The 72089-nt window shown below is 34.9% G+C and overlaps 2 protein-coding genes across 4 annotated transcripts; both read right to left on the bottom strand.

Annotated features, from left to right (window-relative positions):
• Positions 1–51352: 51352 nt before the first annotated feature.
• LOC141044318 (AUGMIN subunit 5-like) lies at positions 51353–56648 on the bottom strand. 2 transcript variants are annotated; one of them, XM_024528699.3, is made up of 10 exons: positions 55009–56648; positions 54144–54662; positions 53844–53970; positions 53432–53596; positions 52967–53176; positions 52559–52744; positions 52186–52345; positions 51884–52079; positions 51654–51786; positions 51353–51526 (listed from the first exon to the last, which is right to left on the bottom strand). In XM_024528699.3, the coding sequence occupies exons 1-10, from the start codon at positions 55638–55640 to the stop codon at positions 51395–51397; spliced, it is 2460 nt and encodes an 819-aa protein (XP_024384467.1). In that variant the 5' UTR covers positions 55641–56648; the 3' UTR covers positions 51353–51394. The 2 variants fall into 2 exon arrangements, with proteins under 2 accessions (XP_024384467.1, XP_024384468.1); XM_024528700.3 differs by having other exon boundaries at positions 51884–52073.
• Positions 56649–57545: 897 nt separating this feature from the next.
• On the bottom strand, positions 57546–64234 carry LOC112286633 (uncharacterized). Of its 2 annotated transcripts, XM_073536209.2 has the most exons (16): positions 64094–64234; positions 63426–63701; positions 62656–62973; positions 62426–62553; positions 61676–61930; positions 61390–61477; positions 61107–61218; positions 60725–60802; positions 60460–60507; positions 60170–60313; positions 59776–59976; positions 59479–59534; positions 59247–59328; positions 59048–59129; positions 58807–58926; positions 57546–58416 (listed from the first exon to the last, which is right to left on the bottom strand). In XM_073536209.2, the coding sequence occupies exons 3-16, from the start codon at positions 62804–62806 to the stop codon at positions 57802–57804; spliced, it is 2160 nt and encodes a 719-aa protein (XP_073392310.1). In that variant the 5' UTR covers positions 62807–62973; positions 63426–63701; positions 64094–64234; the 3' UTR covers positions 57546–57801. The 2 variants fall into 2 exon arrangements, with proteins under 2 accessions (XP_073392310.1, XP_073392311.1); XM_073536210.2 differs by having other exon boundaries at positions 61676–61927; positions 63426–64221.
• Positions 64235–72089: the final 7855 nt, after the last annotated feature.

Here is a 72089-nt window from a genome sequence, read left to right as displayed (position 1 = left end):
GACGCAAAGGACCATTTTGATCCAATTTCGGGAACATCCGGGTCTTACTACTGGACTCTTACCCAATATGAGACCTGAATTGGTCGAGCGACTCAATGTGGTCCTGATTACGGGGTTTCGATTCTGTTTCAGGTTGTCCTGTTCTCTGTGCCGTTTTAGGGAACATTGTTTTCGGTAAAAAGGATCTCTTAAAGATAAAAATAGATGAGGAAGCTCTGACGACGAGAGTCAATTTTGGATCGAAGCTCTAATGGTGGGAGCCAATTCTGGATCCAAGATGGAGGATTGAGGAAATTCAAAATTAAAGTTAAGAAATGAGAGGGGAGGAGAATAAGTTTTGGGGGGAGTTTTTTGAAGAATCAGAGAGCTAGCTTCATACTTCGGGCGGGAAAAAAAGATAGAGAATTGGGTTTTTTTTTCTTCATAGGGTTTTGGGAAGACTGAGGCAATCGTTGCTGAAGTCAGTATTGTAATGGTGAATCGAGATTTTTAATGAAGTGGGTTTGATTACTCTTGACTGTTTTTGTGAAATCGAGTTACGTCTATGATGAAGAATTAAAAGGGTGTCTATAGGATTGAGTATGCGGAGTGAATGAAATTTATTGGGTTAATCTAACGAGACAGTCAGTAGATACAAGATCGTGAGTATAAATCGATATCGAAGATTAGCAGTTTGGATTGTTCGGGGTTCTCTGTAACATCTAGAGACGTACCGGGTGGGACAAAAAAAGACTTCGGCGAGCAGTCGAAGGGCATCTGTATAGATTTATAGTATATTCTTGCAATCATTTATATTCCAGCAGTCAAAAACTAATAGACTGCTTGACTATTGGCGAATCTCCATACTACTTTCTACAGCCAGATGCCCGACGTATTCTCGAGCAGAAAAGCACGTAATACGACACCAGCAGGTCAACAAATAAAGGCTCTTGAGTCAAATCCATTGGTTGTTTGTTCTCCATCTCTTGAATGTCACAACTACAAAGAAGCTATGAACAAAGATTGAAAGTAGAATGTTATCTTGCCTAGATGTTGTTTTTTTTAAAAAGAAGGTTTTCATCTTGATTTTAATGGATGTCATCGATGAAAAGCCTCCATCACCTTTGTTGCATTTCCAAGATTCTTTATTGGCTTCCATGTGCATTCACTCATATCATATATGCACCAATAGACAAGATATTCGAATTTATTTTGGCATCGCTTTGAATCTAAGACTTCTTCTATTTCAAACTCTTCATTATTGTCCACTTCTGTAGGAGGAAGTAGAGATTGTCGTCTTCTTGGTATGTCCACTGTCTTGTATGGTTCAAGAAGAGACACATGGAATACTGGATGGATTTTTATTGACTCTGATAGATGTAAACGATATGCAACTAGATTGATTTATTTAGAAATAGAAAATGGTCCCAACCTTTGATAATCCAACTTGTCACAAAGACGAGTGGTCTTGATATTGCGACGAAGTAGCCATACCTTATCACCTAAGAGGAATGGTGGTTGTTCCTTTAGATAGACATCTGCATTGACCTTTTGTTATACTTGAGCCTCTTTTAACTACGCCTTCATCGTTGCATGTAGCTCTGATAAATGAATTGCCAAATCTTTCGCAGCAGGATTATCAACTTTTGAAAAGTCAAAAGTATCAAGTCGTGGATGATAACCATAATTAGCAAAGAAAGATATTTATTTTATAGAAGAATATACCATATTATTGTAAGCAAACTCTGCCAATGGCAAAAGAGTTGTCCAATCATCTTGTTGGTAGTTAATGGTACATCTTAAATATTGTTCCAAAACTTGATTAACATGCTCCGTTTATTTATCAGTTTGAGGATGGAATGCCGAAGATAGATTTATATCTACTTTTAGAATCTTGAAAAGAATCCACCAAAATCTTAATACAAATTGAGTTTTACTATCTGATATAATATCCTTGGATAATCCATGATAGCGATAGATATTGTCAAGAAAGAGCTTAGTTGTTTCTTCACCTAAGATAGATTTTATACATGGTACAAAATGTGCCATCTTGGTAAAACAATCTACTATCACGAATATAGAATCATAAGAACTTGAGATTGGAAGATCCATGATGAAGTCCATAGAAACAGAAGACCATGGTTGTTTTGGAATGGATAATGGCTGAAGAAGTCCAAAGGGTCGATGACAAGGAGTTTTTCATCTTGAGCAAATATCACATGATTGTACAAAATCTTTGACTGCCTTCTACATTTGAGGCCACCAAAAATCCCTAGATATCAGCTCCAAAGTCTTATTATATCCAAAATATCCTGCTACTGGAAGTCGTGATGAGCTTGAAGAACACGTAAACATGTTTCTCCTTCTGGAACATATAGGTATCCTTCAAAATAGAGTAGGTTGTTTTTGAATTCAAATTTAGAAGAATCATGAGATTTAAAAGAATTATTGTTGATATCATGAACAAGAGGGTCTGAAGACATACTTAATTGGACTTGCTTAAGAAAATTTAAATCAATAATCAATGTTGATTTTATTGCTCAAAGATAAAATTGCTTCGGCTTCAAGAGAACCGTTCTTTGTTGCTCAAAAGCTGCATCTCCTTCTTTTGGTACAAGATAAGAATGTCTAGACAAGGCATCGGACAAACCTTGTTATTTTCTTGGCCGATAAGTGATGATGAACTTGAATCTTGATAAAGACATGCTCCAACGAGCTTGACGACGATTTAATACGCATGCCAACATAAAATATTTGAGGTTCTTGTGATCCGTATACATGATGACTGGACTGAAAGCGCCTTCTAGATAATGATGCCATTCTTGAAAAGAATCCACAATTGCAAGAATTTCTTTGTCGTGGATTTCATAATTGATTTCTATTACTGAGAATTTTCTTGAATAAAAGGCTACTAGATGATGTTTGTCATCTGTTCCCATTTGTGATAAAACTGTATCTAGAGCAAAGTCTCATGCATTTGTTTCCATAAAAAATTCTTTGGAAAAATCAACATGATACAACATTGGTGCAGAAACAAACGCTGTCTTCAAAGATTCAAAAGTAACTTCTGCTTCTTGATTCCATTGAAGTTTGTCTTTACAAGTCAAACGTATAAGTGGAGCTACAACTTGAGAGAAATCTTTGATGAAGATCCGATAGTAGTTGGCAAATCCCAAAAAATATTAGATATCTCTTACTGTTTTTGGGATCTTCCAATCTGATAGTTTGAACTTTCTTAGGATCCATCATAAGTCCATCATTTGAAATGATGTAACCTAAGAAATTGACTTGAGTAGTGTAGAATACACACTTTTCTATCTTGGCATAGAGTCTTCCATCTCTTAATTTTTGTAACACATGACAAACATGAAATTCATGTTCTTCTAGATTTTTAGAATAGATCAAGATGTCATCTAGATAACAGACCACAAAATCGTCCAAAAACTCTCAAAAAATATCATTTATTAGATGTTGAAAAACTGTTGGTGCATTTGTAAGTCCAAAAGGCATGACGTTGTATTCAAAATGTCCATGCCTAGTTTGAAACGCAGTCTTCTATTCATCTCTTTTTTTGATGCGTACTAGATTGTATGCTCTTCGAAGTTCTATTTTTGTGTAGATCTTAGCTTGATTCAACTGATCAAGAAGTCCTGATATTAAAGGTAGTGGATACCTGTTCTTGATGGTAATCTTGTTGAGTCCTCAATAATCAATACACATCCGCAATGATCCATCTTTTTTCTTCACAAATAGAATTGAAGCTCCTGCTAGAGATTTAGAATGGCATATGAAATTCTTGGCTAGATTTTCTTCAGTATACTCCTTGAGTTCAGTCAACTCATTTTGTAATAAACTATAGATTAGTCCGAATGGCGGTTGTGTTCCTTCTTGAAGGTCAATTGAGCAATCATAGGGACAATGTTTCGGGAGTGTATCTGCATTTTTTTTTTTTGAATACATCTTGAAATTCTTGTTATTGGCTTGGAATGCCACTTGAAGTCATTTCACTAGTAGGAACAGGTGTGGCATAAATAATATATGGTGATTCTTTCATAACAACATACAAGAAAGCTTTTGCACCTATAAATATGGGTTTAATCAAACTGGACTTATGACTCTCTACTTGATTAAGTACACTATTAGTTATACTTTTAGAAAAAGTAAGAATTCAGAAAATCCAATCTATTTGACGATTGTATTTTTCTAACTACAATAAACCTAAAATGACTTGATTAGAGGGACATCTAATGATATTAAATACTACAAAACTATTATGACCATTGATTATTACTTCTATAAGAAGGATTTCGTGAATAATATCTCTAGAAGACAATGGATGACCATCTATGACTTCTACATGAACATGTTTAGTTTTCTTTACTAAAGATATGCTATGTCTTTTAGTAAATTCTTCATCTAAAAAACACACTGAGGCTCCTGAATCTAACAAGGCAGTGACTTTGTAATGTTTAGGTCCTAAAATAATATTCAATATAAAACAAGGAGAGGGCTCTGAGGAGAGAATAGGACCTTTATTAGATGTTGTGCAAGGTTCCAGCGGCACGGTCTTTATTGTAGCTGGACAAATTTATTTTCTGACATATTATCTTCTTTCACAGCCATACTCCTCATTTTTCAATTGCGTCATTTCTTTTGACAATGTTGAGCATTATACTTTGGTTCTCCACAATATAAACATAATCCTTCTTGACGACGACGAGTCTTTTCTTGCTAAGTAAGAGGTTTGAAATGTACTGCATCAATTTGCATATCCTCTACTTCCGAATGTATGTGTTGAAGAGGTGTTGGTATTCCCATTGAATTATAGTAACATTGAAGTCTACTTGTATGGTTCTCAGATTGGAATTCAAAAAGGCGATTGTCACACTTCACAGCAAAGTCAATTGCTTGACTCAATGTTTGAAGATCAGGTAAGTTGAGCATTAATTTTTTTTACCTCATATTATAATCCATAGAAAAATTGGCTAATAAGTGCAGTATCATCCCACTTGGTATTAGTTGCAAGTTATCGAAATTGTGAAGCATACAACATTTCTGATCGATTGCCTTATCGTAAAATATGGATCTTATTGATTGCAACACGAATTGTATCATGTTCTCCATACATGGATCGAAACTCTACTAGAAAAGCCTCTAGATTATCCAATATTAGATCTCGTCATTCAAGAAAAGATGAAAACCATGATAGTGCTGAACTTGAAAGAAGCATAGTAATGAATCTAACTTGCGATCCTAGAGTTGGATAGCTTTGGGGTTGAAGTTCAATCACAAGTTGCACTTGATTGATAAATCCTCAAAACTTGGATCTGGTGCCATCAAACTTCTCGGATAGGGCAATTCTTGGTTCTTTAACATTAGAAGGACATTCTACCATAGGAGAAAGGACATGGTTTGGTACAGATGTTGAAGCAGCTCCAACCATTTCTATATCTTCACTTCCTGTCAATCTTATTACTCCTTGTGGTCGTAAATTGAGTTGATGCATTGCAAGCCTTAACTCCTTCAATTGCCCTTGCATTTGTGCCATTGCATTCTTTATTTCAACAAGTTTTGCCATGATAACACTTAGAAAAGAGAAGATGTCTAATATCACTCAAGATAAATAGAAGAGAAGACTTGAGAACAAAGAAAATACTAAGGACAATATCAGTTTAGAAGAGAGTAATCCGTAACTTCTAATATGCTTATATCTTATCAAGAAAAAGGGATAATCCACTCTTAATCAAGATTAGACAAAGCTCTGATATTGTAGGTGTATTCTTCTCAATCTGTCAAGGACAAGAACTCGATGAAAAAAAAATCCAGACAAGTGAGCCTTCACTCAAAGAAAGGTAACAAAATATAAATAAATAAGTATGTATATTGAAAGAAAAACTAGAATGGCTATTGCCAAAAGACAAGAAAACTAGAGACCCTTGAAACTAGACTAGAAGCAAGAAAAGAGTTGACAAGAGTGAAGAAGCCTTCACTCTTGTCTCTATATATATTATCTAACTAGGGGCTATGTGGCAACATTCTATAGGACCTCTAATATGTGTTGACTTTGTAGGACACATGCCTTGACTTACAAGGCAAGTTTTTCTACGTGTGGGCTACATAGTTAGCTTGATCTTCAAGCTAACAACATATGTGGCACATGGCCAACTTGTTGACCACGTATCTAATCCAAGAAGTCAATTAAAGACACCTATGAAGTCAAAGCAACGTCTATGAAGCTTTTAGGAAGCTTTCATATTAAATATTATAGAATTAACTTATTTTTACCTACTTTTACTTACTTCTACCTATTTGTATATGTAATTACTAGCTTACATGAGTATGTCCGTGACATTCCATTGTTTGGATTATGAATGATTATGTATTATCTTTTAGGATAATCGAGAGTTATAAATTGTTATTGGTGATGGCAGAGTACCATTAGGAAGTAGAAAATATTGTGGTATTGCTTAGTATTTTTAATGGTTTGGAATATAGTTAATTGTATGACTCTAATAAGTAGAATTCATACGCATAGTCTCTCTCTCTTTATTTGAATCTCCTTCTACAAGTTTATTCTAAAAAGAATTTGTAGAATAAGTAAAACAATGATTACATTTTGGCACCGCTACTAGGGATTGACAATAGTATTGAATGTTCAAAATTAACTGCCAAATGAGTAGATGGAAAATAGGAAACAGATTCAGTCAAATATAATGAAAGAGTATGGTTATTAAGAATGAAAACTTAACAGTAAAGAAAATAAAGCAGCCGAAAGAAAGAATAGAGAGATGTCAAGTAAAAAATTTAATACGTAACAAGCAAGAATAAAAGTTAAAAAGAAATCATTGACAAAGTTAAATTAAGCTATAATTACATGCTTGACGGCATATCCGAATATACTTAGATGCAGATTGACATCTAATATTTTAGAAGTATATACTATTAGATAAATTACAAAGAGCACTCGCAAAAAATTTAGTCAATAGTATAGTATTTTCCTTAAGGCTATTGTTAGCGACATAGTCCTTAGAACCTTTTAGAGACAAGTCCTTAGAACCTTCTAGAGACAAGTCCTTAGAACCTTCTAGAGACAAGTCCTTAGAACCTTCTAGAGACAAGTTTCTAGAACCTTCTACAAACAAATCTCTGGAACCTTCTAGAAGCTTCTTAATCAGTAGAAGTTGTTAGGGACATAGTCCTTAGAACCTTCTAGAGACAAGTTTCTAGAACCTTTAGAAGCAAGTCTCTGAAACCTTCTAGAAGCTTCTTAGTTGGTAGAAGTTACTTGAGAAGCTTCCTAAATAGGAGTATATATTGGAATCGAGGCTGAAGAGTTCTTCAATCTCGACAACACATCTCTTGGAGCTCTAGCTCACCTCTCTGGTGTTCTTCTTGTATTCATTTAATTAATCTAATTCTTGCCAGTTCTTCTTGAACTTCTTGTTAGATCTCAAGCTTGTATTTCTGTGTCCGTAACAGTTTGTCGAGACTTCACTTACCTCAGATATCAAAGCTAGTTTCTTCCTCGTTAGAAAGTGGATTACCCCTCTGCTTGGAAGTATACTAGCATTTTAGAGGTTGCGGATTACCCTCCTCTAAACTGATACTTCTTTTGTTACAATATTGGAGTCTTATTCTTCTTGGAAAGAGTGGATTACCTCTTTTCTTGAAGCTCTTAAGGCATTTTAGAGGTTGCGGAGTACCCTCCTCTAAACCAATATTGTCTTCTTGTAGAGTCATTTCTGTCCTTTTCTTAGAATGGCCTGAGGCTAAGACATTAGTATGACGAAGATTTTGGAGTCCAAGTTGGATGCTATCATGAATGCCCTCGCTACGTTATTAGAAAGAATTACAGAGATTGAAGAAGTCGTGGCAAGGCTTCATAATGATGGAACATCTGGGATGGCACAATCTAGATTGCACCAGCCTCAAACTTCTGTACTTGAAGAAGCAACTTTGCCTCAGGTTCGACAAGCACCGCTGCTTCTACAACATAAGGAGCCTTGAGTGAGCCTTTTGGACAAGTTCGATGGTACGCATTCCAAGTTTCAAGGATTCGTCAATCAAATCAGGTTGATAAAAGTTTTACAGCCTAAACGCTATCCAATGGAGGAGTCACGTGTTGGACTTGTTGGAACCTTACTTACAGGGCAAGCTCTATCATGGTTTGCTCCTTTGTTTGAGAAATGATTATCCATACGAAACAACTTTGAAATCTTTTTGGAGGTGTTTGCGGAAGTATTTGGTGAACATGACAAGGTTCGATGGGCTACAACAAAGATCTGGTCACTACGACAAGGGATGCGCTCTACATCAGTCTATGCATCGGACTTCAGGCAATTAGCATGCGACATCAATTGGGATGAAGAAGCGTTGATGGGTCAATTCTATTGGAGTTTAAAGGATGATGTGAAAGATTTGGTATTAACTCTTCCTGATCTGTAAATGTTCAACGAAGCTATTAGCAAAGCTGTGAAGTGTGATAATCGCCTATTTCAACGCCACCAAGACCAACGTTCAAGACAACAAACGGTTCGCCATGCCCTAATTATGTCAACAAGTAGCGTGAATTCACATTCAGAGATAGAAGACATGTAAATTGATGCGGTACGTGTCAAATTTCTTATTCTAGAAGAAAAAAAGCGACGCATGGAGGAAGGTCTATGCTTGTATTGCGGTGAAGAAGGCCACAAAGTTGGAAACTGCCCCAAGAAGCAAAATCGATGTATTGTCAAGACTAGGGGCGCGTTTGTTCAAAAAAACGAGGATGCCCAGCCACAATAGGAAGCATGCGACTGGACAGTGAAATATTGTAACAACAACCAAGTTCCTTTCTTTTTGCTCAACCTGCCCTTTGCTTTACAATCCCTTTCCTTATTGGCCTTCAAAAATTGAGAACCTTAGCATTATTAAATTCAAGAGCATCTGCTTGTTTCTTAGACGAAGAATTTGTGAAGTGTCATAAGATCCCTTTAGTACAAAAATCCAAACTTGTTCACGTTGAGGTCATAGATGGGCAATCTTTATTGTCTGGTAGTGTCACCCATGAATCAGAACCTATAGAAGTGACGTTTAAAGATCATAGTAGTCATATTATTTTCAATATTATTAGAACCCCATAAAATCCTGTTATTCTAGGTCTTTCCTGGTTGGAAAAGCATAACCCATCCATAGATTGGAGGTTGCAGAAGATGACTTTTCCAACAAAACCACCCAAGAGCAAGCCTAGTAGAAAACCCTGAATAGAGAAATCTTTATTCATTGGAGCAAGAACATTTATAAGATCATCCAAGGAAGGCACATCGTTTATCATTTATGTGGCTTCAACTACGAAGGAGAAGATCTCGACAGCAAGTATACCTAAGCAATATAAGGATTTTAAAGACGTGTTTCAAAAGAAGAATGCTGACATGCTACCAGAACACCGACCATATGATTGCGCCATAGACTTACAGGAAGGAGCACAACCACCTTTTGGCCCAATCTACAATCTATCGCAGACGGAGTTGGCGGAGTTGCGAAAGTACATCGACGAGAATCTAGCCAAGAACTTCATCAGTCATTCAAAATCATCAGATGGAGCACCCATCTTATTTGTGAAGAAAAAAGATGGCTCGTTGCGGATGTGCGTGGACTATCAAGGCCTCAACAAGGTAACAAAGAAGAATCATTATCTGTTATCTTTGATTTTTGGTCTCTTAGAACAACTTCGACGTGCAAGGATCTTTACAAAAATTGATCTAAGGGGAGCTTACGACCTCGTACGAATCAAGGAAGGAGATGAATAGAAGACAGCGTTCCGTACAAGGTATGGCCATTTTGAGTATAATATCATGCCCTTTGGTCTTACCAATGCTCCAGCGGTCTTTCAACATATGATGAATGACATTTTTCGAGAGTACCTTGACGATTTTGTTGTCATCTATTTGGATGATATTTTGATATTCTCTAAAAATGAGGAAGAGCATGAAAAGCACGTTCGTTTCGTCTTGGAGAAACTACGCGAGCGAAGACTATATGCGAAGTTGGAGAAGTGTTTATTTTACCAAATAGAGATGGAGTTTCTAAGGTTTGTTGCAACTACGGAAGGCTTGAAGATGGACCCCAAGAAAGTGGAAGCAATCGTATCCTGGGAGGTTTCGAAGACGGTTAGATACGTACAATGCTTTCTTGGTTTTGTCAACTTCTATCAGATCTTCATCAAGAATTACACTCAAATTGCTGCTCCTCTCATTCGGTTGACATGCAAAGATAAGCTGGAATGGAGACCTCTAGCAGAGAAAGCATTTCAACAGCTGAAGACCGCATTTACTACGGCTCCAATCTTGGTACATCCAGACTTTACAAAGGCCTTTTATTTGAAAACTGATGCTTCGGATTTTACTTTGGGAGCTATACTTTCACAAATGAGAGAAGACAAGAAGCTCCATCCGGTTGCATTCTATTCTCAAAAGTTCTCTGCTGGTGAAATTAATTATGAGATCCATGATAAGGAACTTCTTGCTATAGTGGATTCTTTCGAAGAATGGTGTCACTTTCTTGAAGAAGCTGCACATCCAATGACCGTATACACAGATCACAAGAATTTGGAGTATTTCATGTCGGCTCGAGTTCTAAATCAACATCAAGCTTGGTGGAGTATGTTGCTATTTAGATTCGATTTTGTTATCACTTATCGACCTGGAAAGCAGCAAGGACTATCTGATGTCTTATCGAGGAGATCATATCTTGTATCAAAGGATGAAGAAGCAGCGTTTGATCAACAATGTATGACATTTTTGAAGCCAGAGCAATTTCAGCTTTGTACTACTATTGTGCCAATTGATGCTGACTTCCTGAATCATGTACGTGCCATGACCATTGAAGATTCAGTAGCCATTGATATTAAGCAGCATGCCAATGACGACAAGTTCAAGGTAGAAGGAGATCTTTTATACTTTGAGGAGCGATTGTATATCCCAAAAGGACCAGCACGACTCCGAGTTCTTCAATCTCACCACGATTTTTCAGATGCGGGACATTTTGGATTCAACAAGACCTTAGAGCTTATTTCTCGAGATTTTTGGTGGCCCCAAATATGGAAGGATGTGAAAGATTTTGTCCTCTCCTACGACATCTGTTCAAGATCCAAGAATCTTCAGCATCGCTCTTATGGACTCCTACAGCCATTGTCGATTCCACGTCGACCATGGTCTTCGGTTTCCATGGACTTCATGACGGACCTGCCATCATCGAACTCATTTGACAGCATGTTTGTCATGGTTGATCGGCTTACAAAGATGGCGCACTTTGTTCCCTGTAAAAAGACATCATTCCGTAAAGTTACAGTAAGGCTCTTTCTTGATAATGTGTATCGATATCATGGACTACCAGATGATATCGTATCAGATCGAGGAATCCAGTTTGTATCAAAGTTTTGGAGATCTCTCTTTGAGATACTGAAGGTGGATATCAAACTTTTTTCGGCTTTTTATCCTCAAATTGATGGCCAAACGGAACGGGAGAACTAAATCTTGGAACAATACTTACGATGCAACATCAACTATCAAGAAGACGATTGGACCACATATTTGTCGCTAGCCGAGTTTGCATATAACAACACCCTCCATGCGTCGACTCAATACACACCATTCTTTTTCAACTATGGATATCATCCGAAGCTTGATTTATTGAGTCCGTCAACAAATAACAATCTAGCAGCTGAAGGATTTACGAAATAACTATCAGAGCTTCAAAATATGTTGAAGCTTCAATTACAATCCACTCAAGAATCCTATAAGGCATCTACAGATAGATTTCAGAATCAAGCACATACTTTCAAAATTGGAGATAAAGCATGGCTTCTTCAACAAAATATCAAGACCAAGCGACCATGTGATAAGTTAGACTATCAAAGATTGGGACCATTTATCATCCAGAAGCAAATCAATCCAGTGGCGTACCATCTAGAATTACTGGCTTCTATGAAGGTACATCCAGTCTTTCATGTTTCTATATTGGAGCCTTATCGAGAGTCATTTTTTCTTGGAAGAGTGCAATGTCCACCACATAGTATTGAGATCGAGAACCATGAGGAATACGACATCGAAAAGGTGCTAGATTCACGGCAAAGGTGGGGCAAGTTGGAGTATCTTATTCATTGGTGTGACTACGACATTAATGAGCAAACGTGGGAGCCAATTAAAAATCTTGCCAATGCGTCACAAAAGGTACAAGAGTTTCATCAACAACATCCTCATAAACCTAAGCCAGTTTGACGATAGCTTCCTTCTAAAGCTTGCTCACCCAAGAATATAAGAAAGAAAGAGAGCACCACCAAAATTCGCAGTTGATGTAGTTATTTTCTCCAAGATAAAGTAGAATTTTTTCAGTAGCCATACTTTGGTCTTCTGATATAGATAGCCAAGAGATAGATACTATGCTAGTCAGATTATTTCAACCGACTAGCTCACAAAGGCGACCCCGAGATGAAGAACCACCTACATTATGACGACGACGGAGGATATCGAGTAACCAATCACTGGTGATTGTATTCGAGTTTGAGCGTGCTTACGATGGTCAACCACAAGGCATATTTATAGGACAATTTCACAATGAGGACATGGAAGTTCATGCTTGGTCAGAAGTTGAAGGAGTGGATCACTACCGTTGATTTCAAGGATCGATGAACCACTTGCCTCGTGAACAACAGTTGGAGTTCATAGCAGACGTTATGCAATAGATCTTCATTTTCTTACGTTGGTATTGATTAATAACATTATTGCTTCTCAGAGACCTCGAAGCTAAAGGAAGGGGTGATGTTAGGGACATAGTCCTTAGAACCTTCTAGAGACAAGTTTCTAGAACCTTCTAAAGACAAGTTTCTAGAACTTTTTAGAAGCAAGTCTCTGGAACCTTCTAGAAGCTTCTTAGTTGGTAGATGTTAGGGATATAGTCCTTAGAACCTTCTAGAGACAAGTTTCTAGAACCTTCTAGAAGCAAGTCTTTGGAACCTTCTAGAAGCTTTCTAGTTGGTAGAAGTTATTTGAGAAGCTTCTTAAATAGGAGTATATATTAGAATCGAGGTTGAAGAGTTCTTCAATCTCGACAACACATCTCTTAGAGCTCTAGCTCACCTCTCTAGTATTATTCTTGTATTCATCTGATTAATCTAGTTCTTGCCAGTTCTTCTTGAACTTCTTGTTAGATCTCGAACCTATATTTCTAAGTCCGTGATAGCTATTAACAGTGAGTAGGGATATCACAATAGAATTGGATACTCCATTGGATACATTTTGAATAACGAAAGCTATCAATTCTGTCAAAACTAGTTCGTAGAGTGGCATAAATTTCTGGTCAATAAGGGCCAATTCAGTGTATTTCAAAATTCATTGTTTTTAGTGCCAATTCTATCAAATAACTTATTTGAGGGTAATAATAGTAAATTGAGGAAGCTTAAAAGTTCAAAATAAAAAATTAAAGAAGATATTGATTATTTTAACAAAAGATTAAGTAGTATATTGTTCTCTTCAATAGCGACAAGTGGTTCAACAGTTCCAATAGTAGTACAAATGGGTGACATGAGTGATCGCACAATAAGCATGGCTCCATTACCTACTTTTAGGGGCTTTCCAAGTGTAGATCCCAATCAACATTTATCTCAGTTTTTGACAGCATGTGTAGCCAATAATAGAAGAACCAAAGATATTTGGTTACGATGGTTGTTAGTAACCTTAAAGGACATTGCGTTTGAATGGTACAACCACCAACTAGTGGATCAATTTTTGAATTAGGAAGCATTGAAAAATATATTTTTAATCCATTTTTAGCTAATTGGTTTTAAAAACTGCCTTCAAGAGAGATTAATGAATAGCAAAATGATCTTAGAGGAGGCAATGGAATCATATTATGGCCGGATGGCTGATATACTCAATAAGTCATCAAATCACCAAATACCACAGGCATTTATCTTATCCATATTAATCAATGGTTTGCACCTACTAGAGCTAAAAATATTTATAAAGGAAGCTCAACCTGTTAGGTGTCTGCTTCCTTTAATAGAGCTAAGGTTTGAAAAGAATGCCATTATGATCAATTTTGAATTGTGGGAGCCACAATGATTCCAGCTCAAGGCAGATATGAAAATTTGACTTGGAACAAATCAGTGGGTAGTTATCTATGGATGTTAGAAACAGGGGCCAATTCTAATGCCAATATTTAGAGGCCAATTAACGTCACCCTATTGTAAGTTATACCTTTGAACATGACAACAATGTATGCTCCATATTTTTTGTATCAACAATAAGCGTTAAATACGACAGAAATATGGATAATATCAGCCTTATAAGATTCCAATAAAACCTTATTATTGAATCTCATGAAGAAAATGGAAGAAATGGCTATCAATATGGCCAAGGATATTTAGAAGAGGCAAAAGCCTACCAATACTAGGACCAATGTATAGTACAGTAATTGTAAGGACTATGGTAATTTTGTAACAAAATACCTTTCACCCTCACAAATAATGGATCAATGTATATTTTGCGGAGGTAAGCACTTAACAGCTAATTATTATAATTAGCAAAAGTAACAACAATTCAATAATCAAACCATGATCCCGCCAACTTACTGGGACATCAATCAAGTTTAAATGGAAAATACGTTTGGATGGAATAGAAATCGATCTAATCGACAAAATTGAACATTCAATAACTTTCAAAGTTCCAATTTTAATCAGAGGTCTACATTGAACTTCCAAAACTATGGTAAATAGCAGTAGATGTATTAGTAATATGCTTCGTCAATGCCATCAAATCAAATTCCTCCCGTATCAACGGAATAACCAGGATCATTTTCTAACCCTATATGGAACAAGTCTAATAGGTATATACAAGTGGAGACACCTAATATGCTTGATGGAGGTGCAAGAAAACCATTTTGTTATTTTTATTATAAACAAATTGGTCATTATGCTAATGAATGTGTAGAATAAGTAGTTATTTTCAGAATGTAGATATCTAGTGTATAGTGTAAACAGAGATAGATAACTGCTGAAAAGGTGGTTCAACAAGTAGAATGGATGAATAGTTAGGAAAAGTAGTTATCATTTGTAGTATAGGAGTTGGTATCTCGGGGTAGTATAAGGAAGATGGGAGAGGGGAAGAAAAGGCCAGACTGTGAGAGTTGTGAGCCGGGATAAGCTTGGTGCTACCTCTTTTCTTTTGTTTGTTATTTTCTTTAAATAAGAGGATTGAAAGTTTCTGAATATTGTGAAGTGAATGATGGAATGGAAATGTGATTGGTATTATTTGAAATGAAGAAAAAATGAATGCTGAAATTTGATTATAGTTCAGCAGAGAGAATGAGTCTGTGTTTGTGTGAAACACTGTAATGTGAATGGCAGTTCTGTGTGAAGAATTCCAGTGATTGGAACGAGGATAATTGTGTGCTGAAAGCTATGAAGGCGCAATATTACAGTTGGAGATTATGAGGTTGAATATATTGGTGGAAATAACAGTTATTGATATGACTGAATTACTGTAAGGAGGAAACCAATAAGGTGAAGGAGGAGATTATAGTTTTCTTATGTGTTCAGATATTAGAAATAAAGACGATACATTTAGGAGGTAATTGATTGTGTAATCCTAACGTGAACGCTTAAGCAACTAGTCATTCCCTGTGTTCGAATCTCCTTATAGGGGTTTATGTTGGGAGGTTTCTTCTGGAATAAGTAAAACAAGCAATCACATTTTGGCGCCACTGTTGAGGAGTGATAATAGCTTTGAGTGTTAGGAATTAATTACCAAACGTGTGAGAAAATTGGCAAGAGTACTATCAGTGTTTGAAGAAAGAGTATAATTATTAAGAATGAGAATTTAACAACAAAGAGAATAAAGCAATCAAAAGAAAGAACAGAGAGATTGCAAGCAAGAAATTTGTTGCGTAATGAACAAGATCACAAATTAAAAAAGAAGCATCGATAAAGTTGGATTAAGCCGTGGTTGCATGCCTGTCAACATATTCAATCGTATCCAGAAGACGATCGACCTCTTATATTTCAGAAGTACATACCATTAAAGAAATTGCCAAGAGTACTCACGGAGAGCACTGTTAATAGTCCAGCAAACCTCTGAAAGCCATTAATGAAAAACGAAGAAGGCACAGAGGAATTAGGTACCCCACTGGATATCTTCTCAATTGGAAATATGTCTGATCCTAATAAGACTGGTTCTGAAGATCGGCATAAATCACTTGCCAATAAAGATCAATTCAGAGTATATCAAAACCTATTGTTTTTACCTCATATTCAACCAATAAAATTATTTGGAGATAATAATAGTCAATCAAGAACGCCTGGAAGTCTGAAAAAGACTTTTGTGGGAGACAATTTTTATTTTAATAAGAAATTGAGCGGAACACCGGCATCTTTAATGATGTTCAGAGGACCAGCAATTCCGATTGCAGTTTAAATGGGTGCAATGGACGATTGAATGACTAGCGTCGCACCATTACCTACTTTTCGGGGTTTGCCAACTACAGATCTAGATCAACATTTGTCTCAATTCTTGATGGCATGTGTAGCCAATAATGGAAGAACAGAAGACATTTGGCTAAGATGGCTGCTAGTGACATTGAAAGACACAGCGTTTGAGTGGTATAACCGCCAACCTGTGGGACAATTTATCAATTGGGAGGCATTCAAAAATACATTTTTAGCCCATTTTCGACCAATTGGTTTTGAAGAACATCTTAGAGAAAAATTGATGAACAGCAGAATGGTACTAGGAAAAGCGGTACAGTCATATTATGGTCGTGTAGTAGATATACTTCAAAAATGGCCAAATAACCAAATATCAAAATCATTTGTGTTGTCCATATTGGTTAATGGACTACACCCACCAGAATTGAAAATATTTGTAAAGGAGGCCCAATCAGCCACAATTGCATCATCTCTTGAGCGAGCAAAAGTATAGGAGGAATGTCACTATGACCAGAACTTAATAGTTGGAGCCATGATGATTCCATCTCAAGGAGGTTATTAAATGACAAATTGGAATGACGCATTAGAAAGTTATGTGGGAAAGAATGATTATGGTACAATTTCAGAGGGAATAGTGGATGCCGTTCCATTGCAAGCTGTACCACCATCATCATCACACCCGTATGCGCCTTATTTCGCGTATCAAAAACCAATACCTATAAAGGAATTGCCAAATGCATTGGTATCAACAGATCCTAATGAGTCATTGCTGTTAACATTGACAAAAAAAATAGATGAATTGGCTGTGAATCTGGCCAAGGATAAAGAAAAAAGGCATAAAGTAACCAATATGCGTCCCAATGTCTGGTACAGCAATTGTAAGGGGCAAGGTCATTTAGTAACAAAATGTCCTTTACTACCGCAAATGACTGTACAATATACCTTTTGCGGGGGTAAGCATATTACCACCAATTGTTGGAATTTACGGAAGCAACAACAACTCAGTATACAAATAATGACAACCAACTTCGTGGGATGTCAATCAAGTACAGACGAATAATAGGTTTGGTTGGAATGGAAATCGAGCGAATAAATAAAACAAGAATTATTCTAATTTCCTCAACTCTGAATTTCACCAAGAAGGTGTATCCAATACTCACGGATTGGCAATGAACCAACCAAAATACCATCAATATTCATCCATGACGAAGCCAATGCCAAACTCTACAGTAACAATGGATCAACCAAGATCCTGTACTCATTCGAGATGGAACAGACCTAGCCATTATATATCCATAGAGACACCCAATATTCCTGAAGGAGTTCGCAGGAGACCACTTCGTTGTTATCATTGCAAACAAATTGGTCATTATGCCAATGAATGTCCTAATCCAAGGGCTAGTGATGACTATGGTCCAATATGTGGAAATTATAAGTAGTTTGGTCACACTTATCAGCAATGCAATGCGCCATTTAATTATAATAATCGGGACCAGCAAATACAAACAAGCCAACTGAGGGAGGATGAAGGCCATGTTCAACGAGACTCACCAATACATCATGTCGAGGTGGTGAACGCAGTGCTTACCAGAGGCCAACAAAAAGACAAGAATCCAATTCAGGACATCGATGAACCAATTTTAGGAGAATAAGTAATACCGTCCACGGGGCTAAACAAACTAATATCAATATTGGGACGTATCTCAATATTGAGACCTCAACAGATTAAGGAACTCAATTCAGTCCCACGTGCCAATTTATCAGGACAATCAAGATCGATGCCAATTGACCAAGTACCAATACCTGTACAGTCCAATAAAAGATCTTACGCATTAAAGGAACCTTTAGTGATAGACAAGTTGGCGAAGTTATCAATGGCAATCCCAATGACTAGGAAGGAATTGCTATCGAACGGAGTAAAATCGAAACCAATGAAATACAAAAGAACATTGGAAATTACTCTTAATATGGAACCCTACGATATTCTCAGGGATTTGGATGTTATTCAGCTTTCAATTACAATGAAGCAACTTTTGGCTATAGCACTGGAATATCGATCTACATTGAATTCAACATTAATACGATGAAGATCTCACACTAAAGAAATTCATGAAGTTAGCTTAAATCCAGATCTGGGATCACCAACAATCGATGTATCAATCGATGGCATTTTAATTCCAAGGGTACAAGTCGATGGTGGCTCTAGTATGAATTTAATGAATGTAGATACAATGGAGGATTTGGATCTAAAGCAATTGCTACCTACGACATTGGTCTTGCGAATGGCAGATCATAGTCGGATAAAGCCAATGTGAATCTTACGTAATATTGCCACTGTAATTGCGGGATTGATATACAAAATCGATTATATTGTATTCCGATTACAAAGTTCTACATTATCGTATTCCATTTTATTGAGCAGACCTTGGTTTTATCAAGCCAAAGCTAAGAACGATTGCAGTCGAGGCACATTGACAATTGGAACAGGTCAAGACCAGATTGTTCTACAAATGTACCCAGTACAATATCATGGAGAGTCTCAATTACCTGCATCTGGATTAACGTCAGACAATGAGCTTAGCTCCGATGACGACGCAGTAGTACTAATTACGGAGGTGCCTGTAGAGGCAACACTACACCCTGGAGTGGTGTACCAATGTGGAGGTCCGGAGGAGTACTTGATATACCTGACGGACTCAAAAAACTCGGATTATGTTAGTACTAATTGGATGACCAAGTATGATATGCACCATATTAGTACCTTGGATACAAGATTTAGTACTTCATACAAGTCAAACTTATCGACTGACTTTAAACCAACACAAAGGTTGAAACAGAACATTGTTATTGCACCTTTATGTCAAACTATCAACTTAGCGACCACAGTAGAACCTCGGACAATTAAGGTCTACGAAGATATTAAGGAACAATAGTTGATCGCTTGACCGAATTTTTCTTGCATCATAAATCCGCTTTTGCTTGGACTTATGATGATTTAAAAGATATTCCCGCTGAAGTCTGTGAGCGTCGTATCATTTTACAGAAGAACGCTAAACCGGTACGGCAGAGGTAACATCACCTTAATCTTAAATATTCTCTCATAATGAAGGAGGAATTGGACAAGCTTCTTGCGGTTGGTTTTATTTATCTGGTACCAAATAGTGAGTGGGTTTCTCCAATCATGATTGTACGGAAGAAGAATGGAAAAATCAAGATATGTCAAGATTTTTGAAAGTTAAATGTGGCCACCAAGAAAGATTACTTCTCATTACCTTTCACGGACAGTATGGGTAACATGTTGTCATTACCACCACTAGGTAAAAGAATAGGAGTGGGGCACCAGTTGAAGTCATTCTGTGGTATTGTTTTGGGTTGGCTAAAGTGCCATTTTCTTATATTTCTTGTGTTTTCAAGAGTAGTAGTTTGAATTAAGAGTTAACATTGAGGAGCTAGTCACAAGAAAGAGAACGCATGGTAACGACCCACAGGCAAGAACTATTCCGGGCTCCCAATCATTCAATTTTAAAACTAGAAAAAGCGAAGGATCAGTTGATAATGGAACGAGAAAAGACCGAGTTATTGGCGCAAGAGAAATTGGTATTGAGTGACTAATACAGATGTGAAACGGAGTGGTTAAGGGCTAAAATTGAGGCCTTGAATGCCGAGGTGATAAGATTGGTAGAGGATTTAGTCAATATTGATCAAGCACAAGTATCGACGTTACCAGTTCCCGAAGTTCCAGAAGAGAAGAGTCACTTTCAGGGCTAGTTGGAATTGAGAGATGCCTAGATCCTGAAATTGGAAGCTCAAGTCCATGAACTGGGTGAGTACAATGAAGACCTTTCACCTCAGTTGAGGCAAGAGCCAATAGAAGGATTGGAAGAGGATGAAGATTTGCAATTGGAATCGGAATCAGTGGAACCAATAACAGATACTGCGGTAATTGATTAATTAGATAGGCGAGAGGGATCGCAATTTTTATAGAATTTTGTTAGATAATTTTTAGATAGGTATCAATTGAGTGTTTGCAAAGACGCTGCACAGTTAGGAGTGGGGCTATGTAGAATAAGTAGTTATTTTCAGAATGTAGATACCTAGTGTATAGTGTAAATAGAGATAGATAACTGCTGAAAAGGTGGTTCAGCAGGTAGAATGGATGAATAGTAAGGAAAAATAGTTATCATCTGTAGTATAGGAGTTGATATCTTGGGGTAGTATAAGGAAGATGGAAGAGGGGAAGAAAAGACCAGACTGTGAGAGTTGTGAGCTGGGGTAAGCTTGGTACTACCTCTTTTCTTTTGTTTGTTATTTTCTTTGAATAAGAGGATTAAAAGTTTCTGAACATTGTGAAGTGAATGATGGAATGGAAATATGATTGATATTATTTGAGAAGAAGAAAGATTGAATGTTGAAATTTGATTATAGTTCAGCAGAGATAATGAATCTGTATTTGTGTGAAACACTATAATGTGAATGGCAGTTCTGTGTGAAGAATTTCAGTGATTGAAACGAGGATAATTGTGTGCTGAAAGCTATGAGGGCACAGTATTACAATTGGAGATTATGAGGGTGAATATATTGGTGGAAATAGCAGTTATTGGTATGACTAAATTGCTGTAAGGAAGAGATCGATAAGGTGAAGGAAGAGATTATAGTTTCCTTGTGTGTTCAGATATTGGAAATAAAGATGATACATTCAGGAGGTAATTGATTGTGTAATCCTAATGTGAATGCTTAAGCAACTAGTCATTCTCCGTGTTCGAATCCCCCTATACGAGTTTATGCTGGGAGGTTTCTTCCAAAATAAGTAAAACGAGCAATCACAGAATGTCCCAATCCTAGAGCTAGAAATGATTATGCGTTACTTTGTGGGAATTGTAAGCAGTCAGGGCATACGTATTAGCAATGTAATGCTTCGTTCAATTTCAATAATCGAGATCATCAGATCTAAATCTAAGGAAAAATTGAGAAGATAAATCAAGGTCTTCAAAATTCTTCAAGAAATCAAATGGAATATATCCAAGCCGTTCTTATCAAGAGTCAACAAAAAGAAAAAGGACCAATTCAATATTTAGGTGACCTTGATGTAAAGGGCCAATTTGACCCAATTACGGGCTATCCAATCTAGGTCTTGTTATGGACTTTTTATCCAGTATGAGACCTGACTTAATTACGTAACTCAATGAAGTCCTGACTACGGAGGCTTTGGTTCTATTTTAAGTAGTTTTATTCTCTATACGGTTCCAAGAAATATCCTATCCGTTGAAAGAACTTCCAAGGACAAAAATTCTAAAGAAGCTCCGGCTACTATTTCAATTCCAAGTCTAGGGCGGAAGAATATTTTATGTCATAGAGTTAAACTCAAACTAATGAAAAAAAGAGGGCATTGGAAATTATCTTAAATATAAAATCCTATGACATTTTGAAGGATTTGGATACTATTTGGCCTTTATTTCTATGAAGCAACTCCCACCGATTGCATCAGAGTGCCATTCTAAATTGAATTCATCGTTAACATGGCATAGGCAACGTAATAAGAAAGTTTGTGAAGTCAGTTTGAACCCTGATCCAAGTTCATCAACCAACAATGTTTTGATTAACGGTGTTATGATCTCAAGTGTTCAAGTGGATGGTGGTTCCAACGTCAATTTAATGAACGTTGATACAATAGATGTTTTAGATTTAGAACACTTAATACCCATAATATTGGTATTACAGATGGTAGATCATAGCCGGATTAAATCAATGGATGTTTTATAGAGTATTTAAACTATAATTAGTGATATCATAAAATGTGGAGTCTTGCTTGAGAATGCTCCGGGCACATGGCTATGGAAGGTAGAATGAAAATTGTAACAAAAAAATTCTAATTCTAATATAATACTAACAATGCTCTAATTAGACCATAATAATGCTAAGCAAGCTTTAGTCAAATTCAAAAAAACTTCAAAGAAATTTCAAAGAAACAATAAGAAAACTTAAAGAAATATTAGAATGATCACAAATATATCTCAAATACATCTCAATTCAATCTTAATTTAATCCTAATTAAAATCCTATTGGACTTCATTCAAACTTTAGGCCAAGACTAATTAAATCTTAAATCCGAAATAAATCCTAATAAAATCTTAAACCCTAAATGAAACCCTAAACCTTAAATAAAATCTTAACTAAATCTTAAATCCTAAACCAAATCCTAAACCTTAAATAAAATCCTAACCAAATCCTAAACAAATCTTAAACCAAATCCCAACCAAATCCTAAACCAAATTCCAATCAAATCTTAAACCAAATCCTAATCAAAATCTAAATCCTAAATGAAATCCTAACCAAACTCTAAATCCTAAATCAAATCCTAATCAAATCCTAAACCAAATCTTAAACTCTCAATCAAATCCTAATCAAATTCTAAACCTAAATCAAATCTTAATCAAACCTTGAACCCTAAATAAAATTCCAACCAAAGTCTAAACCAATCCTAACTAAATCCTAACCAAATCCTAAATCCTAAATCAAATCCTATCCAAACCCTAACCAAGTCCTAAAACCTACATCAAATCCTAATCAAATCCTAAATCCTAAACCAAATCCTAAATCCTAAATTAAATCCTAAATTCTAAACCAAATCCTAATCAAATCCTAAACAAAATCCTAACCAAATCCTAAATGAAACCTTAACCAAATTCTAAATCCTAAACCAAATCTTAACCAAATCCTAGTAATTTCTACAATAAATTCAAATCTTAATAACTAATGAATGAATCGTTGATCTTAACTCAAATTTTGCATATTTCTTAAAAACTAAGTTAAAAACAAGTACAAAAAATTTGAAAAGGATCGGAATTACCAAATAGATGATAACTTCAAAAATGTGGACGGATATTGGTCGGCCTCCTTCTCCAACCTTAATACCAATCTTCCAGAGCCAATATCTCTCTTTTTCACCATTTGATTGATCTCAAAATTCTCATATGGATAGAAAAATAAGTTTCATATCTTTTTACAAAAGTATCACTTCAATCCATCAAGTAGATTGCAAGAAATCTTAAAAACCCTCACTAGACCTAAAATTCTACTTTCTGAGACCTTGACTCATTTAAACCTCAATAGTCCTTAATTCGACAATTAGATCGAGCTCAAATTTACAACACATATTGAAGAAAATTATAAAAATTAATCTACAAAATATTACTTATAGATCTATAACAAAACTCTTGAAATCACCCAAAATATAAACCCTATTTTATTTCACAAAATCCCAGTCATCCAAAACAAACCTTGACTTTGCAAAGCTCTTACAAAGTCAATACAAATCCAAATCAACCAAAACCAATGCTCATAGAAACCTTATCTAGTTTTCTATCAAATCCCACTCTTTGATCTGCCAAAGATTTCTAGAGTCATTGTTGAGACTCGGTTTTGTGCCTTAGGATCTGATTTCGATCCTAGTTCATAACCAACCCTCTCCAGGTATCAACATCTAGTTTTTTTAAGTAATTTTTACTAGAATTTACTCTCAACTTTCTCCTAAAGATGTCTATATCATTTATTTTTCCAATCTATCTTATTTTACTTTATTTTTGGCCCTACAAAATAAATAGAAGCTATTTTTTTTAAAAGGACAGTATTACTATTAAAAGTTTTATTACCTTTCTATCTTTTATCCATATCTTTCTACTTCTTCTTTTAACTTGGCTCTTCTATAATAAGATCCATATTATTTTCTTTCACCCTATGGTCATGTTACAATACGACACTCTTAATATGAGTATTCAATCGATGGCCCATGAAGTCCTCCAATTGAACAAATCCATTAGAAAAACCTTCAACCACGTGATATGGCCCATGCCACCAAACTTAAAATTTGTCCAAAAAATGATTAAACCGGCTATCATACAATAATATCAAATCATTGGGCATAAAACTCTTTGGACGCAGTTTACTATCATAATAACTCTTCTTCTATTTTTGAGTTGCTTCCATGTTTAAAAGAGATATAGTCCGTATTTCATCCAATTTCTCTAATTTTTCCAAGCGAGAGTATAATGATACTTTGTCACTTAGTCATTCATCTAAAGTAATCCATAAACTTTGAACCTCCAACTCTATGGATAGAATTACCTCTTATCCATAAACTAGTTGAAATGGAGTAGAATTAGTAGTTACTTTATATGTGATACGATATACCCACAAAGCCGCAAAGAGTTTAGTCTCTCAATCGGTACCTGCATCTAAAATTATCTTAGTCAAGACCTTGCACAAAATTTCATCAATCTTTTTTGTTTATCCATTAGCGCAAGGATGATATGGAGTGGTTTTTTTATGCTTGCTCTCGTATATGTTCATTAAGGCTGCTATGGTAGCATTTATGAAATAGGTTCGGTAATTGCTAATCAATTCCTTTGAACATCCAAATCGAGTTATAATATTCTTGTATAGAAAAGTGGCCACCATATTGGCATAATCATTGTAGGTAGCAATAACCTCTGTCCATTTTGTTACAAAGTTTGTGGCAACTAAAATATATCACTTCTGGCTAGGTTTTGAAGCTGGTGCAATAGGATCGAAAAAATCAATAATCTATTTTTTAAATTACTGCACATCAAAAAACATTGAGGCTTATTAATCATGAATTTGAGGGCATCATGATCCACATAAAATATAAATGGATACCTAAGCAAATAGTACCAAAACTTTTTAACTGAATATATTATATCTAATGCTCCTCGTTTAGTAGTAGTATAATTACATTCTATAGCGACCAATTATCGATTGGCATAATAGATAGGATGATCCAGACCTTTATCATCCTTCTAACTTAGCACCGATCCAATAGCCACATTGGATGCATCAACGTACACATGAAAGGACTCTATCTAATGAGGGGCTACCAATATTAGTATAAAGATCAATTTTGACTTCAATGCTTCAAAGACTACAGTAGTCTTTATGGTCCACACGGAACTAGTCCCATTTGATGGAAGTTTCTTCTATAAGTTTATTAAAGTTTGATAAATAATTGCAATCAAATGAATAAATTGTCAATAATAATTGACATGGCCAACAAATCTTCAAACACTAGAGATTATCTCTAATCTGGGTAAGTTTATTATATACTTCAATTTGTCAAGTTTTGTAGCAATACCATGGCTAGACATGATATGTCCCAATAATTTTTCTGACGAAACACTAAATTGACACATATCTGAGTTCAATGATATCCCAAATTAGTGCATTGAATCAAACATTTGCCTAGACAATTAAGATGATCTTATTTTGTACTGAATACACAGAAGTCATCTAAAAAGATCTCGATAAACATCTAGAGATAATCTTAGAAGGCTTGAGTCATCACTTTTTAAAACGTGACTAAGACGTTACAAAATCCAAAAGACATCATGTAATAAGTAAATGTGCCCTAATTCATAGTAAAGGTCATCTTTAACTGATCTTCTATTGTAATTTGAACTTAATTATATCCAAAAAATCCATCTAGGAATGAATAACATTCATGACATGCTACGGCGTCCAACATACTATCTGTGAAACACAATGGAAAGTAATCTTTGTTGATGGCCACATAAAGTTTTTAAAAATCTTAACGAATTTGGATTTTTCCATTCTTTTTTGGCACTATCATGATTGGAGAAACCCACTCACTATTTGATATTGGGTAAATAAAATCAACTGCAAGAAGCTTGTCAAATTCATCCTTCACTATGAAAGAATATTTAGAATTAAGGTGGTGTTGCCTGTGTTGTACTAGTTTAGAGTTCTCTTCTAAAATGATACAATGTTCACAAACTTTAGTAGAAATACCTTTTTAATTATTATAAGTTGAAGCTATTTTGTAGAATAAATAAAATGATAATTATAGCATATAACTAGTGATAGTACTGTGAGTAGTTCTATCAGCCTAGAAAGCAAATGGAAGCAGTATAGGCTATTGAATTGACTGACCATTACATACATTAACCAATGCATAAATGATAGAAAGATGACCCCTTTCACTCTTTCCATTAGCTTTAGGATTATAAGTAATAATCAACTTCAACTGAACTCTATACTTGTTGAAAAATTTTCTTTCTTCAACAGCATCCATTTCTCCTCTATCAACTCTCATTTTTTCAATGCCACCATATTTGCTAAAGATGTCAGAAATCTGATAGTAATCTAATATATTGGAAGAGATCTTCTAGTATAAATCTGCATATTACCTTTGTAGTCTTGGATCTCAATGTCCTACCTTCAACATAATTTGATAGAACTTTTCTTATCAAAACCAAATATTTCATACTCCAAAGTCTTCATAGTATAGCTACCAAATTAATTATCTATTGAAAATATATTGAAGGTGGTTAAGTAAGATGTAATCCATCTCCGTACCTAACTTTAGATTGTAGTTGACTTTCTGTATATGAATTCACATAGTCTTTTACATCCTTCTATAAATCCTTCTATCAATAATTTTTTTTGATCTTAGTATATGTGGCCGAAACTTCTCTTTGTCTTTCCAAAGTGTATCATAATATTATCTTAAAACCTTAAACTTAGTTTCAAGATGTCCTACTATCTTCAATAAGATTTTGTCACCTATTTTTGACTTCTTTCATAGAAATCCATCCCTAAGCAAATAACCATGAGATTGATGTCTAATATCTTTGAAGGTTTTATCCATCTACCCTTCTTGTTTCTTCATTGTACTTAAATAAATTCCAATATCTTTTAATTTGCCTTCATACAAACCTTCATAGAAATTTTGAACCTTATCACCAAATTCCATGAATAGCAAATGAATTTCCATAACTCTTTTCATCTTAATCTTCACCTCTTTTATGTTCCATCATCTCTTTTTCAAAGGTATATCTAGCTCTAGATAGGATATCTACTACAAAGTGTTTTTTTTTTAACAATAATATGTACTAAAATAAGATTTAATATTTTTATATAAGTTATCTATTTTAATATAGCAATGTCTAGAGTAGTACAGTTAATTATCATTCCTGGTAATGGCAAACAATCTGTTTCTAAAACCATACTTGGTCCAATCAAATAATTTCTCTCAGACTTTAGAGTGATGAGAGCTCTAAAAAGCTCTCTTTTAATTTGGAGATAAGTCCTTTGCTGCTTTACAAGAACCTTGGCCCCAAATCTTATAGCAAATCTCCTTCTTTCTACATGATCTTATCCAATAGCCCATCCAATTGATATAGGGCTTGTATCCAAGTTACAACCACTGGTCTTTCACGTTGATAATTCACTTATTTAAGCATAGGTGATAAACTTAATATCTTTTTCAAATTCTTCATAGCCTCTTCTTGTTCTTCTTCTCAAAAAAAATCTCTTAACTTTCCTCAATAATTTGTATAGTGGCTCAAAGATATGAGCAAAGTGAGGTACCCAAATGAGATAGAATACACATACTCCTAAAAACCTTTTGGCTTTTGTAATATTTTTACAAGCCTTCATCTTAGATGTAGTATCAATTTTATCAAGGTTTGATTTTCTACTATACTTGCCACACATGTGTGCTACCACTAGAATCTCATCAACTCCAAAGCTTGATTTCTCCAAAGATAACATGAAATTAATTGACTCCAATCTCTCTAATATCTGAGCTACATCTTCAATATGCCTCTTGACAAAATTTTTACAACCTTCAACTTCTATATTCTCATCTTTGTCTTCTTTTCTATCTCATTTTATGGATATATCATCCAAAAATAGAATGGTTTTTTTAGATATAAATTCTTTCAATATTTGATTTATAATAATTTACATATGAGCCACTAAGTTGGTTGTACCTTGAGTTAAGGTATACATCTTCATTAAATCCAAAAGAGTCTTCATAGTAGTTAAATCTCTATTCTCTTTAGCTAATTGAAATTGGTCATATCCAGAATATAAGTCTCCAATAGAATAGATGGCATGACCTGCAAATTTCTCAGCGACTTCATCTACTACAAGACCTAATCCCATATTCCGAATAGTTATTCAATTTATAAATTATATATTCTAAATAAATCTTAATGTTGGCTTCTTGGGTACTAAAAACCATCTATTAGAATAAAAAGAAAGTTAAGATTCTAAAATATCCATTTTCACCTTCTCTTTTAATATTTCTATCAATTTTGGAAGTAAAGCTCTGGACATAAGTATAGGCTTTAAATTCCATAGAACATGTGGCATAGTTAAGATTACTATAGATACTACAATATTAGGATCTACACATCCAATTTCATTAAGAGTTAAGAAAAATGCCTTATCATGCTCAATAAGCATTTTTTGAAACATATTTTTTTCCATTGATGTCAAGAAATTATCCCTTCCAATCTCTAATTTAGCTAATAATTCTTGAATAAATTAATGTCTAATTCCATGCTTTTTTCTTAGACTTGGCTCCTTAATTATTTACTTAATATGCTCCATAGTATCAACTGGTAATTGGATAGCTATAGGCTTTACCTTTCTTACCACGGTTTTATATTTTATTTGTATTCTAGCCTCATGTTTCAATCCATAGCTTGTAGCAAGTCCACCATTTTCTACTATCTTTTCTAATTCCTCATAAGTCTCTCTTGAATATATTTCCACTATATCATTTCCATCTATGCTTATAGCTAAATTCTCTAAAACCTTTATCAAATCATCTTTTAAACCTGTTTCTTCTATTACTTCAACTATAGCTTTATCACTTGAAACTAAACCCACTCTTTTTAAGATTTTTTTTTATTTCTTCACCTTTCTTTTATTTACAAAATCTAAATATTTAATCATTTGAATACTTACAAATCCATTACTAGCCAAGTTCAAAAATCCAAAACTCATATTATCAACACTGGAGTATGCAAATGACTTATTTACACCTATGTGTCTCCATTCTATAGGGTTGCTTTGTAGATATCCAAAATGTTGTTTATTAGCTCTAAAGGCATCCCTATTAATTCTTCTTTTTACCTTTCATGAATAAGTTTTGTAAGCATAATTAAAAGCTCCAATGGTTAATTACAATTCTTTTTGTAATTAGTAGATTGATTGACTATTTTAATAATAAATCTATTTTCAAAAGAAAAAATAATAAATTTAGAAGGTTTATGATTTCTTTTTCTTAAATTACTTTAAATCTTTTTTTAGTAATAAAACTAAAATTTTAATAAAATTTCTCTTTTAATTCTTAGGATTCATATCTTAAATTAATCCAAAATCTTAATTTTCAATCCAAAAGCTAATTTCTAATTTGACTATGGTTAAAAAGTCCTTTAAACCTAATTATTCTATTTTTTTAATTAATTTTGAGTTTTTTAAGCTTAAATTTTATTTTACAATTTAATTGGATTAAAAATATAAAATCTAATTTTTGAATTAATGATGATCTTAAAAAGATGGAGACAAGCTAAATTTTTTGGTGGAGTTTCCTCTCATAGTGATTTTAATCACTACTTGAAGTTAAAAAAAAGAAAAATTGAAAAAAATCACAAGCATATTAATTCAAGACCAATTTGCAATTAGGTTTTGGATTTACCAAGAGTTCATGCTTAAAGGAGTTTAAATTAAAGAATGGTGATTATGAAGGCTTTGATGGCAAGAATCCTTACTGATTTCCAAGTAGGCTAATTAGAATTAGAATTGTTGTTCAATTTTACAACTAAATTAGTAAATTAAAAGGTTCTTATGATTTAGAATTCAGGTTTGGGCTTGTAAATAATAAATCTTAGGATAAAAATAAGTTTTAGAGACATTAGTGGTATTAGTTTCACCAAAAATGTGTTAATTTTTGAGTTCTAGGAATTTCCACCCTTGAAATCGGAGTTGGACTGAGAATTATTGAGGACCCTTGATCTTGATTAGGAATGTTCCAATTTTGATGGTGGAGATGTATCCACCACTTTTGGACCTCCTCCCACCTAGTTAAGAAGGCTTTGGTGGCCGAGCTCCCTCTCTCTCCATCTTCTTGTGGGAGAGCCAAAGCAAAATGTATCCCCATCTTGTCAATGCAAATCTTCTTCTTTAAACTTGTATAGCCTTGATTTTAACTCATTTAGTCTAACTCTTTTTATTTTATTTTTTAAAAACTTTGTAAACCAATTCTAATCACTTTTAGCTTTGTAACGGCTTAAGGCACGCTTGATTTGAAGTTGTGACAAATTTTTGGCAAGATATCAAAGTGGTAGGGGTCTACTTCATTGGCAGAGTAAGAGCATCAGTTTAAAAAATCTATGACTTGGTGACCTCTGACTCAACTTTAATGTGGATTGCTCCAATGAACGCACTCTAAAGTTTAGTTTATTAAAAAATTTAAATCACTAATTTTCAAGCTATATCAAATTTTTAATGAATTTTTAAGTGCAAAGGGATCTGCTGCCTTGGCAGTTTTGAACAACTAGCTTTGAAAAATTTTGTCTTAGTACTAACCTTTATTTTTGTACTGAAATTTGTTAGAAAAAGAAATCTACTAAGTTCGGTTTTGGAAAAAATTATTGGATATTAAATGCCTCTTGGCATTTTTATCCCATTCAAACTTCACTTCTTTTTGTATTAGTCAAGTTTTGGGCATGGAAAGTGTAGCATAATCTTATATGACTTTCCGATACCACCCTGTGTATCCTAATGTCCTTTGTACCTCTTTCACCATAGAAGGGGATTTTAAGTCTACAATAACTTTGACCTTTTCTGGATCAAGTTCTCTACCTTTGACATCACATATCCTAGTAGAACTCCCTTTTGAACTGCTAGGAATATTTTGTGAGGATTTAGTACAATCCTAGCCCTCCGATACCATTGAAGACTAGCCCTCACACATTCCAAATGATTTTTTTTAGAAGATTGGGTACTAAAGTCGTCAATGAATACTGTCATTAACTTGTATAGAAGGTCAAAGAAAGCATAGGACATAGTCTTTTGAAATGTCACTAGTGAATTACAAAGTCCAAAAGGTATTACTACATAAATAAAAGTACCATATGGTGTGGTAATCCTCTTGAGTTATGGATATTTGATTATATCCTGAATATCCATCCATAAACGTATAAAGTTCATGACTTGCTACTTCTTCTAAAATGGTATTATAGAAGGGCAATGAAAAGTGAGCCTTTTGAGTGCATTTGTTAAGTTTTCTATAATCAATGCATACTCAAAGTTTTTCATTCTTCTTTTTGACTAAATCCATAGGTGAAACCCAATCCATAATCTCCACAAGTTGAATGAATCCAGCTTGGCGGAGTTTTTCTAATTTTGCTTTAATAATTAATTAAAGATTGGAATTCATTCTTCTTTCTTTTTATCTCACTAGAATTGAATTGAGAAGGAGAGGGATTCTATGTTGAGCTACTTTTAGAGGTATATTCTTAAGGTCTTTGTAAGACCATGCAAATACATCCCTATATTTCATAATTAATGTTTTGTAATTTGTTAATTCCTCCTCTGTCAATTGAATCCCTACTTTGATGAATTTTGAATCGTCATTTTTCAAAGATACATCCATAAATTTATAATCAAGGTTGTGTACTTGAGATTGCTTTATAGGGCCTCTATACCAATCATTTGGGATTTGAGGATAGATTGCTACAACATTTCTAGTCATAAGACCACTAGAAGTTTGTTTAAATTATAGGTAAGGATTAAGGTCAATTTCTTCAATTAAATCCTCTAACTCTTGACTTTGAATGCCATCAAAGTTTACCCCAAAGACATCTTCAATTTTAATGTCATCTACCAAGGTTGCTAAATTTACTTCCACTTCATTGTCTTACTAAGTAGTAAAACCATCTATGAAGTTAAGATTCATTACTTCATCTGTACTTGAAGTAGGATGTTCTGCTAGCCATTGAGTGAATTCTCCATTATCTTCCCAATCGTATAATCTTAGGCCCATGCAACTTAATGGGATATTTTAGACTATACTAGAATGAACTACCTCCTTTACTATCAAATCAGCAAATTTAACCTTCTTTTTGAATTCTTTCTGTGGTTGTGGACTTAAAATTTCATCTGCTGAAGAATAAGATGAGGTTTTGGTTGAAAAAAATCCTTGGATTTGAATAAGGATTTTTTTCAAGTTTTCTAGTGGTCCATACATAATATGAGGCTTTTTACCTCTCCAATCAATTTTTACATTAGCTGCCTTTAACGAGGGTCTACCTAAAAGTAATAGATACAAATTCTTACTTGGATGCATATGAATAACATGGAAAGTGAAGAAATACTCCTCACCACCGATTATCACCCTACATCCACTAATTTGGCCTAAAGAGGTGTCTTGGCTTTGATTAGCCATGTTAATTATATATGAAAAAGGACTAGTGATACTAAGACCCAACTTCTCCATTGTTCGTATAGGCATGATGTTTAATCCACTACATCTATCCACAATAGTATAAGGTATGATTTTATCCACTATAGAAACTTTTAACTCGATTGTCCTTACTTCTTGTATTCTTTGAATTATTCTCATATGAGCTTGGATTTTTGCCTTAGTCCTTTGGCGTCTCTTAATAGGGAGGCCTATTTTAAAGATCTTTCTCATTATAGGAGAAACCTCCCATAATTGAGCAATTGTAATATCTGCCTTAATTTTTTTTAAGTCCTCCTATAAATCATACAATCTGACTTGATTCTCCTTTTTAAATGGAAGTGAATTATTACATTCAAGTTTAGGAACTTTTGGCCCTTCCTATTCTTTTGTAGAAAGAAATTCCTCTATATGGATTTTTTCCTTTCTTGATTTGGATTTTTCAAGGATGTTAGGTTCAAAATTTGGAAGAAATATTTTTGACTTCTTTACATTGTCTATGGCTTTTTTTGTGGCTTTGTTTAGATTAGAGAAGTGAGGAGAATTCTCTGAGCTATTCTCACTATCTATTGAGGTAGGAAGGGAGGGATTGCTTTACCAAGATCTTGTAATAACTGCTAAGGCTGGCATATTAAGAAGCCATTTATCCTTACTAGGTACTCCTTCATGAGAGATGTAATGAGTGTGAGAAGACGACGGTTGATTTCTAAGGGTTTAAGAACCTTGTTCTTCAGTTGATATTTCCAAATATCTTATATCTTGTGAATTTCTTCCCTCATTTTGTTGGCCATATTGAGGTTAATCTCCGTTTAATGAAATAAATTCTCTCTGTATACTTAAACCTAAGGGAGGATATTGGGTTTGACTATTATTATTATAATCATAAAACAAGTTAGAAGGTCTTAAGATATTGTCCAGTTTGGATTTCTTGCCTCCTTCAATTGATCTTAGGCTTGCTGTTGATAATTTCCTTGTAGAAATTTTAAAGGAATCACCTTATCTGATTGCCTATACACATTTGTAGAATGGTTTCTCCTACAATTTCTACGACCTATCCTATTTTCTATCCAACAATTCCCTCGCAGATGTTTTTTCTGCAAAGGTGGTGCACTTCATATTGTTATCGTTGTAGGTTCTTAAAGCCTTGGGTAGAATTTTCTTGACGTTGGAATTAGAAATTAGAACTTCTCATACTATATTTTTTATGAAGTGGAGCATACAATTGTGGCCTTCCTTGATTTTGCTGGTAATTTTGCTGATTTGAATAAAATTGACTTGTATGTCCTGACTGGCCACATTGAGTATACCAAAGCCCTGAGGTGTGTCTACCGAATTCTATAAGAAGTGGAGCTTGGTTTGAATTTTGACTCTTAATTAAAAAAAAGTCATCTGTTTTTGCATAGCCTTCATTTGTTGAGCAAGTTCATTTTGAAACCTCCGTTGGCTTTGAATGAGTTTATTCTTAAAGTCTTTCTTCTATCTATTCTTATCTTTTGGGTATGTCAATTGAAGAAGGTTAGAAGGCAATCTAACCTCCAAAAGTGTTGGATAGTAGTGCATAGGTTGAAATTGGGTTTGTTCATTCCTATATGAATGTTCTTGGGAATTTCTTATGTTTTGAGCATATATTGGGATAAAGTTGGATATTCTATGATCTCCCTTCCTTCACATTCGCTCTTGCTACTTATCAATATTTTTAATTACTTGAGCTAACTTTTTGGCCTTCTCTAAATTATGTGGTCTCTCCTTGAGGATTTCTCAAATTGTTCCATTACTATTAAATCCTTGAATAAAAAAATGAGTGAGGATATCATCCGTAAAAAGAGTTTCCACAAATCTTGTTACTACAAGCTCAAATTATCAAATGTATTTCGTGATTTCTTCCCCCTTTATTTATTTTAAAGAAGAAAGGACTGTGAGGGCATTACTTTATCCTACTTCTCGCCTGAACTTTTCTAAGAATGCTCTCATAAGCATGCCCTAGTTCTTAAAGGTTTCGGGGGGGAGGAAGGGAGAGGTGGTTTCTATATCATTCATAAGTCCCATCTTTTAGGGTACTTGAAAACCATACTAGATAATAATCCGGATTGGTTATTAAACACATCATGAGAAGTTCCATGAATCTCTCTACATGTGCCGATCGATCATCATCTCTAGTTTCTTTAAATATAGGGAAGTTGTGGGACATAGGAACTGCTTGTAAATCCTTAGGGATTATTATTAGCAAGATCCCTGGTTGAATCAAGGGATTGATGAATAAAAGAATAGGTGTAGATTCTCCTTCACGTTCCATTGAAGGAGAAGGAGGTGTTGACCCTTCTCTCTCTTGATTTATTCTTAGAACTAAGTTAGAAAAATTAAGATTCAATCATTTTTCTCTTATTTCCTTGCCCAGACTTCATTCAATTGGATTTGATATAAAAATATCTTTTAATGTTGGAGGAGAAGATTGATTGACCAATGATTGAATCTCTACTTATTTGAGCTTTGATTTGTTTTTCTTTCCAAGAGATTCAAGATTTTTTATTGGTGAAGATAAGTTGGGTTGCTTAGATATAGTAAAATGATGCATCTACATGACTATAGACATACCGTTCAACTTAGGGTGACTTTTAATCTACCCAATTCTCCAATAATTTAAATGTTTGGCTCTTCTATCTACAACTCACTTAAGTATCTTCTGACAGGGAAAGAAAAAAAAATAGAAACAATTAAAGGAGGAAAGCTTGCTAAAGTATCACCTCAAGCAAGACTATTCCCGACTTTACTTGTTATACAAATCTACTTTTGTGTAAGAGTGACCCTAAGCAATCTTAATTGTGAAAAAGAATTCTATACCGGGACGGCAAAGAGCCCAAGCTCTCTTTTTTTTCTTTCTTTTTTTCAATAAGATAGTTAAGAAATTATCTACTATAACAATTAACAACAAAGGTTATGTTACAAAAATAATTCTTTGCAAATAGATCACACCACATTGAAGAAGAATTCACCTAGTTGCATCTCTAGCCAACCTATGACTTGTTAACGAACTTCCAAAATACGTGACTTCTCCCAAAGCTCATCTCGAACTAAACATTATAGGTAAGAATTTAAGGTTTAAGGATAATAGATTAAAGGTTCTATCTATCTTCTCCCATTGACAACTATAAGAGAGATTGGAAACTTTCCTCTCTTGCGTCTTCCTCCTAGATTCTATCCTCTAACTCCTAGCTTCCGCTCCTTGTATTCAAGTAGTTTGCTAAAATTTCAAGAAAGAAATAATTAAAAAAAATTCATAGACTTACTTGTTTACAAGCTATTAGTGCCTTTCTTCTTTCTTCTTGTGCTCATTTTCCTAAAACCACAATCTGTGTTTATAAGATAAATTTAAAACTAAATGAATTTTATTAAAAATATACTCACCTTGGATTATGTTTTGAACTGGTTGATCTTCTCTTTTATTTTATTTTTTTATTTTTATTTTTTTCAAATACCTTCTATCTAATTTTTCTACCTATTTCTTCTTCTTGAATTTTTCTTCTTTTGTTGATGAAGCATTCACTTAAATTCCTCTTAAGCTTCTTCTAGACTACTCTTCTGAATAGAAGGGGTGTAGCAGTTGGAGAGGGTGATTAAATCCCTCTTCCAATAGAGAATTGCCGCCAATACGGAATTTACAAATAGATGAAAAGAAAGGATACGAGGGGTGGAGAAGGTGATTGAATCCTTCTATTCATTAGAGATGGGCCCTCAACTAGAAAAATTACAAGGAAGAGGAGTGATGAAACATTGAAGACGAGCTCCACTCTTTATGCTTTTAAAAGTAACAACCAACTTAAAAAAACTGCTAAGTAATGTGCATACTAACATTAAACTATTCAACTATTATTTAAGGTTAAAAATAATAATATGCATAATACTCAACCTATAAATAAATAAAAAATATATTAAACTTACATCAATACAAAAACTTATCATACATGAAAAAATTAAAATAAAATAAAAGAAAAATAAAATAAAATAAAAGTCAAAATAAAAATCAAAAATATATTAAAACTACTAATTGAATTAATTTTTTATTAATTTAATAATTAATTTAGTTTAATATTTTTATTATAATAATTATTATTATTTTTTAATTCTTATTATTATTAATTTATATTTAATTTAATTTAATTTACTATTAATATATATATATATATATATTCTTTTTCTTTTTCTTTTTATTTTTACCATAATTTAATATTTTTAAGAAATAAAAACTTTTAAATACAAAATTAAAAAGTCTAACTATTAGGGACATAGTCTTTAGACCTTTCTAGAGACAAGTTTCTAGAACCTTCTAGAAAGAAGTCTCTAGAAACTTCCAGAAGATTCCTTGAATATTCTCTTAAAATATTCTTCAAAGATTCCCTAAAGATTCTTTGAAGATTCTCTAAAGATTCCCTTAGAAAGCTCTAGAAGATTCTTAGAATATTCTAGTAGATTATAGGAAGTTACTTAAGAAGCTTCCTAGCTCTTGGGTAGTTGCTCGAGAAGCTTCATAGTTCTTGGGAAGCTTCTTGATGCGCTTCCTTAGAACCATAGGCCTGTAGTATATATAGGAGTCGAGGCTGAAGAGTTCTTCAGTCTCGACAACGCATCTCTTGAAGCTCTAGCTCAATTCTCTTGGCGTTGCTCTTGTACTCATCTGATAATCTAGTTCTTGTCATTTCTTCTTGAACTTTTTCTTTAGATTTCTTGTTTATATTTTTGGTCTGTGACAGTTTGTCGAGACTACCTTTATCTTAATATCAGAGCTGAATCCTTCTTGTTTGAGAGCGGATTACCCCTCTTCTTGAAGGTATTCTAGCGCTTTAGAGGTTGCGGATTACCTTCCTCTAAACTGATATTTTCTCAATCACAATATCAGAGCTTAGTTCTTTGAGGCAGAGAGTGGACTACTCCTTTCCTTAGAGATACTTGAGCGTAATAAGGGTTGCGGATTACCCTCTCTTGGACTGATATTAATTCCTTCTTTTTGTTTAGCATAGCTAGTAGAAAAGACTGTTAACATCAATTTCAGAGCTTTGCCTTCTTGATAGAGTGCGGATTACCCCTCTTCTCGAAAGCATTGAGGCATTTTTAGAGGTTGCGGATTACCCTCTTCTAAAACTGAAATCGTTTAGTGTTTTTTTTTTCTTTTCTCCAAGTAGGTTTTAGTGACAGGTAGTGCTACAATTTTTTCCAAGAGACTTAGCAATTCCTTCTTCTCTCAAAATTTTAATCCATCTATTCTCTAAATATGGAAGTAGACCAGGTCATAGACAGTGTATGTCCACAAGTAGACAATAGAGTGGCAACTCTTGCAGATCTTCAAGCTCTTATGAATAGTGTACGAAAGGAGATTGCATTTCTTCGCAATCTAAGTAAAGAACCTCAAATTGATCTAGTGACCGAAGAAGCTAGACGTGAAATTCATAGCCTACAACAAGAGATTATTCGACTGAGAGAAGCAAGACATGTGTCACATACGACCTCTATAGATACTTCAAGGATTAGTACGAAAGAACCAAAAGCAAGTATGCCAGACAAGTTTGACGAAACAAGAGCCAACTTTTGAAGTTTTGTGCAACAAGTACGGCTTTACCTACACCTATATCCTTCTCGTTATCCGAATGGATTTACCCAGGTTGCTTTCATAGGTACTCTTCTATCAAGAAATGCTCGCTCTTGGCTTGCTCCACTATTGGAGAAGGATTCTCCAATATTGTACGACCTAAAGGCTTTCATAGAGAGACTTACTGCTGCGTTTGGAGATAGCGATCGAGAAAGAGTGGCTGAAAGAAAGATACAAAATCTGCGACAAGGATCACGTTCTGCTGCAATCTATGCTGCAGAATTTCAACAGCTTACATGTGATCTTGATTGGAATGATAAGGCATTCATGACACGATTTCGATATGGACTGAGAGATGATGTCAAGAACTTATTGATCACCATGCCTAAGGCGGATATTTTAGAAGAACTTATATCTCAGACAATTATTTGTGACAACCGCCTCTTTGAATTACGACAAGAAAGACGATCAGGCTGGAGAAATGATGGAGCATTTGCTACATTTTCAAAAGGTCCAGAGAATCACTCCACAGATCCTGAACCCATGCAAATTGATGCGGTACGTTTCAAACCCCTCACAGCTGAGGAAAGGAAGCGACGGTTTGAACAAAACTTGTGTTTATATTGCGGAGAAGCGGGCCATAAAGCTGTAGATTGTCGGAAGAAACAGAAGCCTCAAACAACAAGACTCAGGAGTACAAGCATGCAGGAAAACAACGACGCCCAGCCACAATAGGGACATCTCAACATCCAAAATTAATCAAGGTCCCTTTCTCTCAGCTCAACCTTCAGATTGTTTTATGGTACCTTTACATCTGGATATTCAAGAACTACAAGTCGATGCTTTATTAGACTCGGGTGCATCTGCTTGCTTTATAGATGAAGAGTTTGCCAAGCTTCACAATATTTCTCTTGTAAAGAAACTTAAGCCTGTCCATGTAGAAGTCATAGACGGACGACCATTGTCTTCGGGCAATGTTATCCATGAAACTAAATCATTGAAGGTACGTCTTGAAAACCATGAGAGCAATATTGTGTTTAATGTTATCAAGACCCCTTCATGTCCTATCATTTTGGGACTATCTTGGCTTGATAGATATAATCCATTGATAGATTGGAAGTTGCAGAAAGTGACATTTCTAACAAACTCCTTGAAGGTGGAATCTGCCAAGAAAATGTCTAGAAACAAATCCTTGTTTATAGGTGCAAGGGCTTTCATGAAGGAAGCCAAGCAAAATACACCTCTTGTCATCTTCGCAACTCCGACTCGAGAAGATGCAACTCTGACTTTGGTTATTCCAAAGTAGTATGAAGAATTCAAAGATGTCTTTGAAAAGAAGAATGCTGATATGCTGCCAGAGCATCGACCCTATGACTGTGCCATTGAATTGCAAGAAGGAGCACAACCACCTTTTGGACCAATCTACAATTTGTCGCAGACGGAGTTGACTGAGTTGCGGAAGTACATTGACGAGAATCTAGCCAAGAACTTCATCCGTCATTCGAAGTCGCCAGCTGGGGCACCAATCTTATTTGTGAAGAAGAAGGATGGCTCACTACGAATGTGCGTGGACTATCGAGGTCTCAACAAGGTGACAAAAAAGAATCGCTACCCACTGCCTTTGATCTCTGGTCTTCTAGAACAACTTGGACATGCAAGGATCTTTACAAAGATTGACCTAAGGGGAGCTTACAACCTTGTGCGAATTAAGGAAGGAGATGAATGGAAGATAGCGTTCCGAACAAGGTATGGCCATTTTGAATACAATGTCATGCCATTTGGTCTTACTAATGCTCCAGCGGTCTTTCAACATATGATGAATGACATCTTTCGAGAGCATCTAGATGATTTTGTTGTCATCTATCTAGATGATATTTTGATATTTTCTAAGAACGAGGAAGAACATGAGAAGCACGTTCGTCTGGTACTCAAAAAACTACGGGAGCGAGGACTCTATGCCAAATTGGAGAAGTGCTTATTTCACCAAACTGAGATGGAGTTTTTGGGATTCATCGCGACTATAGAAGACTTGAAGATGGATCCAAAGAAGGTGGAAGCAATCATGTCTTGGGAAGTTCCGAAGACAGTTAGGAACGTACAATGTTTTCTTGGATTTGCTAACCACTATCGGATCTTCATCAAGAATTATTCTCAAGTTGCTGCCCCCCTCAATCAGTTAACGTGCAAGGACAAGCTCAAATGGGGACCTATCGCAGAAAAAGCATTTCAAGATTTGAAGATGGTATTTACTACAGCTCCAATCTTAGTACATCCAAACTTTACAAAGGCCTTTCATTTGGAGACAGATGCTTCGGATTTTGCTTTGGGAGCTGTACTTTCACAGACGGGCGTAGATGAGAAGCTCCATCCAGTTGCGTTCTATTCTCGAAAATTCTCTGCTGCTGAGATCAACTATGAGATCCACGATAAGGAACTCCTTGCTATAGTAGATTCTTTCCAAGAATGGCGCCACTTTCTCGAAGGAACTGCACATCCAGTGACCGTCTATACGGATCACAAGAATTTGGAGTATTTTATGTCGGCTCGGGTTTTGAATCGGCGTCAAGCTCGGTGGAGTATGTCGCTATCCAGGTTTGACTTTGTTATTACTTATCGGCCTGGAAAGCAACAAGGGTTGTCCGATGCATTATCAAGGAGATCATATCTCACGCCAAAGGCTAGAGATGCAGCATGCAGTTTTTAAAAAGTAAAAAGTAAAAGTAAAAAGTATATTTTTAGAAAGATAATTTTTTCATCTTTTCAATGATGTAAAAAATATGTAAATCCGAGTTATAATGAGTAAGTTATGAAGGATTGAAAATAACAAGTAACAAATGGAAAGTTAAGTAAAAAATATTTTACCTCAAGGATAACTTGTTAATAGATCAAGGGTTCGAACCTCACCAAGGCTCACATGTAGTGTATATGGGTTGCCTAAAGAGGCCTTGAGGCCTTAGACTTATCTTCCTACCTACATCCAAGGTGCTACAACCCATATGGGACTTGTGCACCTCCCTTCTTATAAGGACTACACTAGCTGCTAGTCCTCCTATTTTCTACTAGTAGAATTAATATTTTTGCATTTTTGACTTCACCATGGTGTTTAAAAACATCCAATTAGCCTAAATACATTGTGTGGCCTTCAAACCTTGTTCCATTTCTTCATAATGGCTCTCCAAGTGGTAAAACTCAATTTTACCAAGGTCTTAAAAATTATCCTAAAAATTCATAGAAAATTCTAAATAAACTCTAAATAAATTCTAAAAATTCCTATAATTTTTCTGTAATTCTAATATCCATTTAAATATATAATTTCCTATATTTATGATTTTTTTATAGTAATAAAAAATAATTTGAATCTACTAAAAATTTTAAATAATTTCTAAATAAATTCTAAAAATTCCTATAATGTTTCTATAATACTATTAGAAATTTAAGGATATAATTTCCTATATTATTGATTTTTTATAGTAATGGAATCAATTTAAATCTACTATAAATTCTACTTTCTATATAAATAACTAAAAAGATATGAGGTTCTTTCTCATACTTTTTTTTAACTATTAACTAATATTTATAGTTTTTGTATAAGTAATACATATAGATATAAGATCAATATAAATATTGATTTTAGTAACTAATCCTTATTCTTCAATAATAAGTAAAAATACTAAACGAACTAAAATAATTACCTCTAAGACTTACTAAGACTCCATTTCTTCTCCACTAATACTATTATTCTTTCTTTAACATCTTCTAAGCACATCTTTACCTAATAATTGTAATTTTGGTACTCTATATGCATTATTTTGTCCTAAAATATCTAGTGAGTTAATCTGATGACTTACACTTTTCATCAATAATATCTATCAAAACCAAGATGAAAGATAGCAAATCTTTACTATAAAAGAAACACAATTGAAGAAAGATTGCATTCTACCTTCTATCTTGGTTTGTAATTTTTGTATAAATGTTGTTCTTATTGTGTTCAAGCTTTAATATACCAAAGCAATTGAACTAATAGAGGTGGGTTCTAATACAGAGAAAGACTAATTATATGAATTAGGTCTGTTAGTGTCACAATTGACTGTACTCTAGCTATCTGAAATCAATTATCAAACTACAAAACACCAAGGTTTACTACTTTCGTCTTAATTCAACACATAATCCATTCTATGACTATCAATTCAACAATACTTCCATATTCTTATCAGTTCATCTCCCACTTACTCTCTTTGCAGTTTATATATATTCAATTACTAATCTCCAACTTACTATTATATTCAGTTTCTCAATTCATCACACAAAATTCAATATCTTCACTTAACACAACACAATTCGATAATTTCAATTCTCAAGGTCACAGATTTTCTCCAAAACGGTCAGTCTAAAGTCATATCCCACAATATTCTAATCACAATTTCAAAAATACTTCTCTCAATCACAATTCTTCATAAGCAAATAATAAAAATAAAAAAAAACAAAGAAGTAGTATCAAGCTCCCCCCCGACTTATGACTCTCACAGTCTGGTCCCAATCTCCCACTTCTCAACCTCTTTATCCTACCAAAAGATGGACCATTGGCTAACAAATTCCAAAGGTTATGACCCTTTGAATTCTTAATCATTTGTTCCTCTAACAACCTACTATTACCAACTAAACTGTCCAACCATAAGTCTAATTCTCAAGGTTGTCAATAACCAACCAGTAACTTATGACAAAATTTATTTACCTATTCTACAATAATTGTGGTGTTAAGAAGATGGAGAATTACTAGCTAGCCAATTCAATTTAAGAACTATGATTTGTTAACTTACCAAATAAGTCATTGTAATTATTACAACCTTTAAGATGATATTATAGAGGTGAAGACCTTTAAAAATGATATATTCTTCTACAAATAGATGGTGAGATACAACACGTTTGATATTTAACCTAACAAGAGATTCTCAATGTTTGGCGATTTTATTAGCAATAGAAAGAACTTTTGATGGTATTACAAATATTTTATTTGAAGGAAGTTACGAAGGTTCTAATAATAATCAAATAACATGATGATCTTCGTAGCTTGAAATGGAATATTATTAATGGCTAAAAAGACTTATCAACTACCTTTAAAGGAATCGAAAATCAAAGTATCGACAAATATAATTTGTTCTATCTTAGGCTTCTTCATTATGTAATTATTGCTTCTTATGAAACTTGATCCTAGAAGAAAATATAATATCTTAGATATATATCTATTGTAATTACTATTTAAATAATATAAATAGATAGAAGTATATATAAATAGATTAATTTTATAATATTTTCTAGAAAAGCTTTCTAAAAGCTTCCTAGATGCTATTTTGAATTTACATGTATTTATAATTGATTGATAGGTTAGTAACTTGGTCAACAAACTAACCACCAGTCACATATGTTGGTAGCTTGTGAAACAAGCTAACTATAAAGTACCCATATAAAAAACTTACCTTGCAAGTTAAGATATTTATTATGCAAAGTCAACACGTCTTTGGAGGTCCTATAGAATATCACCACATAGACCTTAGGTAGATAATATATATTGAGGCAAGAGTGAAGTCTTCTTCACTCTTGTTAATTCTTTCTTGCTTCTAGTCTAGTTTCAAGAGTCTTTAGTTTCTTTGTCTTTTGGCAATAGCAATTTTAATTTCTCTTTTAATATATATATTTCTTTATTTCTATTTTTTTAATTTATTTAAAAAAATCTCACTTGTTTATTTGCTTTCATCGTATTCTTGTCTTTAACATGTGGTGCATCACCTTAGTTTTTTTCTATTATTATTGTAGATTTTTAGACCCAAAGAATAGAACTTTTAGTGATTGATAATAGTTATATAAAAGGTCTTTTTTATCATCACAAAAGACATAGAGACCATTGGTTTTATTTAAGAATCAAGACGTGGCTCTCAATTTCATAATAAAGAGTTACTTGCTTTGCCAAATTGAAGCATCAACTTTGAGGGATTATATTATATACAAAAAATCAAATTTAAAGAAAAAAATTATTAAAAAATGAGTAACTTTAAGTCCAATTTTTAAAAATCTATGGCTTGCTCCAAGACAATCTTCAACAAAAAAAGTAGCAATTATTTTTGTATAAAAAGGTTGTTGCCAAGACATGGAAGGTGATGGTTTATAATTTTTTAAATTTTTAGGATGTGTTTTAGATGAATAAATTTCATGTATGATGATTGGATGAACTTTATCAATAAAAATTCATAAATAAATATTGATTAAGTGTAGATGAAAATTTATTTTTAGATAAAAAATTTCTTTTGATTGAATTTTTAATTTTAGATGATAATTAATTATAAAATTTAAATTAAATTAAATTAAATTTAAAATATATAAAAAAATTCTTTCAATTATAATATGATTGAATTATTCAAGTGTTAATTTTTTTTTATAATTATTTGAATGTGAGTTTAATTATTCAACTAATTTAAGTTCTGTTATAAAGAAATAAGATGAAATTTTATGTAATTAATTTACATATTAATCAAAATTTATAAACTAGAATAAAACATCTAAACTAATGAATTATAAAGCTCACAAATAAGAAATTATTAGATTTTTTGGACATAAATAAAACCGTTAAAAAAATTGTTAGAAGATTTAGATAATTAAAATTTTTGTGAATTAGAATAGGTTTTCAATTAATAGAAATTTATTATAGTTCACAAAAAGTTCTTAAAAATTCATTAAAAGTATAAATCTCTCAAATTTAAGTCTCAAAGAATCCCAATTTACTTTACTTTCAAATTCCACTCTTTAATTTACAAAAGAATCTTTGAAAATAGTATAGGTGCTTGGTTATGTGCCTTAGGATTTGATTGTGACCTTGATTGGCAACCAATCTTCTTCAAATATCAATTCTTATTATTTTGAGATAATTTTTGCTGAAACAAACTTCTAACTCCCTCTTATATGTACTTATATTCTTTATTTTTTTAATCTACTTTGTTTTGCTTTATTTATGGCAATACAAAGTAAATAAAATTTATTTTTATAAAAGACAAATCTAATACTATAAGATTTTATTATTTGCACATCTTATATTAATATTTTTTTATCATATCTTTTCAATTATACTTTTCTATAATAAAATTATTTCTTTCTTCTTTTATCTAATGGCCATGTTATTATACATCATTATTATATAATATTTTATAAGTGGATTCTAAAAACTGATTGTACTATAAGCTTGTATAATAGGAAACTTACTCTATACCATTAAAATGCTCTCAAGAGATCATTATAAGAGTAATTGAGGCCCATTTATTAACTTAATGTGAGATAATTATATTTAAAGAATTATAGGCAAATAAATAAGATGTCATTATAGGGCCACTAAAATTAATAAGAATGTATTAAAATAAAAAGACATTTAAGGATTGAAAAAAATATAATGAATTATCAAGAATTAATATAATTCTTAGTGAATTTCAGGTAAGAGCACTATAAGCTTAGATAGTATTTGTAACATGATATAAAATAAGATAACTGTATATATAGATAGAACTATGGAAGTTTCTAGAATTGGAGTTAGGTTAGTAGACCATATAGAATCCATTGTAGAACATTCTAAAAAGAGTTTAGGACAATTATTTAAGTAGAGTCTATCATAGAAATTTTTAAAAAAAGAATTTAAAGGTGGTTATCTAGGTAGAGCCCACTACCTAAGAATATTTTAAAAAGTCCAGGTGATAGGATAAGATATAAATAGGACTAATTATGGCCTTTTGAGATATTTGGTGAGGTATGGCTTCAGACCTATTCTCTTAGTAAAGTTTGGTTTTGCATCTTTTTGATCAGTTTTATTTTTTTTTTGTTTCCGTTTGCTCAATTTGTCTTTCATGTCCTATTCTATTTAGTTCATTTTAATTTTATTCTAATCTGTTTTGTCTTATTTTATGATGATGCAATATGTTATTATAGATTACAAGGATCTTCGATTTTTGAGATAGTCTAGTTATGTTTCATTAGTATCAGAGCAAATATTAGACTATTTGCTTTTGGTAGCATGTCAATAGTCATCATCTACTCCAACGTCAATTGTTGTAGTTACATTGGATATTGTATTGAAGCTACTATGAGCTACTCCTAAAAAATCAATCAAGATGTAAAAAGATAATACAATAGTGGATTCCAACAAAGAAATTACAATATAACAGATATGACAGAGCAATCTCAAATGGAGGCTCAAATATAACACCTCTTAGGCGAGATAGCTACTTTGCAAGTGCAAATAGAGGCCTAGAGGATAAGAGAGTCGACATCTACTAGATTGAAATTGAATAAGCCTAGTACTTACTTTGGAACTTCAAGACAAGAACATATATGTCAATGGTTCTTCAACATGCAATAATATCTCCAACTATCTGGAACAAAAATCATTGAAAAAATTATATATATATATATATATATATATATGTATATATATATAGCCAATTATTTGAGAGATGCGATAGCCATTTTGTGGCTACATTGAGTTCAAAATTATGGAGCTCAAGGTAGATTTTGTAACTTGGAAGAGTTTGAGACTGAGTTTAGGAATCAATTTTGGTCCATCAATGCGAAAAAAATATCAAGCAATCAGATGGCAAATCTTTCATAAGTTAGGCTAGTACAAGATTATGTCTCTCAATTCAAGTCCGTATATCTCAAAATTGGCAATGTTTTGAAGGCATAGATGATGGATCAATTCCTATGAGGTTTGAAACCTAGAGTCCAGCGAGAAGTGGAACTAAAACATTGACAAACATTTGAAGAGGCAATTCAGATTGTAGAGAGGATCAATGCTATAGATTTCTAAAATTATAGAATATGACTTATAGTACAAAGTTCTATGCTACTATCTAGTATTACGGCACAAGAACTAAAGCCAATGGAAATTGATGCCCTACTATAATCATTAATACCATAAAAATAATAAATATTGGTATAAAAAGAATTATATTTCTATTATCGAGAGTCAGGCCATTAGATCGGAGGTTGTCTAAAATATCAAGGTGTAAGTACTAACAAGACAAGACAAGTTCAGAGTCTTAAAATTCATCAAGCAAATAATAAATTAGAGTAGGAAAATGGGGCTCTCCAATAAAGATGCAAGGGACTAGTACTAGGATAGTTACTCTCTCTAAGAGACAAATGGCATAGCTTTAGACAACTATAAAAAGAGTTTATTGGTGCATCTTACGAGACTACTAAGAAGACAACCATATCGAGTGCTTGTAGATTGTGGCTCTACAAAAAATTACATCTCAATTGAAATTACCAACTGGCTTAGAATTAAAATCAAAGAAATCAAGGAAAGAAGTATATACCTTACAAATGACTAAGAGAATGTATTGAGTGAGATGTATGAAGAAGAAACCTCGAGATTGATAAAAACCTTATTTTTAGAGAAAGATTCAAGGTGACAAAGCTAAGATATGATGTTATCCTTAGTATGCCATGGCTACAAATGGAAAATAAGAAAGTTGGTTAGATAGCAAGGACAATCTCTTTTAAAGATAGAGGATGCAAAGTGACTCTTTGTACATCCACATCAAGTGAAGAAGAAAGTGAACTTGCAATCAAAGACTTACTTGTAGAGATGACCTTTATGAACAAGCAACTACAACATGAGCAACTGGTATATATGGTGGTTCCAAATCTTGTATCAATGGTAGAAAAGACAATCGAAGGGATAAAAAGAACATAGCAACTCATATGAAAATATTAGGATGTTTTTCTAATTGACCTACATAGTGTCATACCTCTTGATGGAGGTGCCTTCTTTTCAAATAGAACTATTGCTTGGAGCCAAATCAACAAGTTGATCAATTTATTATCTAACACCAAAAGAATTTAAAGACTTGCAAAAGATATTAGATAAACTCTTAGAAAAAGGCCTCATTTAAAAAAGTACATTATTATAGAAAGCACTTGTATTCTTTGTACCTAAGAAATATTGTGGACTTCACCTTTCTATTAACTATGAAGGTTTCAATATGCAGACCGTTAAAAATGCATATCAACTTCCACACATAGATGATCTTCGTGACCAACTTCAAGGTGTGACCATCTTTAGTAAATTTGATCTTTAGAGTGGCTATTAGCAAACACCTTTGTAAGAGAGGATATAGAAAAGATGGCATTTTATACATGCTATGGACATTTCAAATGGCTGATTTTATCCTTCGGCCTCACTAATACTCTAGCCTCTTTCATGGATCACATGAACAAATTTTTTTGAGACCTTTTGGATAAATATGTAGTCATTTTCATTAATGATATCTTCATATATAGTAAAATCCTTAAAGAACATGACCAACACCTATGAAAAGTGTTGTGCTGATTGTAAGATAGTCGCTTCTATAACAAGCAATCAAAATGTGAACTTTGGAAGTCAAAAGTCACTTAAATCTCCATTTAGCATAAATCTCCATTCCTACTGAATCAAAAAGTCATATTCCAATTATAAATATTTAGAAGTTAAAAGTTAAAAGTCAAAAAATCATATTCCAATTATGATTATAAATCTCCATTCCTATTGGTCAAAAATCATGACCAATGGACTTCAAGGAGGCTGCCCCAGGCCACATTAGGAATAAGGGTTACACTTTTAGGCCATTTAAGCTTTTGGAAGCTAAGGTTGGCAAATTCAGATTTTTGGCTATGGTTTTGATAGAAATTTTGAATCAATTGGAGTTTTTATGAAGGAGATATAGGCACTCAAAGTCAAGGTGTCAATTTTATACTTACTATCATACTTTTGGATATAACGCACGCATATAGAAAGCATCAAAGGATCAGCTATTGAGATTAAAGAGAATGTATGTAATCATGTTAATAAACTTTATGTACAAATTTTATGGCATTTGGATTTTGGATTTTTGAGATATAAGAAAAATATTTTTTGGATGCTTGTAGATTAGGATTTAAAGTACTTGCTAGGATTTCAAAGATACCAAAAGATTGGTAATAGATTTATAGTTCATTTTTTTATAATAAAGCTTAAAAATAAAATCTATATTAAATAGAAATTTGGAAAAAATTAAACTGTTGAATCAAGAAATATGAATTTCTAAAGTTCAGGATAAAAACATCCTTTATAGATTTTTTTTTTTTTTTTAAGGATTATATTATAATTTGAGCTTTTGTACAAGATAAAGAGATTTTTTGGAAGTTAAGACATCATATATATGCCAAAGCTAAACTCTCTATAGCTAGGTACCTAATATATTCTCAGATTCCAAATCATACCATACGACACTACGATTTTATATTTTTCAGATGTAAATCATGTAGCAAGGGTCAATGGTCAATCCAAACAACCATTGACTTCCTCAATAGATAGTGTTGTTACACCTTTGTGGCATGCACAATTGTTAATTGCTTTCGATAACATGTAGAGTAATTGCACTTGCCCTTTTGAGGTTGCGTGATTCATATGCTACTTATTGAAGGCCCCTACTAAACTCGTCTTGAAGAACCACTCAAATAGTAAAGTCAAAATTCAAAAAACACAAAAAAACAAAAAAAAAACAAAACAAAACAAAACAAAACAAAACAAACAAACAAACATAACAACAAACACATAAAATCTCTTATAAATAAATAAAATATATATATATATATATATATACACAAGAGAATTATTTTACTAAGATTTGAAATAACAAGCACATACAATTGTACTTCTATCAAGTTAAGCATTAGAGCCACTAAATGTTTTAAAGATTATCTAAAAACTATTCTAAGTTTTTATCAAATATAGCAAAAACTATGTTTTAGGGAAGTACTAGCTTTTGCTCATCTTTGGAACCTCTATATAGACATCAAATTGTATGGTAACTAAACCTACCATATCACATACATGTAAATATATTAACTAGGTAAAATATAAAGTATTTCTATAGCAAAAAAATCCTTGATATTAAAATATTTCTTTACTTACATCTATACAATTGAAATAAATAAGAAAAATAAAATTCACTTGTGTCATTCTTTGCCATCTTATTTTAATTTTAAATTTTATAAAAATTTATATTTTCTTAATAACTATTCATATTTTATATAATTTAATAAGAAAAAAAGATGATATCAAACATAATTGAGCATCTTTAAAATAATGACCACTAGTCCTATTTGATCAAACATAAAGATAATTGATCAAATATTATTGAATTTATTCACTTTCTATTTAAAAATTTCTTCCTTGTATTTAAACTTTATACTATTAGCTTTATTTTTCTATACATACAAAACTAATTTTAAAGATAATAAATTATTTTTCTTTCTAGATAAGTAATTAATTCTTCACTTTAGATTGTTGTTTCTTACTGTATTAAAAGATAGTCCAAAAAAGTAATAAAGTTTAGATATTGCTTTTTTCTGCAAACAATACATCAAATTCTCGCTTACTTTTTGTTTTGTGAATCTTTGCCAACTTCATCCTCACCTTGATTCATCCTTGGTTCAAAACATTCATGTAATGTGGGAACCTATCACTTGAATATTAATCTAAGCACTATACAGCAACTAGTATTGGCAAATTACACCTAGGCCATCAGGAATGCTTGCGACTAGTGTATCTCTTTGATCCCAGTTGTGAAGTGTGCTTTAGAGTCATTACTAAGTTCTGGAGGTACTGGAAACCTTTTTCTGGACCTCATTATTTAGCCAGCACGTTATAAATCATGGTACATGAATTGGTACCACTAGGTTCCTCAACTAAAACCTAAAAACTTTCATAATCATCCATAGATTTCAAGTGGCACACATTAAATTTTAATGCAACTCTCAGATTGTACTTATTGATCTAAGTTCAACGACTGACGATGGGTTGATGACAAGAACTTCCTGTAAAGCCCTGGTGACAGGTAAACGCTACCTGAGAATAGTGTGAAAGACACGCATTCACATTGGACTGCCAAGTGATTAGACTTCAATCCGTATTTTCACCATCCTACTTGGTAGTTTTCCAGCACCAAGCAGAAGGAAAATATCAAATGGCAGGCCCTCAGTAGTGACAATATTGTTACAAGAGGGTTTTCTGATCCCTTAAGTAGCGCATAAATTACAAAAGTTGTTGCTCATAGAAGGTCGTCTGTAGTTGTTTCACATGAGCAATCCAAGCAGCCACATTCTGCCCATCCACTAAAATCCAATCAACAGCACTAGCTGCTGGCTGCTCCCACCACTCATCGACCTGCCAATATTAAATGAATCAAATATCAGATACGCTTTCTATGAGAGAAAAAACCATTTCTTGGAGGATGGTTGTGCCAGCATATAAGCCAATTGCCAACGAATGCCAAGGGTAAAGGGGAACCTACTAGGCCTCGAACACGCTTGCAATCTTCTAAGCATTGCTGGGCGTCTTGAACTGCAAGTTTGAGCTGTGGAAGCCATTCCTCTAATGACACCTTCTCCTGTTTTCTAGCTGTCTCTGTGCAATGTGTAGCCGTCCTGTACAGTCCAGTTTTAGGATTTAGTATACACATTGTTTACACTAAAGTAGATAATTGAAAATGAAGAATTTAATACAGCAAGAGCAGTGTGGTACCTCTCGTACTCTGGTCTTGATGCATCAGCTTCTGCAATCAGCCCGCGGCCGTTGCCTACTAAGTCCCTAAGTGTTTGCACTCTGTTCAGAGTTTTGGCAAGATCTTCAAGAACAGTTCCCGGTGAACCTCCAGGCCGCAAGAAAAATCGCATAGATTCCAAAATCGACGCTAAGCTAGGGTCCACAGTATCTGCTCCTGTGTCATTTGATAGTCGATAAGTATAGAAACCTTAGAGAGATCATTTGGGTGCTAATTTAATTTCACAGTTGTTCCACGTAACCAAGACGTTGGACTTTCATACCAGGTGTATATTTTAGGGCAGCTGAAATACGGCAGATTGTGGGAACAGCAGAGGGATCTCCGGCTCCAGCCCTTACTGTAAGCATGTCGGCATGCCTTTCGGCAGCTACAACAGCTTCAGTTCCAGCATTTGTGGCTACTCCTCTTGTATCCAGTAAAGCCTAGGCCATCAATACATACATAAAATTTTAGCCAGTATACAAGGATACTCTCATTCAGTGTAGCTTACTGCATGTTACACCACTTCGACCAAAACTTAAATCAGGATAGTCAAAACACAGCAGTAACTAGCACCTAGCCGATCGCCTCAGCCATAAGAAGCAACATGCTCACTAGGACCAAAAAATCATAGTACAACACGCTAACGAGTGTACCTGAGGAGCAGCAGGCATCATGTAGGGTCGATTGTCGGGAATCCGCTGGAATGCTGCTACTTCACGCTCTAGTAGATCGCGTGCAGCACTTGCTTGGTTCTGAGTCGATTCACAGATGGGTACAATCGTATTGGCGGATTGCTCTTTGTTTCCCCTGGTATGTTGCTCCCATGAGGCGGCAGCTGCCTGAAGAAGAATCAACGTTCCATATTCAGCAATTCCTGAACTTTACATTGTTCTCTATATTCCTTTACCACATCTATAACGTGATACAGTTTGTGGCGATGCAATGATCTAGGTACCGAGTTCTTTTTGGGGATGTGATGGTTTTTAATTTTCTCTACATATGTTTTTTATGATATGAATTACGGTGTGGGAGAATTCAGGCAGTATTGAGAGGAGACATACCATGTTTGCACGCAGCAAAGCAGTATAAATCGATTCAAGCTCCAAACGTCTAGCATCGAACTCTTCAATCCTTTTCCATTTCTCCTGCAAAGACTCCTCTGCATCTCTCCGCTCCTCACACATTTTTTGCAAGCGCTGAACCTCAGAGTTGATAGTGTTTACGCTTGCTCTCATTCCTGCTAGCTCCCTCTCTCGGGCCCAGACCTCCAGCTGGAAGACAGGGTCAACATGTTAAAATGACGGAATACCTTATCGACTGGGAGTCATCATACGTTTGCAAACAAGGCAATGAGTAGTGATTTATTTAAAGGTGCACAGCAAACATCCCACATAAACATCAGCTGGGAAAGAAACAGCTCAACATTGATAAGTCCTAATAAACGAACAAACACCTTCTCTATACCACACAATCTCGATGTTTTCATGACATAAATATCGTAGAGTAAGAGGGATAGTATACACTACCTCAAGTTGACGCAAGCTGCCAGAGTTTTGTACATCTGAGTTTGTAAAGGAGGGCACGGCATCAGTGCCACGTATCCGCCGTATCAGTTCATCAGTCATTCTTCTGGCTTGAGCGACCTGATTCAAGGCATCCTCGGTTGCCATAAATTGCTGCACATGGGCTTTCTGAAAATTAAAACAGAAACAGAGTCAGAGGCTAAACGATATTTTGTAAAAAGACCGATCGTTGACAAAATACTCTTGACACTCACCTCCATTGGTTCGATGTGTAAAGGTCAGTTTGCCAAACTTCAGTTATTGAAGGGATATACGCCAGATACGAAAGTTGATCTACATAAAGTAAGGCCATCTACAGGACACTAGTCTCTGGTTTCAAAGTAATTGGAAATTAGTGGAAGTTGAGAATATAGACCTGTCTTTCTCGGAGCTGTCGAAAAGAACTCTTGCTAGGACCTCTGTCACTGCGTCGTCTCCCAATCAGTGAATCATCTACCTCAGCAGAAATGTCCTCCAAAACTCTGTTATTTTCAAACCTATACCTGTATGCCATCGTAAGAAAAAATTAGACGTCTGATAGCTAAATTCAAATACTGGATGACTGCATATCTACTTCATCCCCGCTGCTTCACTTCCAGCTTCGGACAGGGACAACTCAGGGTGATAGACAAGAATAACAACGACCACTCACACGTATGACAAAAGGATTCAATACCTGAGACGCTCTGCATCGGCTCGAATATCAATCTCCTCAGTTTCTCGAGATATAGCAGCAACAATTCGAGAGGTGTATACAGCTAAAGCCTGGAGAAGTAAAGGAGGGCTCTTTAGTAACGTAAGTGCAGTCTCTTGCACCTCCTCGGGTATACTGTCCCCATCCACCTCGAACCCAAGCTTCGCGACTTCAAGCTGGGTATGATCCGGGTGACCTCTCCCACCATCATAAGCAGAAAAAGTCGTCCTTATCTTGTGAGTTAGATCTTCGGCAAGAGCTTCACAGGCTTGTCGGACGGCCTTTTCTCGTGGAGTCTCGGTCAGAAGCTGATTAGCTGACTGCCCACATTTCGACGGCCCAGGCATAAAGTCCACACTTGAATCAAGAGATCCATTTTTCCCTCTCTGTGCCTCCCTAGCATGCTCTACGTATGCTTGAAGTCGACGTGAGTACTCCGTAAAAATACGAGTTGTCTGCTCAACCCGATGCTCATAAGATTCCAGCAACACCTGCTTGTGTCTAACAACCATCACAAAAATAATGACTGTTACTAATCAAACTACACGTGAGCTCTGAAGGTTATTTTGCATCATAAACCGCCAATCAGTTCCAAACTGCACTTCGTGGCCATTAAGCAGGACATCAACAACAAGACTTACATTAAACCATCCAAATCTAATGCCCTAAAACAAAGTTCTGGGCTTTGAATGTGAGGCTGATGAAGACGGTTTAGTCCTCGTGCATTTTCAAAGTTTCAAGTCAGATCACTACGGTGCAATGATGAAACAAAAAGAAAGACAGCAGTATTCCCACGTAGAAAAGTTGTGAATCAGAGCATTCAGACCAATGCAGGGAATGCACAGACCTGGAATTGGATCTATCATCCGAAACTCGCTGCCGTTCCCCTTCCTCCTTGGTAACATCTGCCATGCGAGACTTGATTTCCTTCACCAGCCTCTCAATTGCGACTCTTAATCTGCCCACTTCCCCCATTGCAACATCCCTATCTCGCATGGCCATTTCTCGAGAATCTTCCGCCCCTTCGGACTGTAGCAATCTGTCCACTTCTTTCTCCTTTTCTGGCAAATCCTTAGCTAAGTTCCGTGCTGGTGTCCTCCCCCTCCGCTCTCTGGCAACTGTACTTTTAACCGGAGTGCCATCTCTTCGGGAGACCTCTCTATCATTTTTAGGAGTCTTTGGCCGGTCCTTTGGAAACTCTTTCTTGCTATCAGCGACGCCATCTTTTGCTTCTAGGATCTCATCCTTAGGAATGGATGTCGATGGGATTGTAGTGCCATGAATAACAAAATTTCGTCGAATCGCTTCGTTTGTTTTCTCAGACTTAACTCTCTCTAGCAAAAAATTCCAGACTGGAATCATATTTCCTCGACAGATTTTGCGCAGCGAGTCTACCGAGGGTGGATTCTGATATCCCATTTCCTGTTGCAGCCATTTCAGGATGGTCTCCGCTTGTAGGGTACTACCATTAGATTGCATTTTGAAATAAAATACAGCTAGCTCGTTCACTGACACTGTCCTACCCGTTGCAACATAAAACTACTCTGCGTGTCGACTTAGCTGAAAGAATGCCCGTCTCTGAAACACGTTTCTGCAAGGCGGCTAAGGAAAAATGAATAAAGAAGAAAATAAATGAAGCTGAAGTGATACGCTATCAACAAGACTACAGATAACGACTCCAATTAATATCTTTCCTATCTACCTTCACACTGTATTCCTGCCTTGCAAAATCTTTCATGGTTGCAGGGCAAACTATGTCGAAATGGATTGAATTTAACGTGTGCTTACAATGCAAGTACAGACGGTGACGTAACCGTGTCAGCGTCTGTACATTAGTTACCACTTGTGTATGAAGGCTACAGTACATGAGGAATGCCTCAATAGAACACTGCAAGAGCATCACAGGAAACGCAGCAAGGGCTTCGATGACAGAGAACTAACTTGAATACGTACGCGAAGTAGCTACTGGGCCATTTGATCCAAGAGTAGAGAAATAGAGACTTGGAGTTCAAAGAAGAACAAACCGTTCATGTTCGTCTCCAATGACAATGGAGCTAGCGACCATCGTGCTGAAGAAGCGTCAAAAATGCTAGTTCCAGCTAATTCTTTCACGAAGCAATGCATTGAAAGCTAACAACCCACATTTGCACACTCCTACGCACCATCGACAATGCTCCGCTTCTCTCAAACGAACAACCATAGCCACCCAAAACCTCGCGTGAGAAAGCTATCCTGCTGCTAGGCTGCAATGCCACATGCGACTGAACAATCATAGCTGAACTAAATACACCTAACAGTATAGCAACTCAATTAAAGTTCCACAGCTGTAAGACTGAAGACATTACGCCACAAAAACTTAATGCAGACTGTACTGCACCACAATAATGACGCGCTTATAGGGATGCAGCCCAATTCCAGCATCGCATTGCATTGCTAAACCACAAGTCAAAATCGAAGACACAAGCTGGATGAACACTCTGTACTCAAAGAAATGCTAACTTCAACACTTCACGTTCATACACAAAGAGAACTAAAGGGAACTAAAAAGGAACCCAAAGAAAGAGGCAGAGAGAGAAAGCAAGGCAATAGCCAGCATGCGTGCGGTTTCGAGAAGAGCTGAAATGAGAAGGGAAACAAAAAAAACAAAAAAAACAAAAACAGCAGAAGAAGCAGAGCGTTGGACTCGGCAGATGGGCATTTCCTAGTCTGTAGACCGAAATTTGGAAGTAATGCACGGTTTGGAAGAGGAGAGAGCGGGGGAAAGGCGAAGAGTGGTTGCGGGGCGAGGGAGAGGTGGAGGCGGAAAGCGATCTCCCGCAATCAATAGCGATGGCGGTGGACCAGGCGCAGTTTCCTGCAACTCTTCGGGACTTGGCCAATTCCCCATGGGGTTCCAAGGAGACTGACACCACCTCGCTGCCCGTCGAATCGTTCGGTGGAAAGCCACTGCCCCGTCGAACTCCTCCTCGCACCCCACTCACTGGGTCCTGCTGCGTCCTCCCACTCTGTATTTCCAGGGGTCCGTCAGTCAAGCCAGAAGCTCAGAACATGGCGAGTGGCAGTGGTGGGCCCCATCGCCTCCATTTCTTTCAAACGAATCTGGATAGATGAAGGTGGTGGGTTTTGGGGTACCGTTGTTACTGAGATGGTGGAGAATCTGGTGTCGCAGTGGTAAGCTTCAGAGCTGAGAGGAGATGTTTCAGCAGGCGGCCTCGTTAATCTCGATTGTAGCGCACCGTTGCAGATCATCAAGCTTCGGTGTCAGATTCCCGAGCACTGGCAAATTGGTAAAACCTTCTTCCACTTGGCAAATTGTTTACTAGTGCCATTCTTTGCTGCATCAGTGTTAAGAATTGGAACGAATCGAGGCATGCTCCGAAAATCTGAAGAAAAAGAGTAATCTCCTTTGATAACTTGAAAAAACAGAAGGCCAAGCCGTTGCGACATTATACTTCATGACATGTTCAGTGTCACTCGGGGTAAATGTTACGATCAACGTGCCAAGATATCACTTCCTAGTGATCCATGGTATCTTGGGTCTGGAACCTCATGAGAATGCTAGTCTTCGTTTCCTCGCCCGGAATGATACTCATAGGTGCTACTTTGGCTACAAATTTACACTGAAGTCTTCACCCAATTGCTAGCGTCCTCTGACATTTTTATGGTCATCATCACTATCAAAAGAGGGTGAAGAGTTGTATCTATCAACGACTACCAAATCTGCTGAAGACGAAAACTTCACTGAATCATCATTGCTAACCGCTTCATCGGAACTAGCAAGGACCACGGGAGTATCTTTAAAATCTAGAGGAGATGAGCTATGTTCATGGGCCGAGGTAGAAGAGGAATGCAATAACTTGCCATCCACACTGTCTAGGATTTGCGAATCTTCTAAAGGAGAAGATTCATTAGCTTCATCGTCGCTATGCAGGTCTACAATCAAAGGAGTTTCAACGCCAGGGCCAACGTCAGATGACATGGCTTGCTTCCCAGCACCTTCAACTTCTTCACAGATTTGTCTGTGCAAAGATGCAACAAGATCAGAATGGATGGCTTTGGAATCGGAAGAGATGCAAACGTCATCCACGTCGATGACTAAAAGTTCTTCCGTCCCTTGTGATGAAGTCACTTGCTCTTGCAAGGGCTGCTTATCTGTAGCACTTGAATGATAGTCTTGATAAAGTCGTATGAGCAGGTTTCGAATCGCACTGCGCTTGGCAGACGCTTCTGATGATTTGAACCAAGTTCTTGTAAGCTGACACATTCAAAGAGAAGGTTACAATCGTAAGCACGATAAGGTATCTCCCACAAGATTCATTCCACAACAAAAATAATCCGAACCTAAACTATCATTTTGTAGCCAATCCCTGCAATTTAATCACTGGATCGATATATTTGTGTGTGTGTGTGTGTGTGTGTGTATAACGAAACAACAAAAGATGTTCCGACAACTATTAGACTTAATGTGGTTTTAAGGGTGTGCGTATGTGTGTGTACATACATACATACAGAATGGATTACTTTGGAATACTTAGAATTTGCACAAGCCCGAGGCTAAAACTGATATACAGATCTCCATTGGACGATCCAGAGCAGGTTGACAGAATGATTTCAAAAAACAAAAAAAAAAAAAGGGTCCGCTCACAAAGTATGGAAACCCTTCGAATGAAGCAAGGCTGAAGTGCTGAGGAGCTCCCTTAAGAAAGAGTTCAACATAATGCAAGAGGTAAATTCCACAATCGCAATGATTGATTTGTTGCGGGACCTGAAAATACCAGCACAACAATCAGGAGACTAACAAACAACTTTTCGTGCTCCTGGTTCCGGCATAAACTAGCTGCTGGGGATAAAGACAAGCAAAATTATTCTACTTGACATTGATGTACCGTAGCTTCTTTGTACTTCATATGAGACAATGCTTCATCGGCTGAACTTTGGTGCTCCTCAATCCACGCTTGTAGGATATAGCTGCATTGACTTAAAAGAAAGAGTGAGAGCCATTCATATAACAGAAAGACAAATTGATCAAGAAAGGCTCGAGTAAAGCAGATAACGTGCTGAAGGATGCTGCATGCGTCTACTTACTTTCGAATGTGCTCTTCAATACCCTCATGGTTCCCTTCCATGGAATCCAAATGCAAAATACAAGGTGTGCCCCTGCTTTCGTCTGTCAAGGAGAGTGAACACAAATCAGAGCTTCCTCCTCGGAAGAGCACATGTAAAATCGATAAATAAATAAAAGTTCAATTTAAATTTTAAAAATACATCCGCAAAGAGATTGATGAAATCCAAGCGAAAATTAGGAACATCTATTTACCAGGTGAACTTCCGAGATTACCAAGATGGCACACAATAATGAGACTCCAGTGCAAACTGCAAATTCAAGATGTATACACCACAATATGAGGGAAAAACATCGACCTTCGGGTGCACACACAAGCATCGTAATGTCTACATTGTAACTTCTTAAAGAAATTTAAATTAAAAAATCCACCCGCACATTTGCCTCGGTATTCACCTTTTAACTCATCATGCTACACTCGGCTATTGTTGCATATAACACGACAAGAACGAAGTTTACGAGGACGAGGAATGCAAGCGACGCAAATAGCACCTTTGATTGACAGGAATAAAAACATAGTCCTTCTCAAACAAGGACACCTTACGAGTCCACTTGCGCACTCGGTCATAAACAATCTTGCCTCGATTAGGACCGGTATATTTAATACTAGAATCAGCAAGCTTTCTGAAGAAAAAGCTGTTGAAAAAATAAAACCTCCCTTTGTCCTTGTCGGAGAGCTGGTTTTGCAAGTATCTGCATTGTGCACGCAAGTGATTGTTGATCGCTGTAAAATAGGGAGAATGACAAACGAAATAATAATCACACAATCTGAAGAAAGGACTCACATAATTTCAATGAAAAACTCATGATAACAAAAGTTGCCATTCAAATTCGCTACAGTAACGCAATTCCAAATCTATGTTGACTTATTTGAATCCGAACTTACTTTATATAGAAATCAATTATGGTATCGTTTAAGAATCCCATTGGCCGCAGCACATCTACATCCTTTGATGTGATTGTAACAGCATCTGGGTCCCCTTGAGGATACACAAGTGTTTCGAAAGTGCGCAACTCTGGACTAAGCCAGCTGCCAACGAACAGCCAAGAAAATCAGTTCTCAGTTTCTAATATGACTTCTTAGAAACCACAAATTCTATGCAACATAAACTCTTGCCAACCTAAAAAACAACAACTGTACTAAATGCTGATGAAATGATCATGAACACTTCTGACCTAGAGGAAGGTGAGGACATTTCTGGAATTCTTTCTGGTTCAACCTTCCTGCCAATTCATGGCCACATTGTTACAACACAATCCAGTCCGTGCACCACGACGAATTCGAGGAGAAACGTAGAGACAAGAAATACACTAATTAATGCACAAAACATGCGTGAGACATCAGGTTCACCCGTTCTGGAAATTGGCAACCACACTATGAAGAATTTAGTAATAACAGGGACTCAAAACATCATGACAAATCTCGACAACTTTGAGGCACCTTGCAAGATTCGCATTGATTGAGAGTTCTTCAAGTGGATATCTTGTTAGTCTTTCCTTGTATTTCGGCATTTCTTCGCTGGTGCACATTGAAGAAAGAACCATAATACGTTAAATCAAGGGTTAATTCTAAAATCAGTATTTCAAGCACATGCATTGCACCGCCTGTTCCAAATTACAGCCGGCTGGAGAACAGGATATTATTCGCATTTTGCTTTAATTATGTCAGTTGGAAGCCAACGTTCAAAACAGAGGATTGATGTGTGCGTCCGATTCAACGACAACAAATCAAAAACATTAAAGAATATGGCCCGCCAAACTAAAACTGATGGGATGTGCTACTTGGAGAATAGTTTATTCAGGTAATTCCAGAATTTACACACGTTTCAATTCGTTTCCAGACTTCCCGGTATCCCTGAGACAGTTCAAAAATTTTGCGCTGTTGATCTTTCCACTTATCGTTCTTTATCTCCATCACAAGTGTCTCCGTTACATCTACAGAGAAAACCAAAAACTCAGTGGAAGCTCATCTTAGGACATTACTGATGCGCTATACGAATGAAACAGCAAGTTGTAACATGAACGCTTCAACTCTATTTTAATGGATGCCCACCAGTAAGTAATGGAAGTTGAAAATACTACAACAAAGATGATTAAAATACTAACCGCTAGGATGTGTGCACTCATTATCAGAACACCGCCCGAAAACTCTTCGCTTGTGCAGAAGTAAAACAACAATAGCTTTCTCGTCTGCCTGCAAAGGTAGTCCAAGGTCAAAAAAATTGCAGGAGATGATCAATAAACACAAGCGATAAAACACTAATCTGAAGCCAGCAAATTGTTTACATTCATTTCGGTAAGACATCAATGGAGTTCAAATTCCAATAAGTGTATAATTTGTTCATGTGACTAGCACGAACAAAAAATCTGGTCTTTCTATGCCCATGCTTACATTTTCAGTATGAAACTTGTAGAAGCTTTTGAATACACAAAGGTCATCGCGTTGCCACTTTCTGGAAAGTATTTCCTTTGCTTGCTTCACTTCAATGTGCTTTTCGGAGAAAATCACAGTCAAAAACCGTCCATAGTGCTGATTAAGTCTTGCACGAGAAGCAGTTACAATGACCTCGTTACGGATGGAGAAGCTCACTACATCTTTATTCCTAAGCATCCCTTGCTTGGAATTGTAGCCAGAGATACTGACCTGCTGCACAGAATTAGTTTTCAAAGTTGGATCAGCTGATTTGGAAATATCCAAAGCAAAATTTCATCGCAAAGAAGTACTTGAATGCTGCGTCCTCTCACATTAAGAATTACGTTACTACATGGTACTGCCATCCAGAAGCAGTGGAAACACTTAAAAGTTTTTATGTTAACACACTGCAAAAGTGAGATGTTGTACAATGTTGGATATAATGAGAAGTATAGTTTTGCACAAGGCATGTGCCCCCTTGCAGTTACACATGTAAAGATCGATTCCTTACAAAGTAACAAGCACAAATTACCTCACGGAACAAAGACAAACTGCGCACACACACATACACAGCGTGCGTGTCTGCGTCGCATTCGTGATGCATAACATTTACGTGCCGAATTGTCTAGGTACATATGTAACTCTACCGGCATACTTTGCAAAGATATTACGTGCTGCACCACTTTAGGCTTTCAAATTCTGGCATAGAAAGCTACTAGGTCTCCTTGCCTGATTCTCATCTCCAGATTTATCGCGAGCAGATTGCCGCCCTTGCCTCTTTGAGCTTGGTGCAGAACTTGTCACAGGCTTTGAGCTTGGTGAAGAACTTGTCACAGGATATTTAGGCTTTCTTTGGTCTGCCATTGAGAAAAGAATCTACTTGAGTGTGATCAATGGTGCAGATGACCAGCACTCTCAAAATCGATGAACCGAAAAAATCAGAACAGAATAAGACTCACAGGCAGTGGGGAAGAAGTAGCTGCTTGATCCGGACTTGTAAGAGTTGGATGGGACTTGCTCCTCCTCCATCTCCATCTCAAAATTAAAGACAGAAAAATCAACCTCCCCTGCCACTCTCGCTTTCTTACTTTGAGGCCCATGATCCAACATTGTGGCTGCAGCCTGCAGCCTGCAGCCTCACTCTCTAATGAAGATTATCCTCCCCCTACCAGGGCTCAACTTGGGTGTGAATCAGCGCAACTCGAGAGGAGCATTGCATAGTAAACACACTTCAAACTTTGTTTATGCTTCCAGACCAGTCCGCCCTTCGGAAGGGGCTGCAAACACATAGAATGTTACTCGAATGTTCTGCGTGTAGCTTCGAAGAGCTGAAGTAGACCTTGTCTGTACCGACATGTCCGAAAGACCGAATAGTAACCCAGATTCTTCATCCAGATTAAAATCTATCGAACTCTCTCCAAATGTATGTGTTGGAGCAGGAGAATAAGCAACATTTTACTAAACTTTGTGAAAACGTTAAAAATCCGTAAAATGTATTCAAGAACAAAGGTGTACAGGCAAGCAACCTCACTAATGGCCGATTCTACCCTACTAGAAATCCGACACAAGTGAAATAGTGAAGCCAAAGAAGGCGGACTGAGCAATACCATAAACTGATTCATAAATACGATTTCAGGTTCAGCAACAATGACACAGGACGTACCAAGAAACCTAATCAACTTAAAATTCACGCAGGTCCAAGATAGAAATAGGTTGCAGCTGGGCATACATATTTCTGGAAATCTTCAAGACCGTAAGCACTACATCAATTGTGCCTTAAAATGGTCGATTCTTCACATCCCGCAGCGCCTTGAGGCTGGCCGTGTTGTCTAGAGAGCTTAATCCTTCCGCAAGATCTTCGGGCCGAGCCCATGTTGCTGAAGCTGGCATTTTCACCCTTCTCTTGTGCTGAACACTTATGGCGTAGCGGAAAATGTGAAAACATAAAAAATTAAAAAAAATGAACACTGACCAACTTTCACTCAAATAGCAATCTCCTTCACCTCTGCATCACCGCCACAACCAGAGCACATTCACTTATGCCGCTACGCCCTAAAACGAGCGAAAACTCACTCCCCCACAACAAGATAACCAAGATATTCAAAACACAAATAACCGCGGCAAACCAACAGGCTCTCTGGCTCAGAAAATATAACTGTCTTTCACCACTCCCACTCAGCGTAAATCACCAGAGAACAACTTCAAAAACCCGACACCACAGATACTGATTCGAATTCTCAGATCAGCCTACGTGCAAACCCCAAATGAAAAAACTATTAATAATTTAAAAACGAATAAATTTCCATAGAGAAGAACTGCCAACTGCACCGCCCACAGACCCAACGACAACAACTTCGAGAGAAACCACAAACCCGGCAGTCATCAGCAACCACGCACCGGAACAGAATCCAAAGTGAGGAAAACAACAGAACCGAGGCAAACGGGAGAGGAGAATTGAAGAATTTCACAACAAAAATTGTTGCGCCTAGCACACCAGCAACGCTACCATAATCACCAGTGGGTTAGATACCTTCGTTCTGCATTGGAGAAGTTTCTCGTCTGCTATTGAACCCCACCACCACGGGTGACCTGGAGTATTGGTGGACCGGCTGCAAGTCTCATGGAGGCAACGACCAGATTTGCTTCAGATGTAAACACTAGCCGCGAATAACCGGCCCTTGGGAAACAAGACCTAGTTGCTTGACTAGGATCCACTTTGAGACTAGTGATTCGCATGTGGTTCAATCGTGCAATAAGATCCTTCTGAAGAGAACATGCAAGGAGCTTGAGGTCAATCCTGCAATTGACCAACTTGCCAATTTACGTTGCAGGTTGCAATCTTACTAAAGAAGAAAACTTTCCAATTTTAACTATAAATAAGTGAAAAATTAGGTGAAGATATGCACGAATAGATGAAGATGCTTCAACTCTATTGAATTACATGTATTTTTGCTTGAGAATGCATCAAGCCGTGTGAAAGGCAAGTAGGTGTCAAACTAATAGATGAAGATGCTTCAACTCTATTGTATTACATGTATTTTTGCTTGAGAATGCATCAAGCCGTGTGAAAGGCAAGTAGGTGTCAAAGGCAAGTAGAATTGTAACTTGCAACAAGATAATCCTAACATCTCTAATAGAATCTTAAATAAATTCTACTTAAATAATAATGATGTTAATCAATCTTAAATTAAACTCAAAAGAAGTCTCTAAAACTTACAAAAATACATAAAAAAATCATAAATTAATCTTAATAGAATACATATAAGAAAAACATCTTTAAAAAATATAAAAAATAGAAACTTTAATTGAATTCTAATCAAATTATTATATAACCTTGACAAATTCTAATGAAAATTTTAAATAAATTCTAATCAAAACTCTAAATCCTAATTCTAGACCAAATCTTAATCAAAACCCTAAATCTTAACCTTACACCAAATTTTAATCAAAATCCTAAATCAAATCTTCATCAAAACCCTAAACCAAATCCTAATCAAATCCTAAACCAAATCCTAATCAAATCCTAAACCATATCCTAATCAAATCTTAAACCATATCCTATCCAAATCCTAACGAGATCCTTAACAAACCCTATAGTAGATTGAAACTTCAACAACTAATGATTAAATTGTTGATATCGACTAAAAATTTGCATACTTTTCAACAACTTAGTTAGAAATAAGTACAAGAAAAATGAGATCAATTGCACTTACCAAATGAAGGAAAACAAAAATAATCTATTTGGATGTTGGAAGGCATCCTTCTTCAATCTTAATGCCAATCTCTTAGAGCAAATATCTCTTTTTTAAATTATTGATTTGCTCTCAAATTTTACAAAAATGTTGAAAATTAAGCCTATTATCCGTATAGACAATTTTCACTTCAATCCAACTAAGAAAGTGCTAAGGATCTTAGAAACACTCATTAACCCTCAAATTCCAATTTTTGAGACTTCAATCCACAAAAACTCTCATAGACTTCAATCTAACTACTTGATCAATTTTAAATTTCTCACACACATTGAAAATAAAAATAAAAATAAATTGCCAATTTTTCATCTGTAAATATGCTATAAAATTCACAAAACCTTAAAATTTGTAAAATATTTTTTTATTTTTTAAAATCAAAATCCACCAAATACATCATTAATTTTGAAAATATCTCAAATCCGCAATATTAATTAAAATGACATGAAACCAACTATCAAAAATCCCTTCACAAGTTTGCTTCCAAAACTTGTTCTTTGATTTATAAAAGAACCTCAAAGTTGCCATCGATACATGGTTTTGTTCCTTGAGGTTTGATTTTGACTCAAGTTTACAACTAATCTGCTTTGGATATCTAGTTATAGTTATTTGAGATAAATTTTGCTTAAATCTATTTTTAATTTTTATATAAAGATGCCTATATTATTTATTTATCTTATTTACTTTGATTTGAGGCATTTATATCCCTACAAAGTAAATAGAAGTTCTTTCTATATAGGAAAAATTAAGACTTCATATTCTTTATTATCTTTCTATTATTTATTTTTGATTTTTTATTACATCTTTCTACTAGGCTCTTCTATAATAACATCCATATTTTATTTTATTTTTATCATATAATTATGTTACTATATGACAACATTAGCAATGAAAGCAAGGATAAAGATAGATGTACTATTTTTGATATTGATACATTGTAATTTGTTGGCCATGCCATTTCTAATAGTGGTCAAAGAAAATAGTGTCTCTTCTCTGACTCAATTTGAATTGAGTTAGTTTCATTCATTTGGATCTTTTCATTCATGCTTCTACTAGATTTAATTAAACAAAAAGCATTCAGTAGATAGAATAATTCCTTTTTGTAATAAATTTCCATGTTTTATTAAGATTTTGTAAATTCTATTATATGCAATGCTTCAATTGTAGATTATGGTAACTTAAAAAGAATATATTAGCTATGAAATTTACAGTGTTGGTGGTGCTTATGAGTTTATCTTGACGTGATTTTAAGTTGTAATGGTATAGAAGAATTAATGCGTTTGAATGCAATATTGATGAATTTGATACTTTAGCTAAGAACAACACTATAAAAATGTCATTTGAATTAATAACATTGAATTATACAATGAAAGGCATAGGTGTAATTTTTATAAGACTAGAAATCAATTTTGTGCATTATAAGATAGAAGGTACTATATGTGTGCAAAGACTACTATAATTTGGTTTATTTTATATTTATGAATATATATATATATATATATATATATATTGTATTTTGTAAAAATTACAAATAGGTATAAAGTTGATGGGAGTGATTAAGGTTTCTTTCCAATCAACTTTTGGTTTTAAAACAAAGCTACAAAATGAAATCAATATACAACAAATCTTTGTGAAGGATGACTACTCCTACAAAGACTCAATTATTTGTCATGGATATATAAATAAATATATAAATAAATATAAATATATATATATATATAAATATATATATTGTAATTATTGCTTAGATGATATGAATAAATAGAAGTAGAAAAAAATAGATTAATTTCATAATATCTTCTAGAGAAGCATCTTAAAAGCTTTTTAGATGTTGTTTTGACTTTACATGTGTTTGTAGTTGATTGATAGATTAGAAACTTGGTCAACAAACTAACCACTTACCACATGTGTTAGAAGCATTGAAGAATACATTTTTAATCCATTTTTGGCTAATTGGTTTTGAGAACCACCTTCAAGACATGTTAATGAATAGCAAAATGATTCTAGGGGAGGCAGTGGAATCATATTATGGCGGGTAGCTAATATACTCAGTAAGTGGCCAAATCACCAAATACTAGAGGCATTTATCTTATTTATATTAATCAATGGTTTGCACCCACTAGAGCTAAAAGTATTTGTAAACGAAGCTCAACCTATTAAGTGTCTGCTTCCTTTAATATAACGAAGGTTTCGAAAGGAATTCTGTTATGATTAGTTTGGAACTCCGAGAGCCACGATGATTCCAATTCAAGGTAGATATGAAAATTTGACTTGGAACAGATCAGTGGCTAGTTATCCACGGATGTTAGAAACAAGGATCAATTCCAATGCCAATATTTAGAAGCTAGTTAATGTCACCCCATTGCAAGCTATACCATCGAATGTGACAATAATGTATGCTCCATATTTTTTGTATCAATAATAAGCATTAACTACAATAGAGATATCAATAATACCAACCCTATAAGATTCCAGTAAAACCTTATTATTGAACCTGATGAAGAAAATGAAGGAAATGGCTGTCAATATAGTCAAGGATAAGGAGAAGAGGCAAAAGCCTACCAATACTAGAACCAATGTATGGTACATTAATTGTAAGGACTATAGTAATTTGATAATAGAATGCCCTTCATCTTCACAAATGATGGATCAATGTATATTTTGCGGAGGAAAGCACTTAATAGCTAATTGTTGGAATTGGCAAAAGCAACAATAATTCAATAATCACACTATGATCCTACCAACTCAATGGAATGTCAATCAAGTTTGAATAAGAAATACATTTGGATGGAATAGAAATTGATCTAATTGACAAAATCAAGCATTCAATAACTTTCAAAGTTCTAATTTTAATCAACGGTCTGCATCAAACCACTAGAACTACAATAAGGAGTAGTAGAAGTATCAGCCATATGCTCCATCGACACCATTGAACTAAGTTTCCTCTGTACCAACGGAATAACCAGGATTATTTTCTAATCCTATATGGAACAAGCCTAGTAGATATATACTAGTAGACACACCTAATATGCTTCATGGGATTGCAAGAAGACCACTTCATTGTTTTCGTTGTAGAGAGATTGATTATTATGCCAATGAATATCCCAATCTCAAAGCCAATGACAATTATGCACCAGTTTGTGGAAATTATAAGCAGTCGAGGCATATGTATTAGCAATATAATGCTTCATTCAATTTCAATAATCGGCATTAGTAGATCTAAAGCTAAGGAAAAATTGAGAAGATAAATCAAGGTCTTCAAGATTCTCTAAGAAATCGGATGGAATGTATCAAAGCCATTGTCATATGGCGTGATTTGCTATCTGAGAATACACTGGGTATCTAGCTGTAGAGAGTGTAGCTTAAAACTTTATATGATTCTTGTCTTAGCTTCCAAAACTCCTTTATTTTTGTATAAAACTCCAAATATAACAAAATCTCTTCAAAACATATTTTTCCCGCGAAGGATTTTCTTGCCTCAAACTTTAGAAAATCATAACTATTGATCTAACCGTTCAATTTGTTTCAAATTTATAGGATAAATAGAATTCACCCTTAAATGTTACCACAAAAAAAACCAACTGCAAATTCATTCCCGATCTTTTGGCATCTAAGAAATCCTAGCAGGCACTCTAAACCCTAATTTATAAGCACCTAAAAAACTATTTTCCTTATATTTCAAAAATCAAAACTCCAAATATCATAAAACTTATGCACAAAGGTTTATTAATATGAAATTACACATTTACTGAAATTTTGAGCCAAGACCTTGTCAAATTGCTCAAGATATAGCTCAAGAGACAACCACTAGTAAATCGGTTTACTTACTACCCTTAGATTGCATGCACTGACTTCAAAATCCAATAACTCCGTCATTCCAACTTGGAATCCAGTAAGCAATATGCAAAAAGTATAGCCGCAAAAGTACTCTCTTCAGTCGCAGTTGCCGATCCTCAATTGCTATCCGTACGTGTGCGTTATACCCAAAAGAGTGACAATAGGTCCTAAACTAACACCTTAACTTTGAGCGCCTATAACTTCTTCATAAAAACCCCAAATGACACAAAACTTGTACCAAAACCATAGCCAAAAACCTAAACCTTCCGAACCTAGCCTTTAAAACTCGAATCCTCTATAAACTAATCCTAATCCCTAATATGGCCTCGGACAGCCTCCTCAAAGCCCATTGGTCATGATTTTTGACCAATAGGAATGGAGATTTTCATTATTCATCTCCATTCATCTATATTGGTACCCTAATTACTCCCTTTGCTACTAAAATCCTTCTTCAATCCTTTTTCTTATAAGATTTACATAATTTATGCTCTAAATACCAAATAAAAGAACCAAAAGAAGTTTTCAAATGTCACTAATGATTAACAAAGGTAACTCTAAATATTTAGAAGTTATTGTCAACCAAAACCAATCTTAAAAGCCACTATCAAAAAAAAAATTAAAGTTATACAAATTCTATAGTAGTCTTTTTAAACAACCTCTTCTTAGGATGATAACCAAATTATAATCTACAACCAACTAAAATCTACTAACATAGCTCTTACCATGTTACTTAATAAATTATATATTAAATAAATAATTACATTATTTTCATATAATAGCCGAACCACAATAGGACACTGTTCTTACTAGGAGTCAACAAAAAGAGAAAGGATCAATTCAACATTTAGGTGATTTTGATGCAAAGGGCCAATTTAACCCAATTACAGGGCCATCCAATCTAGGTCCTGTTATGGGCTTCTTACCTAATATGAGACATGATTTAGTTATGCAATCTAATGAGGTCCCGACTACGAAGGCTTTGATTCCATTCTAAGCAGTTTCATTCTTTATGTAGTTCTAAGAAACGTCCTATCTGTTGAAAGATCCTCTCAGGGGTAAAAATTCTAAGGAACCTTGGGCTACTATTCCAATTTTGAGTCCAAGGCGGAAGAATATCTTACATCTTAGAGTTAAACTCAAACTAATGAAAAAAAAGAAGGCATTGGAAATTATTCTAAATATAGAATCTTATGACATATTGAAGGATTTGGATGCTATTCGGCCTTTTATATCTATGAAGTAACTCCTAACATCACACCAGAGTATTGTTCTACTTTGAATTCATTGTTAACAAGGCATAAGCAATGTAATAAGGAAGTTTTTAAATTCAAATTGAATCCTGATCCAGGTGCACTAATCATTGATGTTTCGATTGACAGTATTATGATATCAAGTGTTGAAGTAGATAATGGTTCTAGCATCAATTTAATGAGCGTTGATACAATAGATACTTTAGATTTAGAATACTTAGTACCCACGATATTGGTATTATGGATGGGAGATTATAGCCAGATTAAATCAATGGATATTTTACAAAGTATTTAAACTATAATTACTGATATTACATATGAAATTGACTATATTGTCTTTTGGTTACAACGTTTGACTTTATCATATCCAATTTTATTGTGATGTTGTATGGTGTGATTTGCTATCTAAGAATACAGTAGATATCTAGTTGTAGGCAGTGTAACTTAAACCTTTATATGAATCTTATCTTAGCTTCCAAAACTTCTTTATTTTGCATAAAACTCAAAATATAACAAAATCCCTTCAAAACATATTTTTCCAGCAAAGGGTTTTTTTTTTCCAAAATTTAGAAATTCATAACTCTTGATCTAACTATTCAATTTGTCTCAAATTTATAGGATAGGTAGAATTCATCCTTAAATTTTACCACAAAAAAAACCAACTACAAATTCACTCCTGATATTTTGGCATCTGAGAAATCCTAGCATACACTCTAAACCCTAATTTACAAGAATTCGAGCACTATTTTATTAATATCTCAAGAATCCAATACTCAAATGTCATAAAACTTATGTAAAAAATTTATTAACATAAAATTACATATTTTCTAAAATTTTGAGCTAAAACCTTTTTAAATTGCTCAAGATATAGCTCAAGACACAACCACTAGTAAATCGGGTCACTTACTATCCTTAGATTGCATGTACTGACTTTAAAATCCAATAACTCTTTCAGTTCAACTTTGAATCCAATAAGTAGTATATAAAAAGTGTAGCCACAAAAGTGCTCTCTCAAGTCGCAATCACCGATCTTCAATTGCTATCCCTACGCATGTGTTATGTCAAAAAGAGTGATAGTAGGTCCCAAATCAACATCTTAACTTTGAGCACTTGTATCTCCTTCATATAAACTCCAAACTATATAAAACTTGTATTAAAACCATAGTCAAAATCCTAAACTTTTTGATCCTAGCCTTCAAAGCTCAAATGGCTCTAGAATACGAATCCTAATCTCTAATATGGCCTCAGGTAGCTTCTTCAATGTCATAGACATACACATCTAAGCCAATAATTACATAAGTAGAAGTATGTAAAAGTAGATAAAAATAAGTTAATTCTATAGTATTTGGTATGGAAGCTTCTTAGAAGCTTTATAGATACTGCTTTGACTTTATAGGTATCTTTAATTGTATTTTTGGATTAGAAACGTGGTCAACAAGTTAGCCATGTACCGCACATGTTGTTAGCTTGAAGACCAAGCTAACTATGTGGCCCACACATAGAAAAACTTGCCTTGTAAGTCAAGGCATGTGTCCTATAAAGTCAACACATATTGGGGGT

This window comes from Physcomitrium patens, chromosome 9, assembly GCF_059467195.1.
Source record: "Physcomitrium patens ecotype Gransden chromosome 9, ASM5946719v1, whole genome shotgun sequence".
Lineage (NCBI taxonomy): Eukaryota > Viridiplantae > Streptophyta > Bryopsida > Funariales > Funariaceae > Physcomitrium > Physcomitrium patens.
The sequence above is the reverse complement of the archived record's forward strand: the minus strand, read 5'-3'. Positions and strand labels throughout refer to the sequence as shown.

Bases quoted from the DNA above. Each gene is read 5' to 3' on its own strand.
- LOC141044318 (XM_024528699.3), bottom strand. From the start codon at position 55,640: ATGCAATCTAATGGTAGTACCCTACAAGCGGAGACCATCCTGAAATGG. The intron at 51,787-51,883 runs GTACCACACTGC...TGGACTGTACAG, and splicing joins TCAAGACCAGAGTACGAGAG to GACGGCTACACATTGCACAG. The intron at 51,527-51,653 runs GTAGGTTCCCCT...TAATATTGGCAG, and splicing joins GCAAGCGTGTTCGAGGCCTA to GTCGATGAGTGGTGGGAGCA.
- LOC112286633 (XM_073536209.2), bottom strand. From the start codon at position 62,806: ATGTTGGATCATGGGCCTCAAAGTAAGAAAGCGAGAGTGGCAGGGGAG. The intron at 62,554-62,655 runs GTGAGTCTTATT...TCTCAATGGCAG, and splicing joins CTACTTCTTCCCCACTGCCT to ACCAAAGAAAGCCTAAATAT. The intron at 61,931-62,425 runs GCAAGGAGACCT...AATTCTGTGCAG, and splicing joins AATCTGGAGATGAGAATCAG to CAGGTCAGTATCTCTGGCTA.